The sequence below is a fragment of the Artibeus jamaicensis genome, unplaced genomic scaffold, assembly GCF_021234435.1.
Source record: "Artibeus jamaicensis isolate MK-2021 breed Jamaican fruit bat unplaced genomic scaffold, CSHL_Jam_final scaffold_461, whole genome shotgun sequence".
In the NCBI taxonomy this organism is placed as follows: Eukaryota; Metazoa; Chordata; class Mammalia; order Chiroptera; family Phyllostomidae; genus Artibeus; species Artibeus jamaicensis.
The window spans coordinates 6,670,769-6,742,857 of NW_026522045.1; the positions used below are offsets into that span (position 1 = coordinate 6,670,769).

At 40.3% G+C, this 72,089-nt stretch overlaps 2 protein-coding genes and 1 long non-coding RNA gene across 5 annotated transcripts; 2 read left to right on the plus strand and 1 right to left on the minus strand.

The window, feature by feature from the left end:
* Window positions 1-12,053: 12,053 nt before the first annotated feature.
* MORF4L2 (mortality factor 4 like 2) lies at window positions 12,054-23,561 on the minus strand. The gene is made up of 4 exons (XM_037141038.2): window positions 23,454-23,561; window positions 22,021-22,092; window positions 15,639-15,740; window positions 12,054-13,604 (listed from the first exon to the last, which is right to left on the minus strand). The coding sequence occupies exon 4, from the start codon at window positions 13,578-13,580 to the stop codon at window positions 12,714-12,716; it is 867 nt and encodes a 288-aa protein (XP_036996933.1). The 5' UTR covers window positions 13,581-13,604; window positions 15,639-15,740; window positions 22,021-22,092; window positions 23,454-23,561; the 3' UTR covers window positions 12,054-12,713.
* Window positions 23,562-23,986: 425 nt separating this feature from the next.
* Window positions 23,987-31,283, plus strand: LOC119046103 (uncharacterized). 3 transcript variants are annotated; one of them, XR_005081910.2, is made up of 4 exons: window positions 23,987-24,117; window positions 29,680-29,824; window positions 30,612-30,716; window positions 31,087-31,283. It is a non-coding gene; the product is annotated as an uncharacterized LOC119046103 (long non-coding RNA). The 3 variants fall into 3 exon arrangements; XR_005081908.2 differs by lacking the exon at window positions 30,612-30,716; XR_005081909.2 differs by lacking the exon at window positions 30,612-30,716 and having other exon boundaries at window positions 23,987-24,111.
* Window positions 31,284-50,268: 18,985 nt separating this feature from the next.
* TMEM31 (transmembrane protein 31) lies at window positions 50,269-51,441 on the plus strand. The gene is given in 2 exon segments (XM_053657472.1): window positions 50,269-50,353; window positions 51,068-51,441. Coding segments are annotated over 2 exon segments (459 nt in total).
* Window positions 51,442-72,089: the final 20,648 nt, after the last annotated feature.

Genomic DNA, 72,089 nt, shown 5'->3' on the forward strand with positions numbered 1-72,089 from the left:
AGTCCTCATGTTTAAATTAAAATTGGTTACATATTTTTATTTTAAATTGTATTTTATTGATTATGCTGTTATGGTTGTCTCAATTTTTCCCCTTATGCCCCCCTCCACCCAGCAACCCCTCATTCCTTCAGAAAATCCCCACCCCTTTGTTTATGTCTGTGAGCCATTCATATAAGTTCATTGGCTACTCCATTTCCTGTACTGTACTTTACATCTCTGTGGCTATTCTTTAACTACCAATTTGTACTTCTTAATGCCCTCACCTCTTAACCCATTCTCCTAAACCGCTTTCCCATCTGGCAATCATCAAAACGCTCTCCGTATCCATGATTCTCTCTCTGTTCCTCTTGTTTGCTTAGTTTGTTTTTTAAATTCAACTGTTGACATGTACGTTTTTATTGCCATTTCATTGTTCATAGTTTTGATGTTTTTTTCTTAAACAAATCCCTTTAACATTTCATATAATAATGGTTGAGCCCTGGCTGGTGTAGCTCAGTGGATTGAGCGCGGGCCTCTGAACCAGACAATCGCAGTTCGATTCCCAGTCAGGGCACATGCCTGGGTTGGAGGCCGGTTCCCTGCAGGCCAGTTCCCAGCAGGGGACGCATGAAAGGCAACCATACATTGATGTTTCTCTCCCTCTCTCCTTCCCTTCCCCTCTAAAGATAAATAAATAAAATCTTTAAAAAAATAATAATGGTTTGGTGATGATGAACTCTTTTAGTTTTATCTTTTCTGTGAAGTGCTTTACTTGCCCTTCAATTCTAAACGATAGCTTTCCTGGGTGGAACAATCTTGGCTGTAGGTCTCAGCTTTCCATGACTTTGAATATTTCTTGCCAATACCTTCTAGCCTGCAGAGTTTCTTTTTACTTTATATATATTTTTATTTTATTTTTAAGTGTATTTTATTGATTATTGTATTACAGTTGTCCCATTTTTTCTCCTGTTTATTCCCCTACACCCAGCAGCCCCCCTCCCACCAGCATTCCCTCCCCTAGTTCATGTCCATGGGTCATACATATAAGTTCTTTGGGTTCTCCATTTCCTATACTATTCTTACCCTCCCCCTGTCTATTTTGTACCTGACATTTATACTTATTCCCTGTACCTTTCCCCGCACCCTCCTACTCCCCTCTCCCTGCTAATAACCCTCCATGTGATCTCCATTTCTGTGATTCTGTTCCTGTTCTAATTGTTTACTTAGTTAGTGGTTTTTTTTGTTTACTTGTTTTTTAGGTTCAGTTGTTGGTAATTGTGAATTTGTTGTCATTTTAGTGCTCATAGATTTGGTCTTCTTCTTTTTCTTAGATAAGTCCCTGTAACATTTCACATAATAGGGGCTTGATGATGATGAACTCCTTTAACTTGACCTTATCTGGGAAGCACTTTATCTGCCCTGCCATTCTAAATAAAAGCTTTGCTGGATAGAGTATCTTGGATCTAGGTCCTTGCCTTTCATGACTTCAAATACTTCTTTCCAGTCCTTTCTTGCCTGCCATGTTTCTTTTGAGAAATCAGCTGATAGTTTTATAGGCACTCCTTTGTAGGTAACTCTTTCCTTTCCTCTTGCTGCTTTTAGGATTCTTTATTTTTTAATCTTGGGCAACTTGATGATGTGCCTTGCTGTGTTTCTTTTGGGGTCCAACTTCTTTGGGACTCTCTGCGCTTCCTGGACTTCCTGGAAGTCTATTTCCTTCACCAGATTGGGGAAGATTTCCTTCATTATTTGTTCAAATAAGTTTTCAATTTCTTGTGTTGTTCTTCTCCTTCTGGCACCCCTATAATTTGGATGTTGGAATATTTCAGGTTGTCCCAGAGAATCCTCAGCCTCTCTTCATTTTTTTGGACTCTTGGTTCTTCATTCTGTTATGGTTGGATGTTTATTTCTTCCTTTTGTTCCAAATCGTTGTTTTGAGTCCTGGTTTCCTTTCTGTCACTGTTGGTTCCCTGAATAGTTTGCTTTATTTCATTTTGGGTATCTTTCATTTATTTTTTATTTCATTTTTTGACCAGGCTTGATCAATTCTGTGGGCATTTTAATTACCAGGGCTTTAAATTCTCCATCAGATAAGTTGGCTGTCTCCTCATTGCTTAGCTCTCTCTCTCTGTAGCTTTGTTCTGTTCTTTTATTTGGGACATATTTCTTTGTCTTGGCACACCAGTCTGGTTGTTTTAATTGTTCTTTTAATTCCTTGGTTGCCGGAGCTCCTTGCAGTTTGAGCTTGGAGTCAGAGCTCCTGACACTTCTGGTTGTTTACTGATTTTATATTGGTCGTTATCCTCCTTTTGGTTGTGTGAGGAAGTGAAGGGTTTCTACCTACACCTCCATCTTGTCCGGACATTTTTTGCTTCCTTGTGTTCCATATCATTGCTTTGATTCATGGCTTCATCATTCTACCATTGATTCCCCGTAAATTGTTCTTAATTTTCATTAGTATATCCTTCATTTCTGCCTGGATCTTTTTTATGCTGTTGAGGTACTTACTAAGTTCCTTTTGCATCCTTATAACCAATGTTTTAAATCGTGCATTTGATCAGTTGCTCATCTCCATTTTGTTTAGTTCTTTTCTTAAACGTTTTATCTGTTTTTTAATTTGAACCATGTTTCTTTATCTCATTATTGCACCCTCCCTGTATTCGCTTCTATATTGAGTAGAGCTGCTTTGACTCTGTGTCTTGGTAGTGTTGCCTAGTGTAGTAGCTGTCCTGTAAGGTCCAGTGGCACAGCCTAAGTTGGATAGTAAAGGTGGACACTTTGTGTTGGCTGAGCACACCCTACTCTTGTAGTCAAGCCTCAATTGCTGTTGTCAGGTCATTTGGAGGGATTTCGCCAGGCCAGTCAGCTGCAAGGACTGACTATGACCACTGACCACCAACCTCCTTCCTCTATGGAGGACCAGCTGTGCAGAAGTAGGGTGGTGGTGTTCTGATGAGGTCTGTAGCTGTCCACGGGTACACAGGCTCTTGGGTTTCCTGGGTGACACAGCCCAAGGTCAGCTACCACCTGTGTTCTTGCTGGGGCCACCCAGCATGAACTACAAAGCAATGTGCAAATGGGTGCTTTTTGTGCTGCACTTGGAGGTTCCCAGGTGAAGCTAAACTGTGTTCCTAAGCCAGCTGCTTCTAGTGCTGGGCCTGGGGACACTTAGCCTGTGGTATGGGGGCTGGGGGCTCACTGAAGCTGTTTGAGAGGATTGAGGAAGATATGAAGCCTGAGCTGAGACCAGCCATTCATATGTAAAAGCCAGTGCTAACCCCTTGGGTGGGCTGTAAGTTGGGTGGGGCAGAGCCTCAGGGATTCCTCATGGTGGGGGCAAACAGTGTTAGCTGGGTTGATGGAGTGTTAGATATGGCCCCTGCCTGCCAGCTCTGTGGTTCTGTGTAGGGATGGCTCAGAAAAGGGACAATGGCCTCTGCCAGCCTTTTTGTCTGAAAGAAAGCTGTCCCCTAGCTCTCACCCTAATGCCAGACACTTCAGTTCTTCCCTGTATGCCCCTGATGCCCGCAAGCTACTTTTCTGGTGCTGGAGGTCAAAGGGAGTGAGTCTGAATAAGTCCTTGTGCTGGCCCTTTAAGAGGCATGGTTTGGGACTCCAGTAGTTCCTTTCACCAATTCAATCCCTCCTGGTTTTTACAGCCAGAAATTATGGGAGCTTATCTTCCTGGCACTGGAACCCTCGACTGGAGGGCCTGGGATCCCTTGTCCCCAAGATATGCCACCCAAATTTTTATCCACCATACACGGATGTGGGACCAGCTCATTTTGTGTCTCTGCATCTCTGCATCTCCTACCAGTCTGGATGGATGTCATCTTATTAGTTCCATAGTTGTTGGACTTCCACTCAACTCGATTTATGATATTTTTGAATGATGGTTGTTCTATAGTTTAGTTGTAATTTTGATGTGGTTGTGCAAGGATGGGAGCTCTGTTTTTTTTTTTTTAGTTTAAACAAGTTTTAAACCATTTTATAGAGAAACATAAATATCTTACATGAATTAATTATACTATTCTGACAAAAGGACTTTCCTTTTATTTTTTATTTTTTTTAATTTTTTTATTGATTATGCTGTTACAGTTGTTCTATTCCCCCTTTCATTCCCCTCCACCCTACCCCCCCGTCCCCACCATTACCCTCCCTTAGTTTATGACCATGTGTCTCAAGTCCTTTAGATTCTATAATTCCCATGCTATTCTTGCCCCCCCATCTATTTTCTATTTACTGTCTATGCTACTTACTTTCTGTACCTTCTCCCCCCTTCTCCTCCTCCCACTCCCCTGTTGCTAACCCTCCTTGAGATCTTCATTTCTATGTTTCCACTCCTGATCTAGCTGTCCTTTTAGTTTGCTTTTGTTTTAGGTGTGGTTGTTAATAACTGTGAGTTTGCTGTCCTTTCACTGTTCATGTTTCTTTAACTTCTTTTTTCTTAGATAAGTCCCTTTAACATTTCATATAATAAGGGCTTGGTGATGATGAACTCCTTGAATTTGATCTTATCTGAGAAGCACCTTATCTGTCCTTCCATTCTAAATGAAAGTTTTGCTGGATAGAGCAATGTTGGTTGTAGGTCTTTGGATTTCATGACTTGGAATACCTCTTTCCAGCCCCTTCTTGCCTGTAAGGTCTCTTTTGAGAAATCTGCTGACAGTCTGATGGGGACTCCTTTGTAGGTGACTGTCCCCTTAGCTCTTGCTGCTTCTAGGATTCTCTCCTTCATTTTAATCTTGGCTAATGTAATGATGATGTGCCTTGGTGTGTTCCTTCTTGGGTCCAACTTCTTTGGGACTCTCTGAGCTTCCTGGATTTCTTGGAAGTCTATTTCCTTTGCCAGATTGGGGAAATTCTCCTTTATTATTTGTTCAAATAAGTTTTCCACTGGTGGCTGTGCCTTTCCCCCTTCTGGTACCCCTATAATTCGGATGTTGGAGCCTTTAAAGATGCCCTGGAGGTTCCTAAGCCTCTCCTCATTTCTTTGAATTCTTGCTTCTTCACTCTTCTTTTTGGCCATTATTTGCTTTTTTCTGGTCCACTCCACTGATTTGAGTCCCAGTTTCCTTTTCATTGCTATTGGTGTCCTGTGCAATTCCATTCATTTCAATTAGTTTCGCCTTCATATATTTGTCTAATTTGTCGGTATAATCAACCAGTTCTGTGAGGATCCTGATGACCAGTGTTTTAAACTGTGCGTCTGAGAGTTTCGCTACTTCTTCATCACTTAGATCTATAGGCTCTGGGGCTTTGAGATCTTCTTGCGCCATTTTTGGTCTGTTCGTGCCCTTTAAGTGTGAGAAGCGGTGCCTTGGACTCCCAGGTCCCGGTTTGTGATGCTGTATGCGGGGGCGTGGTCAGAGCGGGGAAATGGCGGCACCCTCTGCTGTTTTTCACAGCTGGGTGAGGATTAGCGTCTTAGATGGTTCACCAGGCCTGGGCCACTCAGAGTCGCTGGGTTATGACGCTGTATGTGGAGGTGGGGTCAGAGCAGGGAAATGGCAGCGCCCTCCCCGCCACTTGCTGCGGGGACCCGCTGGGTCCCGGTCCAATTGCCCACTCCCTCGCTTGTCTATCCGCACACCCATGTGCGACCACAGTCAACCCGCAGCCCCACTCCCCCGCTGTCTCCCCCGAGGTCGCTCACCTGGTCGCTCACTCGGTCACTCACTAGGTCCAACCCTGCGCCTGGATTCCGCGCGTCTGGATTCCTCGCGTCTGGATTCCGCGCGCCTGAGTCCACCTCAGGCAGGACTCAGGCAGGACTCCTCATTCCGTCTGACCGAGACCTCCTGTGCAACCCCGCTTCACCAGCCGCTGGTTTCGCCCCTTACCGGTCAGGCTGAAGAGTTTGTTGTTAACGGACTTCCGAAAAGTTCAATTTTCTGTGTTCTAGCTGTGTTTTCTGTTGCTAATATTTAGTTGTCTCTAAACTTGGTTGTGTGAGAAGGCACGGCATATCCACCTATGCCTCCATCTTGGCGGAAGTCGGAGCTCTGTTTATCTACACCTCCACCTAGACCAGAAGACCCCAACATTGGTTATATATTTTATATATTAAGTTCCTCTTATTAAAAGTACAGGGACCTGCTCTGGCTGGTGTGGCTCAGTGGTTGAGTGGTGGCTTGTGAATCAAAGAGTCACTGGTTTCATTCCCAGTTTAGGGCACATGCCTGGGTTGAAGGCCAGGTTATGTGAGAGGCAACCACACATTGATATTTCTCTCCATCTCTTTCTCCCTCCCTTCCCCTCTCTCTAAAAATAAATAAGTAAAATATTTTTTGAAAAAAGTACAGAGACTTGGGCTCTAACCCATTCCCATTAAGTCTGCTTTTTTGTAAGTTAGTACATATGTCACAGAGCCAGTGCTGTATACAATATACTCCTGATTTTAGCAAGAATACACTATGGCATAAATAGAAGATGATTATATCAAATTAAAAGGGTGAAATTATTGTGCAAGCATATTTTTAAAGAATATGAAAACCTCGCCAATTTTACTACCTAAAATTTAGATTTCTTGCAGCAAAACAAGACCATACACAGAATAAAAAGTTAAGATGGCAAAATAGCAAGATGTATTTTCCATGACAGACATTATGTAATGCCTTGTATTGCTTCCTTCCAATATGAGTAAAATGCATTGAAAATAAATTCAAAGCTCTTTGCTAATCAGCCCACAAATTGGTAAGCCAGCCTTATGCCCTCGTGTTTTTTTCTTTTTTTTTCACTGTGTGATGTCATTTGAGGAGACTGTTTTCTCCAGAGCAGTTTTTAAGGTTATGGCCGGTAGGACTGGATTCTGGCAGGAGTGAGATGAAGGTCCATGGGCTCACTGTGGCAGTTTTATAGAATGAGTTCATCTAGCTGGCACTCAGGCAGGATGTGGAAAGGTTCAACAAGCCACACTCATCTCTACATTGTCTGACTTTGGTTTCTTTGCTCCTGCCTGCAGCAGGCACCAGACCCTCCTAGGCTGATGGTGAGCTGTCCTGAACATACTTACCTGGAAGATGACTGTTCCCATCTGAATTCAGAGCACTTTGCCTTCCCCTACTTCTCTCTTTCTTGTTTGGGGGAATTTGTAGGGGAGAACATAGAGCCCCAAGGATTTCTAACTGGGAACATTGACTGGGATCATCTTTGAGCAAGAAGATGTCTGACTTGGGCCTGACCAGGTAACATGGAGCTGAAGCAGAAGGGACTGGCCCTTCCCTCAGAGTCCAGTGAAGAAGCCCCCCACACCAAATAGGGATGAGCTTCAAAAAAGACCTTACCCATCACTTTCCTATCCATGCTGCTCAGACTCCCAGAATGGCCTTGGGTATGCTCTGGCCTGTTGGGGTGGTTGTGCAGTGACTTTAGCTTTGTGTGTCCCTGGTAGAGTGCTTATGATGTCTGCATCAGCCCAGGCCCAGAAGCACAGGAGACTATAGGTAAAGGGAGCTTACAAAAGCATGTGGCCCTTCAACTCAGGAGAAAAGGGTGTCACCACCTGTATGAATACCCCTATGCACTGCAAGTCCAGCCCATGACTTGGGGGTCAGGGCCATGAAGCTGTGAACTGGTGTGTAGATGCTTTTGAAGGTACTAATGGTGGAGGGTCAACAGCATCCAGAGCCTGGTTCTTGGACCCCTCACTACCTCCCTGTCCAGACAGAAGGCTGGTCTCTCCAACACATGTCCAAGAGGCAGCTTGCCTGGCCAACTTCAGAGCAGACAGCATTGAGAATCCTGGACCATGGAGAGACAGCCCTGTGCAAACCAGGATGCCATGGCACTAAGGAGACAGGACTTGAGAACGGGAGCCCTGGTGGTAAGGCAACAGAGAGGGATCAGGTTTAGGGTCCTTGCAAAATACCCAGAAATCCCTTTCTCCCCAGTTCAGAAACACTAATAAAACTCAATTACTTTTACAAATGAGGAATAAGATGATACAAATAAATAAGAGACCAGCCCTGTGCTCTAACACAGATTCGTCTGACTAAAATTCTACTTTTTCCCTATTCTACCACAATGCCTCCAATTTTTTATTGTAGCTCTCCAGGGCTTAGAGAATAATTAATTTAGACTTGTTAAATACTAGCTCAACTAATTGTTACCTTCATAATGCATTAGTGAATTAGGAAAAAAGGAAGAGGAGAAAAGAAATGAGAAAAGATCCCTTTAGTTTTTTTTTTTTTTTAATCCTCACCTGAGGACTTTTTTCATTTGCTTTTATTTTTTTAATCCCATTTTTATCTATTACCATTAATTTCCCCCCCACCATACTCTCTTCCACCTCTACATATCCTTGTCCCCCCTGCAATCACCACCCAGAGCTGTCAGCCTGGTCTCTATGCTCTTTCACTGTTTTTAGAAAGGGAGGGAGAGAAAAACATCAACGCAAGAGAGAAGCATCCATTGGTTGCCTCCCGTACAAAACTGTAGGTGCCCAGACTGGGATTGCATATTCTGCCTATGTGTGTGCCCTAACCAGGAATTGAACCTGCAACCTTTCAGTTATGGGACTATTCTCCAATTAACTGTACCACATGGGCCAGGGCAAAAGCTCTTCAGTTCTTAATGGTATCTTTGAAGACCTTAAGAGTGTGTGTACCCCAGGTTGAGAACCATAGATCTTAAGAATGTATTTTTCACCTTTTCCTTTTGGGAATGATCATGTTTGAACATTTATTCTGTGCCAGACACTTGTCTTAGGCAAGCCAGGCCTTATATTTAATGGCTACCTTCTTTGCTTTTTGGATGTTTTATGGGGTCATGAGAGTTATTTATAATATGCTTCTGTACCAATCCACATACATTCCCCTGAACAGAAAATGGGCATATGCTAACAATGATATTGATGAAAATAACAATTATAGCAGCTACTTATTATGGACCCACAATGTCAGCTGGGTGCTGAACCTCATGGGGAAAATATACAGTACTTCAAAACCACCTTTTAGTTTTATAAGGGAAGCCATTTAGGCATCTAGATGGTTAGATGAAAGTATATCACTTGTGTAGTTTGAAAATCAAGAACCTTGTTAAAACAACAGAGCTTGGGTAATAGTCTGGGTACACTTTGGGTACACTTATTATAATTGCTTTATTTTATCAATGGATAGCCTGATTTAGGTACCAATAAAGTACTTTAGGCCTCTCTTAAAAAATGTTCCTATTGTATGGTGTGTTTTTTTTAAAGGAAACCATGAACAAGAAAAAATCAGTTAAAATAAAAAGAAACCACCTATGAACTGGAAAATAATGAATCATCAGTCATTGAGATGCTAACATGTGTATTGTATTCTTACATTTTTCTCTCCCATTTCCTGCACAGATTCAGGAGAGGGAGGTTTGTATCAGGACTGGGAAGGAGAAGCTGACGGAAGTCAGTGTCTTTTATATTTTGAAAAGGATTATATTCCTTGATGAAATTAAGGCAGATATCCCTGGATGGGAATGGAGGGCATTTGAGGGCATTAAGAGAAGAGCAGTCAGGGTTTGTGAGTCCTTACAGCAGACAGATGAGTATTTCTCCATGTCAGGACCCAAGAGAGACTGTGGTGGGCTAAGGGAAGCTGGGCACCTAGTCTTGCCAAAGATCCCCCTAACCAGAGGATAGGATAGAGGCAGCAGGGACAAGGGAGCTGCAGATACTGTAAATGAGCATCTCATCCCTAGTCAGTGTGCACAAACATCTGATGACAATAGGGAGTTCCTCAGGATTTGGTGCTAGAAAACACCATAGGTTGTTTGTACAGCTAATGGAGATGGGGACCGCCCAAAGTAACTTAAACAAATATCCCACTAACATGCTATGGTTGGATCTCAGGGTCATATTAACGTTTAGTTAAAGACAAGTTTAAAACATGATATTTCTAACACCCATCTGTTTGCTAGGAGGCTTCTGAGTTTCAATAACAATGGAAACAAACATTCATAGAGTGTTTCATGAGTGTCACAACCTATTTTACAAGTGTCCTATGAGTTCTTAAGAACTCATCTAGTCGCAGGGCCTAGGTCCCACAGAGGACATAATTCTAAGAATACATGGCAAAGTATGAAGTATGGTTATTTCAGGAACGTGTGTACTAAAAAATCTCTTATTTTCCCCCCTGATCTACTTTTCCTCTGGGCTGTGTCTATATAGACTACATCAAAGACTTCCTTGCCCTCTGGCTTCCAGTTTGGCCAAAGGGCCAGCAGCAGATAAAAATGAGGGAAGAATGAGGTCAGGTATTTATCCTCTCCACTTCCATCCTGGGTTCTCTCTTTGATTCTTTTTAAGGTCTCTATGAGCTGACTACATCCTTAAGATCACAGCTGATCACAGCTGCTGTTAGTTGGCCCTTTCTGCACAGCTGTCTACCATTCCACTAAGCTCCCTCACTGCTCCCACTTCCTTTCCCCACCCTGCTCCTTCCTCTCATTCTCATTTGTACCCCTCCCCCACATTCCCTTTTCCTATACCTTCCCTTTATCTAGGGTAAACACCACATTACAGGCTGAATTGTGTCACCTCCAAATTCTTATGTACAAGTCCTAACCCCCAGTAGCTCAGAATGTGACTGTACTTGGAGACAGAAGCTTTACAGAGGTAAGGTCATTAGGGTGGGTCCTAGTCAAATGACTGTGTTCCTTATAAGAAAAGGAGATTAGGACAGATAGGTACAGAGAAAAAGACCATGTGTGTGAATCACAGGGAGAAGGTGGCCTTCTACAAGCCAAGAAAGGCCTCAAAAGAAACCATACCTGCTGACACTTTGATCTCAGACTTCTAGAGTCCAGAACTATGAGAACATAAATTTCTGTGTTTAAGCCACCCAGTCTATGGTACTTGAATAAGGCAGCTCTAGAAGACTAATGTACACCATGACCCTATTCTTCTGCTGACATCATGGGGAAAAATTCATTATTAAGCCCCTCATATCATCCATTTTGAGTCCCATTTATTTCCTGCTGGGACCCTGAACTGATCCAGTCATATTACATGTGATTCTTATTTCTATATTTGTTACTATTATGTTTTCCAATTTTTTTGCAGTAACCATGCTGCAGAAAATACTTGCATGAGGGAGGGGTGAAGAAATGGGCAAAAAAGATGATAGGGATTAAGTACAAACTGCTAATTACAAAATAAGTTACATGGATATAACATACAGTATAGGGAATATTCATTATTGTAATAAATGTACAATGACAGATGATTACTAAACTTATTACGGTGATGATCACTTTTATAAGGTATATAAATGGCTAACCACTAGTTGTACACTTGAAACTAATATTGCATGTCAACTATAATTGAAAAATGAAGAAATATAAAACATGGTTATGAAACAAAACTTGGTTTGACTGAGAAATTTCCATATGAGATAGATATATAAGTACAGGCATCCAACACCATCCCTCTCCTCCACAGATCCCCTACTGTAGGATTGCAAGTGCTATGTCCAAGAGATTATAAAAACAAGGAACAGGACATTAATGCTGAAACTAGGGAAAGCTACTCTCCTTGGCCCAAAATCTGCAAGTATTTTAAAAAGATTTTTGTATTGATTTCAGAGGAACAAACATTGATTTACTCTTCCACTTACATATTCATTGGTTGATTTTTGTTTGTGCCCTGACTGGGGATTGAACCTGCAACTCTGCTGTACTGGGACAATGCTCTAACCAACTGAGCTACCTGGCTAGGGCCTACAAGTATTTCTGATGGCTGTAATACTGAAGGGGGCTGCACATGCTTCCTCCAGTGGGAAAGAGCAAAGCAAAAGTGTAAGGTAATGTTATACACACTAAATATCCCATCATACCAGCCCAACTCATAAGGGACAGGCAGAAGAGAACAAAGATGGCTCTTCTAGGCAGCACTAGAAAGCAATCCCCCCTCCCCGAGACAAGCCACACTAAGAGGAGAGAGGGGGCAACTGCCTGACAGGGCACATTCCTGGCTGCCACACCCAACAGAAAAAGGAATTTACGAGTAGTCAGAACACCTCTTTGATACCATACCTAGGTCTTTCCTGAGCCTGCTGACTTGTCAGCCTCAGTAGCATTAAAGACACATTGCAAATTACTTGCTTTGAAATTTAGAAACAGATTTTATTAAGATCTGAAATACAGTTCCTAAAATATCGACTTCTCCAGAAAACCGTGGCTACACAATAATGCATTGCCTCTATCATGTTAGAACGTGCATTAGACTCAAATACAAAAACCATGAGACAAACCACCATCCTTCAACAATTAGAGCAAAGATAGAATGCCTAAGGAACAACATAGATGGACTTGCAGAGGATGGGCTGTTTTACTTCAAGCACCATTTAAAAAAAAAAGAGCACAAATGCATGGGTTTTCAGGTATATACATTAAGTTGAACCTTTGGCACTAGGAATCAGGGCATTTTATCACATAGCATTAACACATAATTAGAAAATTGTGTAGTGTCAAAGGGACAGAACCACCAGCATTCAAGCAATGTTGTCAACTATGCAAGAAAATGTTCTACTGAATGTTTCTTCTTTGCCTAATTACTGCATACACTGGTAGCAACTTTGAAATGAGGAAAGGAGCTTGTACTCCGTATATTTTCTGTTTCAAATGAAACAGAAAAACTCAAATATAAGCCCTGTTAAACATTAATAATTTTAAGGAACATCAATTATACAAGAAAAAGACTAAGAACAAAAAGAGTGTTTACAGATACCAGACATAATAGTTGAGTGGTCAGTAGACCCTCACAGGGCTTTGCGGTGGTACTCAGCAGAAGCCACTTTATAATCACTGGCAGTAAACAGAGATGCAGCATTCTTTGCCAGATACTTTAGGAAATCATGCAAATAACCCAACAATAATGCAAGGCTCTTCTCATCAAGGGGCGTATATGCTAACATTGCCCCAATTCTTACAAATAATCTCAGTAGGTGTGGTGCGCCATAAACCTGGGACATAGGTGCATCAGGGTGAGCCAAGAGGATTTCAGCATACTGGGGCCTCTCAAATTTGTAGAGCAGCTGAGTGCCCAACATCACATTGAAGTATTCTTTTATTCCTGCAACAACTTCATTCACTGCATATTCCTTATTGTCGACATTTCCTTGTGATTTCTTGCAGCTTGCATACTCTTCTAGAATGGCATCTACATTTTTCTTAGCCGGGAGTTGAAATAGCTGCTTCTGCCTTGTAACTAAGTCCCAGTCCTCAACAAGCCATGGTTTTAATTCTTCAGGGATCTTCACTTTGACTTCCATTCTATTCTTAAATGCCTCCTCGCTTTCGACAGTGGGGTCAGCCCGGGCCCTTTTCTTCCTAGGTGGCTGAGGGGCTTCGCTGGTACTGCCACCATCTCCATTTCCAGGAGTCTTCTGTTTATTCTTTCTGGTCTTCCTAACAGATCCTGAAGGAGGGTTATCTGCAGAGCGACCCCCCCATCTGCCTGGGAGGGCCGGTTCCAGATTTTTCTGCTGTGGACCAGCTGTCTTCTTTCCTGATGAGGCCCCTCTCATCTTACTTCTCTGCATATTGCTTCTACTCGGTTTTTTGAAGTTGTCTTCTTCTGTAGGTTGTTGTCCACGAGTCTGAGAACCCTGCTTTCTGGAACTCATTCAACCCTGTTTTTATTTCAACCACTGTAACATATAAAGTATTTTACTTGGTTGTTTTCTTTGGTGACCTTTAACACACTATGCTTTATAAAGCACATGCTAGTGTCTTGGAATTTGGATTTCAAATCCTATTTCAAGACCATTTCTAAGTGATTTACTACCTCTTCCCTCTCTCTTTTACTATCACCACCCACTATAACATCAGACTTGCCCAAAAATTCTTTTTTTGATACCATTCAAGAGACAGAAATATAATTTTGGAGAAAAAATTAAATGGGAAAGAAACTACAAAAGGCAGTGGAACTGAAATTCAAGATTTCCCAACAGAAAAACAACACCATAAAAGAAATAAGAAAGATTTAGTTAACTGGAGGCAAAATGAGCAACAGTAAAGGTTTCGTATAAGGTCTAACTAGGTAGGCCTAAACTAGGGTGATGAGAGTCAAGAAAGATTGAATATAAAATATGATAAATGAAGGAGAGGGAGGAGTCAAAAGTGGCTCTTCAATTTTAAGCCTGAGAAATTAATTGAATTAATAGAAGCACTGACTTTTAATGGTTAGTTTGGAACTGTAATAAAATAATAAACAGGTAATTCATCTACTCATTAATCTAAGTCATCATAAATTACTGTGTATCTACTGTAGAACAGGTACTATGCTCCACGCTAGGGACTCAAATATTTAAAGTGACAATCATAAAACAACAAGGACAGTGGTGAGATTGCATACTGGTATAGCCACTATGGAAAACAGTATGAATGTTCCCAAATAAATTAAAAATAGAACTACCATACGACCCAGCAATTTTAGTTCTGGGTATTTACCTTAAGAAATAAAACACTAATTCAAAAAGATATATGCATCCCTGTGTTTATGGCAGTGTTATTTACAATATCCAAAATATGGAAGCAAACCATGTGTCTATTGATAGGCAAATGGATAAAGATGTGGTATATCTCTACAATGGAATATTATTCAGCCATAAAAAGAAGTAAAATCTTACCATTTGCAATAGCATGGATAGACCTAGAGATTATTATACTAAGTAAAATAAGCTAGAGAAAGACAAATACCGTATGACTTAACTTACATGTGGAATCTAAAAAACAAAAGTCAATGAATAAAACAGAAAGAAACTCATAGATATAGAGAATAAACTGATGGCTGTCACAGGGAAGGGGGGGTAGGAGGATGGGTGTAAAGATGAAGTGGATTAAGAAGTACAAACTGCCTGTTATAAAATTAGTTATGGAAATGTTGAGTGTAGCACAAGGAATATAGTCAATAACTATGTATAGTGTCAAATGGGAGATAAACTTATCATGATTTCATTATAAGGTATATATGTTTTAACTTTTTTAATTATAGTGATTAGACATCCATATGCCTTATGATATGCTCAAAATAAAACAACAAGGTTAGTATAATAGTTATAGACAGAAATTTGGGGGAGCAAACAAGAAATGGTACATCATACCACTTTCAGTGATAGCTTGTTGGAGTGGGTAATAAATTGGTGAGGGAGAAGTCATTGAGGACTCCAGGTTGTTAGAATGAGTAATCATGTCATTAGTATTATCTCCAAATGGGACTGCTTCGAGGAGAAAAAAGATTAGAGAGGACAGAATTTCAGTACTGGAACTAAATATTAAATGTGAGATGTACAGTTAAATATACAACTTTAAAGCTCAGTTGAGAGGCCAGACCCAGAAATGGAGATCTGAGTGTAATCATTACATAGAAAATAGTGGAAATTATGAGGCACAAAATCATTCACGGAGAATAGAGGAAGAAAAACTGAACCAAGTATGGGATTCTCAAAGACACTAGGAAAGAATGACATTCAAGGCCTGAGCAGAGAGACCACAAATAAAATGAAAATGGTCAAAGTAGCCAGAGGGGAATTAGGCAAACTTTTTAGAAAAGAAGTTGAGTTTCAATAAGGAAAAGAAACAATCTACAGTGTAAAACACAGCAGAGAGATCTAGTAATATAAGATAAAAAAAAAGTGTTCTGTGATTCTTATGATGTGACAGATGCAATTCCCTAGACTTACGTAATCCTCTTCCCTCTTGCTCTCCCAAGAATTAGTGTTCTCTCAAATGGAATCTTACAAATCTTTCAGGATAGTCTGGAAGGATGAGGTGAGAGACACGACCTAGAAAGGAAAGCAGGTATGTACAATGAATACGGACTTTTGTGAAATACAAGGGAAAAATAACCTAATTATAAACACAGTTTACAATTGTGGCATCAGAAGAAAAAAAAAGAGTTCTGCTGTTACACTATTTCAATTAGGCTCCACCATATATGAGTTGTGAGGCCTCAGGCAAGCTATGTAAAGCTCTACCGGCATTTTTTTCTCATCTACAGAATGTGGCAAATTACCTACAGCCTTCACAGGTTTGTTCATGTTAAGAATTTCATAAATACAATGTGGCTAAACAGATAGCATATGACCTTGAAGGAATAACTGCACATGCAAACAAGGACACAAAACATGTTCATTGCAGTGGCGTTTTTAATACTGGAGAACTGGAAACATCTAAGTATTCTTCAACAGGGAAATGACAATATAAATTATGTATGCATGCTATGGAAAAACATTCAAATGAATTAAGCAGAGATGCATGTACTGACATGGAAAGATGTTCAATTATGTATTATTAGATAAATAGGCAGATTGCATATAATTTGTACAATAGGATCCCAAAGAGAAAACAGCAAGGAGAGAAATAAACATCAATCTTGGTTCTAAAGTACAGTGTGATTCAATTTCTGTAGTTTAAACTAACATGTCTAAGTACAAATAAAAGTATCTTGATGGAGAAATACCAGACTGTTATGGTCAGGGTAATCTCTAGGAAAGAATGGTGGACAGTGGACCAGGGTTAAACCAGGTTTCCCTGGTACTACAACATTCACCCACAGAAAAAGCCAACCCCTAGCCCTTAAGACAATGTGTGCAGGTTTGAGGAAAAGCCTTGAGGGGGGCAGTAAGAAATAAACAATGCTAGAAAACTACAGTCCTGTATCACAGAAGTTAGTTATTGGGAAGAGAGACCTGGGTACTGGCACTTTCATTAAGCAAACATATGGTCTGACTGAAAGGACAAAGCTCTGAGCAGAAATTAAAGGGCAATTGTGGTCCTCAGAGAGCATCAAAATTTGTGAATATAGACAATGACCCTCTGGAAACCTGAAGCCTTCTGGCTGAGGGATATACAGACACATCCTGTGAAGGATCACTGACCAGTGTACCATGACATTTTATTTTAAGTTATAATGGTGACAAAATAATGTTTCTAAAAAAAACTCTGATGGAGCCCTGGCTGGTGTGGTTCAGTGGACTGAGTGCCAGCCAGTGAACCAAAGAACCGCTGGTTCAATTCCCAGTCAGGGAACATGCCTGGTTTGCAGGCATGGTTCCCACTAGGGGGCACACAAGAGGCAACCACACACTGATGTTTCTCTCCCTTCCCCTCTAAAAATAAAATCTTTAAAAAAATTGTGATTGGGTCATAGTATCTGAGGACATCATAAAATTTAGTTAATATAGGTGAAATCTAGAAACCCCACCTGGGGCTAATAATATAGTACAGAGCTTCCACAAAACAAGGGGATAGTTAATCTACAAACTAAATAAAATTAAGATAGCCTAGTGCCAATCAGACTATATAATACAAAGAAGTAGAGCCGGCTACAGGAAATATTTTGGAAGCCACCCTGGTTATTGCAATTCCTTAAAAGGAACTTAAGAATGATAGTTAAACCTACTGTGTCCTTGATATAGATTGTGTGTGTATATGTGTACAAAGGGATTCTACCTGGCTCTCATTAAGTGGGTGTCTTGTCATTCTTTACAAACCCTTCTATCATTCATATAAAGTCCCAAGTTGATTTGACATTGTACAGAAAAATACCTGCATCACTAGTCAAAACTTTGTGGCCAGTGAATAAGGTCAGAAAAAGACTTTTTAAGGAATTGTCACTAGCTTCACTTTCACCAGAGTATCCTACAGATCAAGCAACTATTGCTGCCTGGGGGTCAGAAGCCAGTCATCAAAAGGAAAGGAATATCCATCCTTTTTGTCTGGTTCCTAGTTGTCCTACAAATTTATGAACTTTACTCAGGTCACTGCACTATGTACCTCCCTCCTTAGCTTACACTGCCTCCATAGATTGGTGATAGATGTGCTGGGCACATCCTTCATTTAAAAATCTGACACTTTATAGTGTTTTGAGCTGCCTTGAATTTTCAATCTGCCCATCCCCTTCGATTTCAGGATTTTGTCTACTAGCTTAGTACACCATAACCTCTTTTTACTCCAATCATGCTTCCTCCCTTCACCTCCCTTATCTATGTACCATTAAAGTCCCATTTCCTTTAACTGCTCTAGCAGTTGTTCCCCTAACTGCTCTAGCCCTCTCCCATCTTCAACACTATATTAACAGTACTCCAGAACTTGGTATTTAAATGTTCCATGTGCTAGTTTTGCTTATGAAACTACATATTAATTTCCATTTGACATAGATCTTGTTAAAAATATTTTGCACTTATATCCCAGGTGAAGTACACTACGGTGAGTCCAAGTGAGGTGTTTCAAAGGGGTAAATGCAAGCATTATTTAGGAACAAGTCAAGCCTTCTTCCATTTGTTCTCTATACAGGTCAAGCTCTAGGGTACACCAGACACTGTGAAAACACATCTGTGTATCTACCTTTCTTTTGTGTAAATGCTCATTTAGGTGAGCTCCTACTGAATATCAGATCTCAGATGTCCCCTTTAAAGAAATGCTACTTTGCCCTGGCTGGTGTGGCTCTGTGGATGAGTGCTGGCCTGCAAAACCGAGTTGCCTGTTGATTTCGTCTAAGGGCACAAGCCTAGGTTGTGGGCCAGGTCCCCCCAGTAGGAGGCGTGTGAAAGACCACACATTGATGTTTCTGTCTCCCTTCAAAAGGATTATTTCCACCCCCTCAATTCATCATTATTAAACCATTTTGCCCTTTCATATTATTCCTCTTAAGATTCCCAGATGGAGATTCAGTGGGTCGAGGTAATATGTTGCTGATTATGTCCCCCAAAAGCTTTACCAATTTCCCACCTCATACAATAGTCCATACTCTTCAGCTACTCATGTGAATTTGGTACAGAATGGGTTTGATTTTTCAGCTTTAATTTCTTTATTGATGTCCCAACACTGAAAAAATGCGCCTATTGGCCATTTAAATTTTAGATGTTCATTTATTTGAATTGGTTCTTAGTGATTTCAACATTTATACCTCTGATGATGAAATTTTATGCAGTGTCTTTTTAGCTTTTATTAAGTTTAAAAATTAAGATGGCATGCTTTTACAGATCATCTATTCTAACTCCTTAGTCAGCCTAGAATTTAAATTATGGACTGAATCTATATACTTTTCCCCAGATTATGTTGTGGCACCATTTATTGAGTGCTCCTTCCTTTACATACCTATGAATACCAAATATATAATAAAAATTTGAGTATTCTTACCATCTCCCCTTCCTTATCTCAGAATGTGTATGCTGTCAAATCTTTTTATGTACACATTTACTCAAATATTTTTAAAAAATGTATTATACAAATATGTACCATGCATTTACTTGGCCTTGACAAAGGTAATACACATTGCTGTGTACCTTTCCTCACTTTATCATGGACCTCCATCCATCTCCACATACCTAGGCTCATGCCTTTTCATATCTACATCATTCTATAGATATAATTTAACCCCTCCCATATTAATGAACACTCAGGTTAGTTTCAATATTTCATTTCAAAAATGCTGTAATAGACATCAGTGTACAGATACGAGAGCATTAGGAAGTGGGAACTGTGCAAAGGATTTGCTGATTTATCTTTGGTACTATAAGAGGCAATTTGTAGAGAACCACTTTAATTTCCACCCCAGCAAAAAATGTGGAAGCTCCTTCACCCACACCTTCAGCAATACTAACTTTTTTAAAATAAAAATCTGTTTTTGGTGGGGGCTAATCCAGCAATATTTCAATTTATGTGATATTGAGCTTTTCATATATATTGTTATGTGAATATTTTTGTCCCCCTTTCTATTAGGTTGTTTTTTTATTCTTAATTACTGGTTTTTTTTGTATGTTGGAAATATTTTATCCAACTGTCAATGTGTCAACCTTTTCCTTTGTGAACTTTGGCATTTTTGTGATGCCTAGGAAAAATGCTCCCCCAAAAGTGGTCTAAAATAACTTATATCATTTCTTGGCATTTTTATGGTTTTTTCCAAATATATAACTAATCTTCCTAATATTATTAGAGTCCACCCTTTCCCCACTGATTTGATATGTTATTTTATTATTCTAAATTCCTAGAGTTATATGGGTCTACTTTAAGGTCCTCTCTTCCCATGATTTTTGATTATTCAATTTTTAAAGGTCTCAGTGTTTCCAGGTAATCTGTTCTCACACCAATATCACATTGGTTTACTTATCATAGTTCAAAGCTATAAATGATGCCCTGAAGTAATATTTGTAAATGGGTTCCAAAGATCTTCCATGCAGCATTATTTGAAGTAGCAAAACACTGGAGTCAACCCAGAGGACTATCAATGGTTTGGTAAAATAAAATGTGGTTTATCCATAATATGGAATATCATGCTAATTAAAGGAATGCCATTGTGAAAGGAATAAAACAGAATTCTATGTATGAATGGACATGAAGACATCCCATACAATTTGATTAAACACACCAAGTTGCAAAATAGTACCTATAGTGTGATAGCATATTTATGTAAAAAAACACAAAACACTATTTTATGTATTTCCATACACATTTTTTAAACAGGTACATAACTTAGAGATCTAGAATAAAATAAAGCTGATAATAATGGTTAACTGGGGAAGAGTAAGACAATTGGGGTGGTAAGAAAAGGAAACCCGAGCCTACTCTGTAGTATCTAAATTTTTTATATTACAAGGAGATCAATCAATTATATAATGAATTTATACTGAAATATACATACTTAAAATTCACAATGATTTTCTGACCTATTCTTATCCAGGAATTTCATTACAGCTGGACTTCGCAGCTAATTATCATGGTGTACAGTACACTTGGTGGGTATACCATTCAAACTGGTTTCCCTCCCTCCTTCTAAAGTCCTGTACATTCTCAAAGGCCCAGGTCAAGGTCCTTTTTCTCCTTGAGGCTTTCTCCATTTCAGGTTACCCTCCTGCTCTTGCCTTCTCTGAGCTCCTCCTATTGGCCTAACAGTCCATCTCTCTTCCTTTAGCCCTTCATCACTCTCAAGTGGCCTCCTTTAAAGGTTCTGTGCCTACCCATCTACTGCACGTTTTCCACCAGGTAGCGCCCTCCTCTGTAACCTAGCTTTCGGAAAAGAAAAAAAAAGGAAAAATATAGTGATTCCATGGGGAAAATGAAGCTGTCAAGACTGAAAAAACTTCCTTCATCTCCTCATTACAAGTGACGGGCCATCCAGGAATGCAGACTTCAAATGCTAACACTTTTATGTATGGGTGTGTCACAAATGAATGTGAACATCTCCTGAAGTCTGTTGGAATACTTAATGCACCTGTATATCAGTTACATTTATATCAATTTTTTCTTTTGGACCTTGGGACTACTTTATGTGTAACATATGTTTTTGAGTCTGAGATGAAGGAGAAATAATATAAAAGCTGCTAGCAGGCTGAATATGGTTATGATTTGCTGTTTAAATTTATATTTATCAAAATATCTTTCTAGATTGTTAGGATAAGTTATAATTTCAGAATTCAGTTCTAGTGGTAACTGCTGCTTCTGGAAAATCAGGAAAGAAACCAAGAGTATTAATTTTTTCACAATTCAAAAAAAGGTATCCACTACTTTTATTAGTGTACTAGAAGGACTGAATGAACCATAATTATTAAAGCCAACACTTATATGTCAAGCACTGCCCTGATACTCTATCTGTAATCCCCTTAACAATCCTATGAAGTAGGAACTATTACTATCTTTATATTACTTTTGAGGTAATTTAGAAATAAAGTGAGTAAGTATCTCACCTAGGATCACACAGTTAAGTGGTGGAGCTGGGATTTAAATTTAGGAAGTCTAGTATTTGCATTTAACCACTTAATTGTGCTGCATATTGGGATGCCACAAAGTAAGAAAAAATAATACATGGATGTATGGGACTAACCATCAGAGATTAACTGTAGAATCTTTTATTAAGGAATATGAGATTATACAGTCCTCTGCTTTTTGGACACTTTCTGTACTGGAAGCACTAATGGACTCAGGTCCATCCTTTGCTCTTAGAATTTAGAGTGCTTTCCCAGATATACTTATTAATCTTCAAAATACCCCTGGACAGTAAAGAATGGACAGTAACATGGAATTATCTTGTTTGAGAACTGAGGCCAGGACAAGGGAAGTACTTACCCAATATTCTGTAATCAGGATCAGATCTTCTGATCCTTATTATACAGCAAACTTAGCTTTTCTGATAGTGGCCTAAAAGGTCAAACAAGGGGACAGGAAAGAACATAAAATAAAGATATGAGATGATGGTTTACTCCTCCATCAAGGTTTGCATTTTATCGCACACAAAGGACAACAAAACTGACCAACTACATGTGTTTCTTTTTCCTCTCTTGTGGTTACATTTTCAAATTTACTTTATTGTACATTTATCCTGATTTCTGATGAAGTAATTTGTTTTGCTTTTTTAGAACTTTTTATTAATGAAAATTTCAAATAAATAAAAATGTAAAGGGAATATTACAAACCCCTAAGAATATCATCCAGCTTCCACAATTACCAACTGAAGGCCATCTTGTTTCATCCATAACCCCACCCACTGCTCCCCCCAACTCCGATTTCTTTAAATAGCTGATTTTTTTCTGTATTTTATTATGGAAAACTTCAATCATATACCAAGGAAGACATAATAATATAAGGAACTCTATATGCCCATCACTCAGCTTATACAATTATTAACTTAGGGTCAATTTTGTTTCATCTGTACCCTTTCCCTACTTTCCCCTATTGCTGAGATTATTTTGAAAAAAATATTAGTCATCAACATATTTTGAAGCCAATCCCAGACATTTTACTATTTAATCTGTATTTTCCTATATATTTCTGTAAGAAAAAGACAATTCGAAAACATAACCACAATACCATTATAACGTCTAAAAAAATCGTCATCAATTCCTTAAAAACACATCAAATAGCAAATCCATTTTCGAATTTTCTTGATGTATTTTAGGCGGGTTTTTTTTTCTGTTGTTGTATTCGAATCAGGATCCAAACAAGGCCTACTCCGCATGTGGTTCATCTCCATCCAGCTCGCTCTCCTTCTCCATCTCTTTTTACCCCTCCCCCATTTTTTAAACTTTTCAATATGGAAAATTCCAAACCCCGCTTTTTGAGGTAATTTCCTAAATAGCATACTATTCCATCAGTAAAGACTGATTTGTCTCTTATCTCTAATTTCTTCTAGGAAAGAAGCTGATGTACAGGAAAAGCACTATAATGAACGAATTTACATAATTTATGTTTTTTCTCATTCTGTTACGCGGGTTTTTCTCGCTACAATAAAACTAGTATCTTTCAGAGCTAGGCTTCCTATTAAATGCCTTATATGTAGTACACGCCTCTGAAGTAGGCGTCTCTGAGGTAGATACTTATTATTAACACCATCTTACAAACATGGAAACCGAGACACAGTAAGAACAGGAGCCAGCCCAAGCTGGGCGTTGGCGTAGGAACCCGAATTCAGCTCTGATCGTGAAGCCATTAGTTAATCTTTTCTACACACAGGCCGAAAAGAAGAAATCGTCAACCCTTACTCCCCACCCCCACCCCGAAACCTGAAACGAGAATCCAGTTCATTCCAGCAGCCGACGTGTGATCACTGCCGTCCCTCCAACAGCCATAGTAAAGCCAGGTTTCTCTGGCAACTGATATCCATAGGCAGACACGTCACCTAGGAGGCGGGATTATATTCTTCATCCAATCACAATCATCTTGTCTAAGTTTTAGAATGTTCCATAACTGAATGATTGGATGAGGCCTATCACGTCACAATGACACTTCGCCGCAGTAAAGGGGAGGTGCTAGCAACCTGCTTCTTCATGGTTAAGGCTTGAAGCAAACCAATCGTCTTTCTTCTTCAGTGTGGGCTCTGGCCAATGACACTTGTTCTCTTAGGATCTTATCCCGCCCCCCAAAAGCGCGACAGTCGTTGGGTCATAAGTCTATAGGGCAGGGTGTTCACGTGGCCTATTTTTACGACCCAGAGTTCCCCTGACCAGAGGTTCTTTTTTTTTTTCCTGCAGGGAGGCATTATGGGTTCCCCCCAACCCCGCACTGGGAAAGGAAGTGTCTACGTGGCCTACAGAAACAGGGTGGGCGGAAATGAGCTAAGTTCCCCGAGAGTTGGGAAGCAGGAGGTCAAATCTGAGGCCAGACCCTTGAACTACTTGCGCAACTCTTGAAGAAAAATAAAGTCGGAGTAGGAGTTTTGATGTGTGTGTGAGTGGGAGTGCCGGGTGCTTTGGGCACGTGGAGGTGGGGCCGAGGGTGTGCGCGTGCGAGCTTGCGTGGCCTTGGGGTTGGGAGGTGTGCACCCGGGCGCGCGCACTCGCCCTCTAGGCACTGGAGGCTGTGGGTGTGCGCGCGCGCGCACTATGGGGAGTATTCTGTGCTTTTATGTTTGGTATTCTAATGGAAAGAAAAATAAGCAAAGGTGATCATTCCAGAAATAATGGGCCTTTAGTAGAAATATTTCCATCTCCCCTACTAATTTAATCTTAGACTCCGAGAATACAGTTTCTTCCCACGTTCTTCCCCATGCCACAATGCTGTACTAAAGCCATTGCCTTCCGATGGTTAAGAGCCAAACCCTCGCATTCACATATTAGCAATTCAAGGAGCAACTTCTTTCCTGTTCCCTACTATCTTTCTTCCCCTTCCTTTCTACCCTGCCCCCCCCCCTCGCTTGGCCTTCCTGCAAAGTTGTGAGCAATTCTGGCACAAACAGAATTTTGTGCTCAGAATATCTCTATATGACAGCCTTTCACTCAACTGTAGTCTCCGAATTCCTGTGGGGCTAAAGCTATCCTACTTTTTTGTCCTCATCTTTAAGCACAGTGCCTTTCAGACAACTACGCACTCAGTCAATTTTCCAGAAAGTTCTGAGTGAGGTTTATACCTCTTAAGTCAGCCACCAGATGCCGCCATATCCCAGCAAAGGATTGGCTGTTGGGCTCCCTGGAATGATGGGATTTTTCTCCCCTCTTCTATTTGCCAAATTCTCCAATGTATATATCTATATATATATATATCTATATGTATATCTATAATCTTTCATTGCTATTGAAAATGAAATTAACTCTATAAATAGCTGTACCAAGCATCAGGGGACTATGCCCTAGATCCAAATGTTTGTCCTGGTTTCTTAAGAAAAAAAGAACCCTGCCTCCACCCCTCTTCCTTCTGCCTTGCCTTTTTTTGGGGTGGGGGGAGTGGTGGTGGTGGTGTGATCAGAACTGATGAATGACCCCAGGCACTGATGCTAATGAGAATCTTAACCCTTTCTGTGCAGCTTTCCAAATGCTCACCACCCCCCCTCCAACAAAAAAATGAAAAATACAGATGACTGATCCCTAAAAGCAGATAAGAATTTGGACCCTGGTATTGAAAACTGATTTTTTTCCTCTTAAAATTTTATTAGATATGTGTTTACACCCTATTTCCTGTAGTGATATTGCTAAACTTTATTATGTCTTTGGAATCAGGTACTGGGTTTTAAATGCCATTGCACCACTTATAAGCTCTGACATCCTGGGCAAGTGATTTATGTTCTGTGATTCTTAGTTTTTTTGCATGCTTTATACATTTTAGGTGCTGTGTCATTTTGTTGTTACAAAATCCTTATTAGATAGGTACTAATAAAATTAAATGACAAAAGTTATATCTCAGTTATCAATTATATATGCCCGTGTGCGTGTGTACAAACACACTGGGGAGGGGCGTGGGAATTAGAGCAGTGGTACTTAAAGTGTGTTTTTCAGACACCTCAGTAGCATCATCGTCAATTTTCAGGAAGTTGTCAGATTCAGATTCTTAGGCCCTACCTCGAAAGAAATTCTAGGGGTAAGGTTTGGCCATGCTTAAACAAATTGTTCTGGTGATTCTAATGCACACTGGGGTTAGAACCACTGCTTTGAAGGGCAGACATACAAGGCTTATCTTTTTTACTCCACTAGAGGGTGCAACAGAATTTAAAGCAAAGTAAAAGATGTATGAGATTTGTCCAGAATGTGTCCAGCCATGTTCTATGAAAAATACAGACATTTATTGAAGAAGATACAAGAAATACTGTACATAGGAAAATAATGCCTCATTCTTCTTCAAAGTAGGCACCTTGAGATCTCACACACTTCTCCCAATCACTGTCAGCTGCCCCATCATATTTTCCTGAATCCCATCGATGGTCTCAAATCTCTTCCCTTTCAAAGGTGATTTTAGTTTTGGGAAAATCTAGAAGTCATGGGGTGCAAAACCTGGGCTGTGGGGGTACTGAGTCACCTGGGTGATTTGATGTTTTGTCAAAAAACTTCATGGCATGTTAACACATGAGCCATCACATTTTCATGATGAAGCTGTCAATCACCAGTTGCCCATAGCTGTGGCCTTCTGAATCATCCAAGTAGTTCCTGCGGATGGATGTTCAAGCACAATGTAGAATTTGATGCAGATTCATTGCTCTAACTCACTCGGTCATTTTGAATGTGATGGTCACACAGTACATATGCTCACTCAACAGCATCTCCCGCCCCTAGTGATTAGTACAGTGAAGTCATCACTGTTCATGTAGGTACATTCCAGTCCACTCTCCTTGGCTGCCAGGTTACATCAATGTTGTACAAACCATTCTCTTTATATGGCTAGACTTTTTCTGGACAGACTTCGTGTATGGTTTATTGAGACATCCTACATATTGTCAGTCCTCTTTATACAGATTAAAAAGTAATGTGTAGAGGTGTCTATTTTCTCAGTGCATACATACAGGTATGGACACCAGGATATGAATTGTACCTGCATCTAGAGTGCAAGTCCTTGACAGTACTGTTGTTCAGCAACAGTAGCTTATCATTCTGGGCATCAAAATACATTGCAGATAGCTTGTTCCCTGATTTGGCTAATGTTGACTAGAGTGTGAAGAAGAGGGCAGGAAAGCAAACTAAATAAATGGAAATATTTTGATGGTTTCATTCCCTCCCTCATCTCCATTCTATATTGCTCTTTCTATCCTGCAGTTATTTTTTTAGTTTATGTCTGAACCTCTTGTATGTTTGTGGGGATATTTAGAGTGGTGAGGAAATAGTTTTTGGAAACCTGTTTGTTATGGGCCACATTCTATATGGCTCTACACCCATTAATCCCAACAGTGGGCTTGTAAATTAGGTGACAATTATAATTTTGTACATGATGAAAATGGATTCCAGAGGCTATAATTATTTCTCTTTGGTCATATAACTTGTAAGTAGTGGAGCCTGGATAATTCCTGATATACCAGACAATACTACCCTGCTAAACTTTCTACTGCTTGGTTTTGAATCTGGTTTAGTAGCTTACTATTTATGTGACTTTCAGCAAGTTATTTTTATGTTTCCCAAGCCTTAGTCACTGTATATTAAGTGAGAATAATTATTCTTCCTTTATAGTCTCAGAGCTGCAGTATTCAATATGGTAGCCACTAGACATGTGCTTAATTAAAATGAAAAATTCAGTTCTTCAGTCACACAAACCACATTTCAAGGGCTCAGCAGCTACTTGTGGCTAGTTTTAGTATTGTTGGGGGCCAAGGCAGGCCTCCCAAGATATCCCACAATGACATTGATTATGAAGAATTAAAATCACTTGAGAAGCAGCAGAAGCGGGAGGAGGTCTCTGTCTCTCCTCTGTCTCTCTAAAAGCAGGAAATAAATCTCCATTTGATAGGTGCCCTGCACCTGAGGAGTAAGAGACAATGTTATCACAGAGGTGTAAAATCCAGAGTCAAAAAAGCCTATATAAACAAACCTTGTAAAGGTTTTATTAATTTACTACCTAAGCCCAAACCTTGCTTACATTCCTTTCTAATGAGCACTAACTTTGTCCTGTTAATTGTTCACAGTTGCTTCTTTATCTAAAAAAGTATAAAGGTGCCTACTTTGATTGTTTTTTTGAGGGTCATTTTATGATCTGAGCATCATAATGTGATTCTCCCAAGTGCGTGTATTAAATTGTTTTTTCTTTGTTAATCTAGTCTCATGTCAATTTTATTATTTTATTTTATTACTGGTCCAGCTCTGAGCACTAAAGAAGGGTAAAAGTGGGTAATTCTTCCCTTCCCCAACAATACTGTATTAGATACCAATAGATACAGAACACTCCTATGATTACAGAAAATTCTAAGGGACAGTGCTGATTTAAATATGTAAGCTATAGAAAAGGTCCAAAGCATTGTGCATATTAACGGCAAGTGCCCAAGAAAAGTGATTTCCTGTTTTTTTCCTTTCATCATCAGAGCTAAGCATGTTCTCTTGTTTTATTATTGAGGGGGTCAGGAGATGGAACTTACTCAATATACTGTAACAGGGGATGTGTCTGGCATTAGGACCCACTCTGAGACCCACATCTGACTTTTGATCCTATATTCAATTTAGTAGACTCATCCTTATGCTTTACTGAGTGACGTGTCAAAGCCAAGGGTGTTAATAATGTGAATTAACTTTGGAGTCAGGGTAGTAGCAGAAAAAGACATAAAAACTGAACGCATTCTGTATGCCAGGCAACACTGTGCTCAGCTCTTTATGTCTATTGTCTTAGTGAATCCTCTGAAACCCAGAGGAGTTCAATACTCCAAGTTGCTAGCTGGTAAATATCAGAACAAAGATTCTGACTTTACTCAGCCTCCAAAGCCCATGTTTTTCCCATTATGCCATGCTACCCTCACACATGTGAATACCCTTGTGTCCCTTCCACTTACTAATGGGCTAAAGTTTCAGCACATTCCTGACTCTAAGTGGGTCCTCAGAAAATGGGAGTTACTGTTCTTTTGGAAATTACAGCTGATCCACTGCCTTTACAATGTTTCAAGTGGAAGGGAAAGATTGCTTAGGTCAATGTTACTTTGGCTTCAAGGCCCAAAGCTAGTCAAAGACTCAATGGTTCCAGCCTTCACAGAATACCCAATGGCTCCAAGGTCTTTCTGTTAATTTTCAAGGCCACCATTTACTTGTACAATGCCTTTGTGGTGACAAGAAACATGTGCCACTTGGGGGAAGAGAATTTGTAAATAAGTGTCCACTCAAATGGAACAATGAGAAAAATCCTTTTCTTTCTCAGGGATCTTAGAGCTTCATCAGGACAGGTGAAGACTGGATTTCAGTCTTCAGTTGTTCCCTCTCAGTTGGGTAAACTTGTACAGGGTGCAACATGCCCTGCCTAACAGTATCTTCTGGCCTTGCTTATCTTGTGGCTAAGAGAGTCTTCCTAGGTCTGGTAAGCAGTAGTCAGCCTGTTCTAGAGGATGGAGAGGGACATTAGTGTCCTTACATGGCTTCTGGGTATTAGATAAAACTGATCCATTATAAGGTCAATTTGATATTTTTCATTTGGTTCTGATTAATTTATTGGATGATTTTTAAAAGAATATTTGGTTATTTTAAAAGTTAAAAATCCTAAACTTTCAAGGCTAAGCAAAATGCTATTTCTTTAGTAACTGTTTTTATCTCCATTTATACCTGCCTCATTCCATAAGGATATCATAGGGGAAAAGATGGAAATACTCATGTGAAAGTTTTATATCCTTTTAGGGGTATCTGTTCTCTTCTAGCTCTTTCTCCACGTGTAATCAACCCCCCTCTCACCCTTCTCCAACTGACCCACCTTCAAATAGTTTACTTCAAATCACTGGGAACCTTAATCTAATGAATGTAGTCCTTGAGTGACCTTTGGATGCCAGACTTGCACATAATCCCTTGGTTTCCCCTTCCTGAGGCAGTAGTTTAGTATTAAATTTACCAAATTTTGTGATTTTGTCAGTCACAGACTTCACTTGGAATGATCATGTCAAATTACCCGGGCTAATCATCAACCAACAGAGATGAGGACTGATTTCTACCAGTCTATGCTGACTCCTGCAATCCGAACATTGCCTAAGAGGATGCCTTAAGCCAGTTCTCCACAGGTAACTTTTTTTTATGCTTGTATACCCTGCATCCAAAGTTCCTATTTTACTGGAAATGATAAAAGCTGTATCTTTTGAAGATTTTAACTGTAATTATTCAAGAGGACACATCGGGAGCTTAATGATAAATATGTGGAGAGTTCTTCCTATTTTGTGTATTTTTTTAAGGTTTCCATAATAAAATATTTAGAAAAGACAAAATATTTAAAAGTGCTTCATCATTCCTGGGGAGAAGAATGCACATGTGTTTCTCTTTAGAAGAGCACTTATTAACAAAGAGGTTAGGTGGAATGCACACCTCTTTATTAGGAATATACCATGGAAAATCTGAGAAGGGAGGTGTTTTAGAATGAAAAATTCTCTGTGCCCAAAATTCTGATAAGGTCTCTTAGAAGGGGAATTGCCTCCAGCTTGTAGTCCCCCTTCACCATACTCCCTGTGGAAGCCTTGCTGTTTTCAACATAAGAAACATTCAAACCTGTAGAGAATGTTTTGTGTTTATTTGAGCCAAACTAATGACAAGTGCCGGGAAGCAAAACCTCAACAAGTTGAGAAACTGCTCCAGAAAATGGTAGTTTTGCACTTTATTTTATATATTACAATCAAAGGAGCAAGGTGTAAGGGAATTACATGAAATTCATTGATGATAGATTAGGAAGGCAGGAGAAAGCCAAGGGAGGAAGCCATCTATGGGGCTGGATAAAAGTAAAATGGTAGACACATTTTGCTTTACATAGGTCCACAATTAACATGATAACAATAACTATGGGGTTATTTCTGCTCTCAGGTGCCTGTGCTTGTGAGGGATCTGGAAAAAGGGAAATCACTTTGTTATTGCTTTTGCAAGTATGTTATCCTAGATGCAAAAAGACTACAAACAGGCTCAATTAAGGTAAAGACCTTTGTTAGGGAAAAATACTGCCCTAGTACATGACTACCCATCATGAACTGCTTTTAGTTAGAAAATCTTTAATTTCAGAGTGTACTAAATGGTTACTTTCTGTCTCTGAGTTTGTAAGGCTCCACACTGGCCTCCCCTGAGCTTGTGAGGTTAATATGTGGCCCCTTTTCTTCCACACTGTAGTGAACCACTGATAGTGAAAGGTATATCATATTCCTTGGGAGTTGGAGGAGGTTGAAAACCATGGAAACAGGCCTCAGTGAACTGGGGAAAACTGTGTTAGCCAGCAGGCAGAGAAAAAGGCAAAGGAAACCTGGGGACAAGAAGTTAGTAGCATAACAGGACTTCTTTCTCACTACAGGTGAGTGCTAGAGGGAGCAGAGCTTCTGAGGAAGAAGGAGACCAGGAAACAGAATGTGGCAAAGAAGTCCTCACTTGGGATCTCAAAAGATATTCTTTGGAGGCCTCACAACCCATCTGATTTGCAGGCTTTAAAATTTTAAGGCAAAGATTACACACACACACACACACACACACACACACATGCCACAGTCCTCCACAAAGTACACATTGAAAACTCATTTGATCCTTTTCTGTGATGTTTTTACTGTTTGACTGGGCAAATCGGGGTGTTGATACTCTGCTGAAAGTGAGAAGATATGGTTGGAGAGGTGGGGAATTGCTGAGGGTGTGGGGAACTAGGAGGGCATGTTCTTGCAGGGCCCTGAGGTTGAGGTAACATGGTTAGAAACTGAGGATAGAGAAGTGAGCCAGGACGGTTCCTAAAAGGTACAAAGCTGAGATTCACCCAGCAGCTCCCAGGCCAGAGTTGTGGGTAGGATGTCAGTGAAACCCAGGGGGGTATAGCCAGCTTTCAATAGAGCTGGTCTGTGAAACTTGGCTGAGAGGACAGAGGAAGATTGATGTTTGCTCCAGAGTGAGGCTGTCAGCTGTGCTCACCACCTCACCATGGTCCCAGCTGTAAACAAAAGTCCTGGCCCTTCATGGCACTGTGGAGCAGTCCAGGCTGGTGTAAGTCTCTGAGGACAGATAGACCATTTTTTCATCTGAGCTGACAACCAGAAGATAGAAGAAACAATAGAAGGTGGTGGTGGTGGTGGCGTTGGGAGGGATGCAGGATTGTAAGGGAGTGAGAAGCAGTGACCGGTGAGAAGGAGCTATTGACTTCCAGTCTTAGAACTTTAGATGCAAGAAGTAGAATCTTTTAGGGAAAGCGCCCCCTTTCCTTGTCATCTTCACAGGTTATCGTGAAATACTAAAGGAGGCCTTCCGGGACTCTAGTGCCTCATTCATTTGTTTATTCAATGTGTACCTTACTTACTGATCAATGCCTGTCACTGTGCTGGGTACCGTAGTGATGCCAAAGTAATTGAAGACAGTTTATAAATTCAAGGAGCTTGTAAGGTGTTTGGGTATATGTGTCCAGTTAAGTAACAACACTTTAAATGCTAAATGACAAATATGAATTAGGAATCTAGAAACAAGAGAAACCATATCTGGGTCTCATCAGAAAAGGCAGGATTTCAGAGGGCCTTAGAAAGGTAGACATGATTTGGTTAGGAGTTAAAGGCATTCAGCATTCCAGGTTGTCACTAAAGTATTAGTAAAAGTGAGAACTGCTTTGGCTAAAGCAGGGCATAGTGCCAGAGACTCTCTTCAACTTCTCACACCCTCAAACTTCTCACTGTGGCTAACCCAGCCATCACCTGACTCAGTACCCTTGCTTACTACTATGTTCCCCTAACACCTATTACTTTCCCTCTTTTAAACCTTCATCCTTTCACCCAATGACCTGCTCTTGTCTCCCTACAATTTGTTTTCCACACTACTAAGAATGTTCTTGGCAAAATGCAAATCTGTTACACCACTTCCCTCTTTAAAACTCTCTTATCCCTAACCCCTTCATTTTTTTTTTTTTGCTTCCCTTTATATCCTTCCTGCTTACCTTCCTCTTGCTTTTTGTTCAGGTCATATCTTAAATATTTCTGTTTCAGGGAACCCTTGCATAACATCTCCTCCCCCAACTTGTACCACAACTAAGTCAAGTACCCTTCATATATTTTCACAATACTTCCACATTTTCTCCATTTTACTATTTTCCAATAACTTAGTCCAAATTTGTCTTCATCATAAGAATATAAGCCCTATGAGGCAGCAGCTGTGTTTGCTCTTCATCGTGTTGCCCTTGTATTTAGTATAGTACCTGGCATATTTTAGTATGTGAGATAAGGCAATATTGGTAGGTGAAAACCAGCCTGAAGAGATTGTTTTTACATCTATGGGCAAAGAGAAACCTTTAAAAGTTTTTGATTATGGGATGAAGAGATCTTTAGACAACACTGACTTTTGAAAAAACAAAAACTACTCAGTCATAACACAGAGAACTCCAACCTCAGCTTATCTCAAATCCTAGCTTTCCAGTTATCATATAGACTCACGTTCTCTCCTTATCTATTCCTCTCGCCACTACCCCCCAAAAAAAACACTCATTGATTTTTGTAATCAGACAGATTTGACAGTATGGCCAAATGCACTTATTTCTACATGTGCAGTTGTTCATTCAGCAGGCATTTATTGCCTACCTCCCTCGTTTCAAATGTGCTCCTATCCACAGATGAAGATCTTTTTTCCCTGCCTTAATAGAGTTCACAATTGAAGGAACCTCTCTTATTAATCGTTCACTTGATGGCTTCACACTTTTGGTGAAAGGCTTTGCCTTATCTGGACTTAATTGGGGGAGACTTTGCAAGGCACTAAGAGCCTGAAAATTATCTAAATCTCAGGAGTAGATTCTCTGTAAAACTGAGAACTCAGTGAGACTCAGAGCATGGATGCTTGTGCCAATCCACTAGACTTTTACTCTTCTACGAGGAGGCTAACTGGCAGGGTGGAGATTGGAAGGGTGTTCAGGCAGTAGCCATTCCTTAACCTTATGAGCCTGGGCCTAATAAGGTAAATTGACCTCCAAGGTTCACACCTGAGCAAAGCAGAATGGAGGCGCTCCAGGAATGACAGGAGTGTAATCTAAATCTAAAAGGAATTAGATTTTCCGGTAAATTTGAGGAGCTATCCTGCCCCCTGAGGGGAGGTTGAAATAAAAATGTGGCTCCAAGAACCCTTTCAAAGATAATCAGAGAGCACCCGCCTTCATCCATGGGTAGACATTAATGCCAGGGGATGGTTTCTTTTCATCTTAGATTCAGATCCCAGATGGTTAGGAAGATAGCAATTGAGGATATCAGAGAGGCAGCACTCCCCTCCCCCTCCCCCTCCCCCTCCCCAAGGAAGGGTAAAGGGAAGAAATGGGTACTGCAGTCCTAGCTGGTTATCTCTTGGATGAGGGATAACATCAAACATGGTATCAGTAACACTTTAAAGGTATATTCATTAGTTTTGACCCCCTCTCTCCCCTGAATCCTTTACCTTGAACATGAATCCATCACCCGGATATTAGGGAGAAAGATTACCTAATAGTAGATAAACAAGAATGAGATTAATTTTTATGATTAATTGCTCTACTCTGTTAGGCAGCTTTGGGTTAAGAGGGTTCATTTACCTGGGGTTTGAAATCCTGAGAGATGGGACAGGAAGGGTTAACTCCCAAATCAGTGAAGTATATTGATAATAATGTGTTAATGAGAAGCCACATCGTGTCCTTCCTTAAAGGAACAACCTGAAGCTTAAGCCAATCAAACTGTGATAACAGCTTATGTTTCTATTAGGGAAGGGCTAAAAGAAGTATAAGTCTAAGGGATTCACAAATAAATTTACAAAGGAACTCTGGAGAATTTGAATTTAGAGCTTGACATGAGCATTTCACACCTGTAATATAACTGTTGCCAAGATTTCAGCTATTGTCTTTTATGGGGACTGTGCACATCTAATATGGGTATCAGCCAACAGATTAACATGGCAAAGTTTGGGGGCTAAATGATCATCACAGGAATAGTTTTCTCAGCTACAGCCTTGAATCTGCCACAATCTGATGTCAGAGCAGTCTCAGAAGTGAGCCTTTGTAGCTAATATTATGAGATATTATGGATGGTTTTTCACTTTATATGTTATTCTTTCCCTTCACTGCTTCAACTAAGTTGCAAAAATAAGGGAGTTACACCTAGGGCCTGGGTTTGACCCAACTTTGTCCCCAGTTTCCACATATTATCTGATGAGCAGAACAGACTAAAGTATCTGGGAAGGCCCTTCCAGCTCTGTTGAGCCAGGTTTCAGAACTGTAATTGTGATCGCGATTGTGATTGTGATCCATTGACCCAGTTGTCTTATGGGAATCCCATAAGAGATTAGTTTTCTAAAAGAGCCAATTGTTTGTTTCTCTGTACAGTCAAGATAGTAAATGTTCTGCCCTGACCAAAGCTCCCAAGCAGTCTTGGCCTTGGATGTCAGGGATTTATAACAATGATTCTCACTGCCTGAAGTAGTTAAGGATTAGTGTTAAATTGTGGACTGAAAAGTCAGCAAGGCATTGTTAATAATAATAAGGGGAGGAATGCTGATAGGGTTGAAGACTTATGTAAGTTGATAATTTGAAGAGGAACTTCAGATTCCTTAATCATGATAGCACTTCATTTTGGCCTATTTTCAAAAAACAAGGTCTTTCTCTAGTATTACCCAAATAATATAGTTGTAATACTCGTTGACCTGATATATGGAGTACCTCTGAAAGTTGTAGGTAATGCAGTATTTCTTCAAAATTTTAAAGCTCTCCCTTTGTTCCACCCCACCTCAAGCAAAATATTATGGTGAAGTAAACAAATCAGCTTAAAGTAGAGTTATTCTACCTGAAAGGTGCATAGTGTATGTGTGTGTGTGTATGTTGGAGGTGGCTGCCTGTTCTAGGATTCATTGAAGCTGATTTTGAAAATCCCTTGCCCAGTAGATTAGGCATTGAACTGAGAAACAGGAAACTTGGGTTTTGGTTTTGCCACTGTCACTAACTCATTGTGAGACTTGGATATGTTACTTGGCTCCTCTGAGCCTCATTGACTCATCTCCTGCATGGATACATGGTTCTTTTACTTCTAAGATTTGCTTTGAACATGACATATCACTTAAGTGCTTTGAAAAGGAAAAGATTACAAGGGTGCTTGTTACCTTCATATTATAGTGTCTCATAACACAACCCTTGCAAAGTAAATATAGTTAGCGAGAACTAATGCTGTAATTGGGTGGTTAAATTTTTTGAAGAACTACAGTACTCATCAATTAAAAAATCATCTGGCAAACACTAATTCACTTCATGCTATGAACTTGATATGGGGAATTCAAAGGTAAATGTATTATAATCCTTGACCTTGACTCATGTTTATATGTTAGGGAAAGAGACAAAAGAACACTAGATAATCTTACAAGTACACATACAGAGCTACATATAGGACATGACTGGAGAACCCAAATTTATCTGGCTATTGGGGTGACAAGGATTTGAGAAAAACTCACAGAAAGTGTAATATTTGGTTAGAGTCTTGACAGATGAATGGAGTGGAAACAGCCAGAGGAGGGTATTTAAAAGCTAGGGAACAGCATGTTGAAAGTCACAGAGCATTAGACAGGATGAGTTATTGGGTTCAGGGATGTGTAGGTAGATCATTATCACCAAATGCAGTATTCATTGAGGGGAGTAATGAAAAAAGAAATTGTAGCCACTAGCAGGGGCCAGAGCAGAAAATGTCTTGGAAGTCAATTAAAGAAATGTAGACTTTTTTCTGAAGACAATGTGGAGCTATTAAAAGATTTAAAGCAAGGAAGTATCAAAAATAAAAGCAAGGAAGTGTCATAAATACAATTATGCTTTAGAAAGGCCAAATTGACAATAGTAGGGAGGATAGGAAATGAAGCTGGAATCAAAAGCTGAACCAAGATGAGACCAGGGAAGATAGAGAAGGAGGGGCAGATTTCAAAAATATTTTAATGTAGACTCAATAGAACTTGGTGATTGATTTGATCTGAGGGCCATGGAAGGAGTTGACAAGGCTGGCTCCCAGTTTTCTGGCTTCAGTGACTGGGTAGGTGGAAGTGCTACTTATCAAGATTGGCAAGATTAGAGGGTGTGGGTAAAGAAGGAGGAGGTTTCGAGAAGGTGATTGGTACTTGTTTGTCTCTAGACATGCTGAGTTTGAGGTACCGTTACCAGAGAAACTCCAAGAAACTCAGTTTTTCTCACCAATGCAGAAAAGAATTACAGATTAGTAAGTCCAATAGCATGCAAGTGCAAGCAGGGTTTATTGGTGATCCATTCTCAGAGAACAAATAGAACAGGCCTAGTTAAGGTGGGGTGGGGAGATGAAAAGCATATAGGTTTAGGGCAAAGCAGGGTAAGGGCAGCAAAAGTAAGGGCAGCCAAGGGCCAGGGTGGCAAGTGTGCATGTGGCCTGAGGCTGGATGGCCAGAGAGCCAGGAGTGCCAAGCCTGAGAGTCCTTTGTTCTGAGGACTTATATAGTTGGCGGGGTGAGGTGAAGAAATTACATACTGATTAACAGGTAAAGGTGTTGCCAACTTTGGGAATGTGGTGTGGATACTGAAAGGTATTCACACTAACCAACTATATGGTTAATGGGCTTCTTCCTTTGGGCACTGTTGGCCCTTTTCCACCTTGTAGGCCTTGGGGCAAAAGCACAGTTTCAAAGGCTTTCTTTCCGTGATAGTGGAGACTGATACATAGAATTTCAAGGACTGCCCTCCTCCCATGTTACCATGGTGTTTCCTGTGATGATGTGACACCTGGCAAGATTGTGGACCAAGTTCAGGACTGCTGAGTCAGTGGATGAGACATGTCTCCCTCCTCCTCCCTGCCTCGGTTTGCTATCTATCCTACCTAACAGTACTTACAGGATATCCAGGTGGAAATGTTTAACAGAGAATTATAAAAATAGAACTAGAGCTATGGAGGATCTGAAGGTAAAAATTTGAGATTCATCATATCACAGCCATGGAAAGAGTTGAGAACACGCCACACAGTAAGTGTACAAGGAAAGGCAAAAGCCAAAGATGAAATCCTGGAGAATAAGAGTACCAAGAAGCAATGGCCAGAGGGTCCAGATGGGCAAGAGAAGAAACTGGAGAATAAAAAACAAGAGAGAACAGAATTTTAAAGGTATGACAGACCTGATAAATGTCAAAGGAGATCATGAAAGATTAGGACAGAAAAGTGTTGACTTGATAAATCAATTAAGAAGGCATTGTGAGGAACAGGGGAAAAGCATTTTCAGGAGAGAGTTAGGGAGAAGGCAGAGAATAGATTACATTGTGTTAAGTTAAATGGTAGTCATGAAGATGCAGAAATGTGTAATAAGATTATCTCTTTTAAGAAACTTGGTGATAAATGGAAGGAGAGCAATAAATCAATAGCTAGAGAGAAATTTATGGTCCAAGTTTGTAGACTTGTAAATGTTATACTATGTGTGAAGTATAATGGAGCAAGGACTGTGAGGATGGGAAGAATGGCCTAATTGCCATCCTTTTAGTGATGACTGGCTCTCCAGCAGAAACAGCATGTGGAACAGAGAGAAGTAGGTGATTGTATTGCCAAAAACCCCTCAACTTTATTCTTTTGTCACTGCCAGAGTTTTCATTTGGTGATTGGTTTTTGAAATATAACTTGATACTAGTCTTCATATTTGGAATATGATTAATGCTTAATCAGATCATTATCATATTTATTCAGCAATGTAATTTACTGGGTTTTGATGTCTTTTTAACTTTGATTCTGTTATACCAAAGGACCAGCCTGTGCATGTGTGTGCATGCCCATGTGTATGTGCATGCTGTCTGATGTTATAAGTTCCCTCCCAGGTCCATTTTTCTGTGATCAATGGGTGAATGGAAAGAGAATGAATAGAAATATGGTATATAATAAACTATGTGAGAAGTCATGCTTTTATTCTACATATACATGTGCTATGTATCAGGAATTGTGTGAACTAAAAAGTTGTATAAGATGTAACCTCTGCTCTTAAACGGCTGAGTCTGCATTTCTTTCACTCAGCAATTATACTACCTGGGTTCCTAATCCCTTGTTGGTTCTCATGCTTAGCTGTTTTGTCTTTCATCAGCAGAGCAGCCTGGGAAGAACTTTAATACCAGTGAAGTGAATTTGAATTTAAGATTCTGACAAACGGAAATGATAAAATAATAACAATTATTACAACACTTATAATAATAAATCGAAAATGGAGAGAGGCAAGTGGAGACACATATAAAGATTCCCAGGAAGTGATATGTTCTGGATAAAGTTGAGATATTTGCATGGCTCAGTGGAAAGGAAAAAGAACTTCAGGAGTCAGCTTAACATTTCAACTACAAGAGTGACAGTTCTTTGGTGATAGCTGAGAAAAGAGGTTTATGGTAGAAAGTAAAAGAAATAAATTGTATTTCCTATCTTTATTCCAGACAGAAAACTCTTTATTTTTCCTTTTTAAAAAAATATATTTTTTAAACTGTACTTGAAAAATAACTAAATAAAATTAAATACATATATATATTTTATTGATTATGCCATTACAGTTGTCCTATTCCCCCTTTCATCCCCCTCCACCCTGCACAACCCTCCCCCACCATTCCCTCCCTTTCGTTTATGTCCATGTGTCACAAGTTCTTTAGATTCTATATTTCCCATACTATTCCAGCCCTCCCCCCTGTCTATTTTCTGCCTACCATCTATGCTACTTAGTCTCTGTACCTTCTTCCCCTTTCTCCTCCTCCCACTCCCCTGTTGCTAACCCTCCATGTGATCTCCATTTCTATGGTTCTGCTCCTGATCTAGCTGTCCTCTTAGTTTGCTTTTGTTTTAGGTGTGGTGTTAATAACTATAAGTTTGCTGTCCTTTCACTGTTCATCTTTTTTATTTTCTTTTTCTTAGATAGGTCCCTTTAACATTTCATATAATAAGGGCTTGGTGATGATGAACTCCTTGAATTTGATCTTATCTGAGAAGCACTTTATCTGCCCTTCCACTCTAAATGACAGCTTTGCTGTATAGAGCAATCTTGGATGTAGGTCTTTGGATTTCATGACTTGGAATACTTCTTTCCAGCTCCTTCATGCCTGTAAGGTCTCTTTTAGAAATCAGCTGGCAGTCTGATGGGAAGTCCTTTGTAGGTGACTGTCCCCTTATCTCTTGCTGCTTCTAGGTTTCTCTCCTTCATTTTAATCTTGGCTAATGTAATTATGATGTGCCTTGGTGTGTTCCTTCTTGGGTCCGACTTCTTTGGGACTCTCTGAGCTTCCTGAACTTCCCAGAAGTCTATTTCCTTTGCCAGATTGGGGAAGTTCTCCTTTATTATTTGTTCAAATAAGTTTTCCACTGGTGGCTGTTCCTCTTCCCCTGCTGGTACCCCTATAATTCGGATGATGGAGTGTTTAAAGATGTCCTGGAGGTTCCTAAGCCTCTCCTCATTTTTTTGAATTCTTGTTTCTTCATATTTTTCTGTTTGGTCATTTTTTTTTCTTTTTTTCGATCCACTCCCTTGATTTGAGTCCCAGTTTCCTTTCCATTACTATTGGTTTCCTCTGCATTTCCCTTCATTTCAATTAGTTTAGCCTTCATATGTTCCTCTAATTTGTGACTAAAATCAACCAGTTCTGTGAGCATCCTGATCACCAGTGTTTTGAACTGTGCATCTGAAAGTTTGGCTATTTCTTCGTCTCTTAGAGTTATGGGCTCTGGGGCTTTGAGTAAAACTCTGTTTAATTTGACTATGAATTCTGGGAGAGCCAGAAACCCTGCTAGTGGATTGAGAGATGAGAAGAAGACAAATCACTGGTTTTTCAAAGAACAGAGCAAACTGAAGAAATGATGGAGGCACTGATAATCTCAACAGCTGAATAAATAAAGCCCTTTCTCTGGAAAAATATATGTATAATGTATTTAATTGGCATTAAATATTAATAATGAATCAACAAAAACACTCAAAACACTTTATTTTTGTAGGAAGTCTTTTCCTATTAGAAAATATATGGTTTTAAAACTCAAAATCACTTCATTTGTTACCCAGACAGAAAGAAGTGTGGGTCTCTGGAGGGATGAGTACTGTAAGAATCAGGTTAATGAGAGTGACTTCCAAGTGAGTCTCTTATATCACCTCATGCCAACTCACTGTGGTGAGAAGGCCCAAGTTCAAGAAGTTCATGAGTAAATGGATTTACAGGTGACAGACATTTCCAGTGGGACCCAGTGTTCCTCCCCTCTCCAGTACATGTATAGGAAAGGTGAAGAAAATGAGTACCTGACTCTGACACCATATGTCTCCCTTCTAAACTCGGGTGCTCTGATAGGAAGGGAGAGTACCTTCCACATGGTATTGCCTCTGAGTAGCTTTGTGAACTCCTTTGGACTATTATGTTGGTTGGTACTTAGGCTTCTTTGGTTCCCAGCACCAGCTGATGCCCAAAGATGAGTCCCAGTTGGGAAGGCCCTATTGCTCAGTGCTGTAGCTGTCTCCAGGCCATTGTTCTTGAGACTTGCAACAGGGCAGATTTGTGCAGTTGGCCCATCTGGACAAGATCTATAACAAGTAGAGCTCTGTGAAATAAGCTCATCTCCATAGTCCATCCCCCACTACCCCCACTTTCGTGCTGCAGCAGCCTGACACTCCAGCCCTGACACAGAGGGTATCAAAGAGATACTCTCTGCTTCTTTCAAAAGGGTATTGCTTGTGCCTTCTCATTGATTGGCACTACCTGGGCAGAAATTGGAAAACAGGGACTCTCTGCCCCTTAATTAAATCTCTTCCCTTAAGCCAGTCCTTTAATTTTGAATCTCCTTGGCGCCAGAATCACAATTAATGTCATCAATAAGATTAACTTCTGGTCCAGCTACCCTGATCAGTCCAGAACATCCTTTTCAAAGTCAAGACATGAACAAGACAGGTATCTCAGTGAATAGGAAAGAGCAGACAAGATCAATAGGAAAAAGGGAGGAAAAAGCTGAGTTCTTGGTTTGAATATAGGATTTTCCCTGGTCACTAGATTTACTGACTTTCAATTTGGAACAGTTTTGAGGAAGAGAGGAAGGGAGAAAGGAATGGTAGGAATCAAGATATGGGGGAAGGGAGGGAGGGAGATGGGAGGGTGGAGAGAGAGAGAGAGAAATTGGACTTACACAGTTATTTATTCTAAGTCCAGGAAAAAGGTCAAGATGTTTAATGATTATTTAATCACTTCTGCCTTCCAGCTGTTAGCCCTGCACTTGAATCTTCCCTTTTTCAGTTCCTCACAGTTGGGTCATTTCAAAGGACTCAGTGTATCAGGCCCCTGCTTCCCCATGTCCATGTGCTATGTCAGGCCTGAAATGGACTCTTCTACAGCCTCTATTCTGAAATTTCTGGTGTCTTCAAATGACTGCTACCCCTCCTCACTGAAGAAAGACAAAGAAAACACAAGAAAGGTTAAATAATTCCAACTCATGGCTCTCTAACTTCTATAACTACTACCCTGAGGTGAATGTCCAAGTAGAGGTCCCCTGTTCTTTCCAGATGCCTAAAAGCCCACTTTATCCTGCACAAGGTTGCATGATACAAGGAGGTGAAGGACAAAGTTGTAAATGAGGGATCTTGAGAAATAAAGAGATTTGGAAAAAAGGAAACCAAAGCCAACTAAAGACTCTCTGATGATAGTTTCTGTGTTCTTCTCCTTCTGGGTCCTACTACCTTGGATTTCACTTTTCTTGAATATTTTCTAGCATCGTCAAGTTCCTTGAAGAGTAAGCATTTTTTTTTCTTTTTACATTCTCCAACAGGTAAACATACCCTGTCACCATGCTAGTTAGGGAATAAAACCCATTCTGAGACTAGGAAGTTCAGGTTGGTCTGAGAGGGTGGTCTTTCTGAGAGTTCAAAATTCCTGACCTCATTCTGACAGTGTTGAGCATCTTAGAAGACCTAAAAGACCTCTTTGTTGGGTTGTATAGCAATGTCCTACTCTAGTGCGGCCCATGACTATTTCAGCCTTGCTGAGAGATGGGGAACCTGTCACTTTGCCTTCCTATTACAGTCAAGGAAACTGACTGGGTCACACAGGGCAGCACCTGTGGATGGGAAAGACTCCTTATTTAATCCTTTGGTAGGAGGGACAGAGGGCACTGTAAAGGCCAGGCTCTAGGTAGGAGGTGGCAGGGTGAAGAGTGGTGCAGATTAAGATGACAAATGCCAGAATCTAGTAGCAGTAGTCTGAATAGTCTCCATTGGAGAAATGAAAAACAGAAAGTCTCCAGCAAGGGAAGAAGGTCATCCTGGCCCCAGGAACATAGTCAAACCTTACTCTCATTAGAAATGGGATAGATAGCATGGAGAAAATCTGGATTAGGGTAGACAAACCATCTTGTGCGGCCACTATTAGCATTATGTAGTGTAGACCCACATAGTTTTGGGATCAGCTGATGAAGTTCTGAGTGAGAGATCAGGAAGGAACTATTTAATCTCCCAATGGAATCTAATGAAGGAGGGAAGCCCACCCAGAAGGAAGTAAGAAGCCAATAGCTAAACTTTCTAGCTCCAACCTTATTCAGAGTACCTGATGGGTATTTTCCAACCATAGCACTTTATAGGCAATCCAGTAGAAGATGTTGAAAGTGAGAGGGAAGAAAGACCAAGAGATGGTGTTAATCCTCTTGGCTTGGTCCACATAGAGCTCCCATATGGCTTCTCTTTGCCTTTAGAAGAGGGGATGGTGGCTGGGGGCTATAAATGCCAGAACTTTCCATTAGACCTTCATCCCTTGCCTGCAGGCAGTGGCCTGGGCCATATCCACAAAAATAGAAGTGACACTCTTGGATGATATCTTCCTCCTGGAATTACATGGAAGAAAAGGAAGAATTTGAAGTCATAGTTCTAAAGTAGAAGGACAGAGACGAGGACACACAAATATCTCATAGGTGAGGCTATGTAGATGACATGTCTGGGTACAAGTGCCTTTTGTATGCATTTTCATGGCTACAAAACTACTCATAAGATACATGTATGCTAAGAAGCTATATATGATATGTATAGTGTATTACAATTCCATTTCCATTTGCAGATAAGCCCCAAGCTGCTTTTTTAAAAATGCTAAACATCACTTAGAGCTATCTAAAACCCAATGAAGTGCCAAACCATTCTGGGAGAAACATTTCAATGTCAAGTTATCTGACTGATAATAAACATAATAAACAGAACAAAGAAACCTTTAGAAAGGCACAGCTGAGGTTTTTAGACTTGATGAGCTTGAATTCAATGACTTTCAAGAGCTTCAGAATTAATTCTCTATGTACATGGTATCTTTTTAAAAAATGTTTTTCTTGACTCAAAGCTGAAAATTGCAAAAGTTTTATGTATGTATTTATGTATGTATGTATGTTTGTATTTATTTATTTAAATATATTTTATTGATTATGCCATTACAGTTGTCCCATTTACCCCCTTCATTCTCCTCTACCCTGCACACCCCTCCCTCACCATTCCCCCCTTTAGTTTATGTCCATGTGTCACCAGTTCTTTAGATTCTATATTTCCCATACTATTCTTGCCCTCCCCCATCTATTTTCTACCTACCATCTGTGCTACTTAGTCTCTGTACCTTCTTCCCCCTTCTCCTCCCACTCCCCTGTTGCTAACCCTCCATGTGATCTACATTTCTATGGTTCTGCTCCTGATCTAGCTGTCCTCTTAGTTTGCTTTTGTTTTAGGTGTGGTGTTAATAACTGTGAGTTTGCTGTCCTTTCACTGTTCATCATTTTTATCTTTCTTAGATAAGTCCCTTTAACATTTCATATAATAAGGGCTTGGTGATGATGAACTCCTTGAATTTGATCTTATCTGAGAAGCACTTTATCTGTCCTTCCACTCTAAATGAAAGCTTTGCTGGATAGAGCAATGTTGGATGGAGGTCCTTGTCTTTCATGACTTGGAATACTTCTTTCCAGCCCCTTCTTGCCTGTAAGGTCTCTTTTAGACATCAGCTGACAGTCTGATGGGAACTCCTTTGTAGTTGACCATCCCCTTATCTCTTGCTGCTTCTAGAATTCTCTCCTTCATTTTAATCTTGGCTAATGTAATGATGATGTGCTTTCATGTGTTTCTTCTTGTGTCCAACTTCTTTGGGACTTTCTGAGCTTCTGGACTTCCTGGAAGTCTATTTCCTTTGCCAGATTGGGGAAGTTCCCCTTTATTATTTGTTGAAATAAGTTTTCCACTGGTGGCTGTGCCTTTCCCCCTTCTGGTACCCCTATAATTCGGATGTTGGAGCGTTTAAAGATGTCCTGCAGGTTCCTAAGACTCTCCTCATTTTTTTGAATTCTTGCTTCTTCATTCTTTTCTGTTTGGCCATTATTTGCTTTCTTCTGGTCCACTCCATTGATTTGAGTCCCAGTTTCCTTTTCATTGCTATTGGTTTCCTGTGCAATCCCATTCATTTCAATTAGTTTCGCCTTCATATATTTGTCTAATTTGTGGCTATAATCAACCAGTTCTGTGAGGATCCTGATCACCAGTGTTTTAAACTGTGCGTCTGAGAGTTTTGCTATTTCTTCATCGCTTAGATTTATAGGCTCTGGGACTTTGAGATCTTCTTGAGCCATTTTTGGTCTGTTCGTGTCCTTTAAGTGTGAGGAGAGGAGCCTTGGACTCCCAGGTTGCTGGTTTGTGATGCTGTATGTGGGGGCGTGGTCAGAGCAGGGAATTGGCGACCCCCTCTGCTGTTTGTTGCTGCTGGGTGAGGAGCAGAGGCTTAGGTGGTTCACATGGGCTGGGCCACTCAGAGTGGCTGGGTTATGACGCTGTATGTGGAGGTGGGGTCAGAGCAGGGAAATGGCAGCGCTGTCCCTGCCGCTTGCCGCGGGGACCGCTGGGTCCCAGTCCAATTGCCCACTCCCTCGCTTGTCTATCCGCGCACCAATGCTCGACCACAATCAACCTGCAGCCCTGCTCCCTCGCTGTTTCCCCGCGGTTGCTCGCTTGGTTGCTGGCTGGGTGGCTCACTAGGTCCAAACCTGCGCCTGGATTCCGTGTGCCTGAGTCCGTCTGACCGAGTTTTCCTGTGCAACCCCGCTCCACCAGCTGCTGGTTTCGCCCCTTACCAGTCAGGCTGAAGAATTTGTTGTTATCAGACTTCCGAAAAGTTCAATTTTCTGTGTTCTGGCTGTGTTTTCTGTTGCTAATATTTAGTTGTCTCTAAACTTGGTTGTGTGAGAAGGCATGGCTTATCCACCTATGCCTCCATCTTGGCGGAAGTCAGTTTGCCACTCTTGATCTAGGGTAACATTTGTTACCCAATACACATTCCTTTTATCTATGCTGCATACATTGTGGAAGCAAATTTTATATAAGCACTAAGGAATGTAGCAGAATTATGAAAAGTTTATTTATCTAATTGTCAGCTGACAACTTTAAGTAGCTATAACACAGCTGAGAACCAGGAAGTAAGGACAGAAATATAAAGTTAGAGAGAGAAGAGAGAGCAGGGCGGGGGGAGAGAGAGAGAGACTTCTGAGTGATTAATAGAGAAAGCTTTACTCATATAAGAGCCCTTCAGGTTGCCACTCATATCCTATTAACTCAGTTTATATACAACTCAAACATGCCTGAATCTGTCTACTTCTAAAGGACACACTACCTCACAGCTTGGAAATTAGCAGAAGACAAGTAAATATATGCCAGAACCTAGAAATACTTCATTCAAAGATGGTTACACATTTTAAGAGTATTGATGTTTATAAGCATAAAACCTTCAGCTATCTAAGAAATCACCTAAAGTGAAATGCCCCCTTAAGAGATGATGCCAACTATCTTCTTGGTTTTCCCAGGAATGAAGAAGGTGTCCTGAGACTAGGGACCTTCATTGCTGAAACAGAACAAAACATATGCACATTGAATGAATGTGACATAGATAAACATAAAATGTGAATAAAGTAGATTTTTATACTTGCTGTGCAGTTAGAAAAACATTATAGGATCCTTATAATGGAACCTCTGCAGCTTTGGTAACACATTGTAAAGTGACTTCACAGATAAGATGATCTGGTGGGTCCCAGTGCCCTATGATTAGTAATCACTAGAAGGTCTAGCCTAACACCAGGCATCGAGGGAAGGCAAGCTCAGACCAGAGATTCAATAACAAATCCTATCTCTTTCCCTGTTTCTACTGGGCTCATGGTAAAAATGTGGGAAAGAACATTGGTCTTATTTACTGCTCTGTGCCCAGTGCCTAGCATAGTATCTGGCATCTAATAAACAACCAGTGGATATCAGCTGATACATGGTCTCTTGCCCTGGCTGGTGTGGGTCAGTGTATCGAGCACTGGTCTACAAACCAAAAGGTTGCCAGTTTGATTCCCAGTCAGGGTACATGCCTAGGTTGTGGGCCAGGTCCCCAGTTAGGGGCGTGTGAGAGGCAAGCAATCAATGTATCCCTAGTACACTGATGTTTCCCTCCCTCTGTTTCTCCTTCCGTTCCACTCTCTCTCAAAAACAAATAAATAAAATATTTTTAAAAAATGGTCTGGTGAGCCACATGCTTCAGAATATAGGACAGGGAATGGCTTTTTTTTACATGAAGCTAGTATTCTCTCAAGGGCTCAAACTGAAGAATCTTACTTTGTATCTGAAGAATCAGTTACAAAGTCCTTGGCAGAAAAAACAATTACTTCTTGCCCTACTCTGGCACAATGTCCTGATGCCCTCAGCCTTTAGAAAGAGTGGCATCGTTGGCATAGGGAAGATTCTCTCTTAAGTCTTCCCAGCAGAGAGCTTTGCTCCCCAAGGAGCTTTGCTCTTTGATTTTGCTAAATTTTGTGGAGATGTATTTGTGTAGGACAGAGGCAATTCACAACTGTAGTTGTTCTTTGACCCTCAGTTGTTGTAGTGGGGCAGCCTTAGCTCTCTGCTCAAAGTTATTTACATAACCTGTTACCAAAGTCCCTGGCTCATCTCACCTGTTTTTTCACATTTATTTCCACATTATTCCTACATGAGAGATTGTGCTGGACGCATTTTAGAAATGAAGAACCAGAGGCAAACTAAATATCTCCCAAGTAATTGAAAAATAAGGGGGTAAATAAAATGATTTTCCATTTTGCTTTCCAGTTCAGGTCCCTCAGATCTCCCATTCACCACTGCTCATTTTGATCCCCTCACCCCCCGAGCTAGAGGATACAAGCACAAAATATATTTGTTTGCAAAAAGCTCTGAAAAAGGAAGTTAAATACAACTGCTGTTTCTGCTTCTATAGGTCTAATTATTTTCCCTTTTACCCAATCACAGTAAATCTAGAGGGAATTATTTGGAAATATTACCCAGGCTGAAAAATGCTATTTACACAGGAGAAAAAAATGGCTAATAGAATGAGGAGCTCATGACCTAATTTTTTAAAATGTATTGTACTATTTGTAGTTGGGAGAGCAAAAATGAGTGGCCTAAAATCGAAGGGGTCCTGGATTTGGGTATTAGCTATTTAGGCCAAATTTTTAGGTGTGTGTGTGTGTGTGTGTGTGTGTGTGTGTGTGTGTATTTTGGGAAGGACAATGGAGATTTAAACACCATATTATGACTTCCATGGCTGTTGAGATAGAACATTTTTGTTGTAGCTATATATAAGGGAGGAAGTGTGGGGAACTAGAGAGGGAAGATATTCCAAAACCAAGCTGGGGAGGGAATGCACAGTATGGGAGGTGAGGTGTGGAGATGGAAAAGAATGATAGGTATTGAAATAAAAAGAAGAAATTGGAGAATGGAGAAGGGTGCTAGGCAAACAGCATTCTGGGCCCAAACCCCCGAGAGGCAGTATTTTGAAATTTCTTCCATTTCTCAAACTATTCCAATGATAGTGTCAAGGCTTTCTCTCTGTCCATTTTGAAAGACAGCCCTCGCCAGTCAGCCTGCCAAGGTTGGTGAACTGAGTTTCATGGTGCCGTGTCCAGAGCCTGGTGCTAGGCCCAGTGAGGTTATAAAAAAAGAGGGATAGACCCTTCCCTGTGATACTTAGATGAGCTGTGAAGACTAATCAGAAATATATGAGGAAAAAGGTAAACTACTTCAGAAAGTGCCATGGAAGAAGACCACTATGCAGTGAAGACATGTGGTTGAGGAGAAATTAAAGAAAAACCGTATTAAGCCTGGATCCAGGTGAGGCTCCTAGAACACTCCTAACTTACACTTGGCTAAGGGTCCCTGAAAAGCATATGGATTACCTTCTTTCCCTTAAAAGGGCTCCTCTCAAACTAAAGACTGCCGCTTCTCCAGCAGGGCCCAGAGACAGGTTTTTGAAATGGATTAACTCTGCATTAATTTTTCCAGCCTGCTCAGTGGCTTCCAGGAACCCTGCTACAACTCCACTGGGATAGCAATGGCTTTAGGAAACTCTAAGTGGGACATGGGCTAATGATACCAGTTTGGATTTTCAGGTTTTATTTACATTAATAATAAGCCCAGCTCATTTTCAGGTAGGATTCAGGAGCCTAAGCAGGGCCCAGGCTGCTGTTGTAACTGTGTCATAATTGAGCATTTATTATGACGGTCTCTATTATGAGATCAGGATCAAACTATATACAACAAGGGGGAACAGGTAGGCTGTGGGCAGTTGGGAGAGGGAGAGGTGTAGGGGAGGTGGTGGCACTAGTGGCAATTTGGAGTACCTCTACATTAGCTGCTGTAGTGTTCTGTTGCTGGGACACCCACACAGGCAATTTAACTGGCAAAAGCACTATGGAACGGTTCATCAGCCTGCTCTTTTTTTCCAAGGTAGGCATTCAGAAGGCATCAAAATATAAACTATAAAGGCAAGATTTGGGTACCTGCAGGCAGGTTTAACATAGATAAAGATGGGGTAGGGACAGTTAGTTTAGAAAAGAATGCATCCTCTTGCCTTTGTGCCAAGTCTGTATATTTTTCTTCACCTCAGCATGGGATAATAAGGGCTGATATTAGTAGGTCTATTGAAGAATGGGTCCTATTTAAGGAGATGCAGTTATGAATCATTCCACAAGAAGAACTTTCCAGGGCCCAACTAAAGGATTAAAGCCAGGCAAGAATTTGTCCTTAAAACCACTAATGAGACAGGATTCTTGCCCTCAGCAGAAAGTGATTTTAGCAAGAGACAGTAGTTTGCGAGATATTTTTAGTGAAGACATATGGTAGAGGTAATTCAGCAGCAGCTGAGGTGGGAGGAGGGGTGTTAGGAGAGAAGAGCATTTGTGTTACACTGTCCCCAAGTAGGGGTTTCAGATCATCATTTTTCTCCCCCCACCTTCTTTCACCTACCCCAGATATCACATGTGTTTGTCCCTTTGGCTTTAAAGCCTCCACATTAGGCATAAAGCAAGGAGTAAGAGCTCAAGACACAGCAGAACTCTGGTGATTAAGAGACCAGTGTATAGCTCAGCAAAGTCTTTGCTCATAATTAGACACTCATTTTTGTGAAAGTGGCCCAGGCACATCTGTTGTCATGACAATGTACCCAGCACTATTGTCTGGGCAATAGGGGTAAACTGCCTTCATTGTCATGGAGGCAATTTATCCAGGTGATCACTCTTTTGTAGAGGAAATGGGGTTAACGAATAAGAGTGAGGGAGAACAAGTCACACCCAACACCTCTGATGTACCCAATGAATATCCAACAGTTGGAAGAGGCAAGGGATGGTTTTTCAGTTCCAGCTTAGCTATGGGGACCCTTTTATAATGCTCTCCTAGAAAGAGACCAATGCAGACTCTTGAATTCTTTTTTTTAAATTTTTAAAAATTTTATCTACTTATTTTTCAAGTACAGTTTTCTATTTCTCCCATCCCAGCCCACCCCGCCCCGTGCTCCCCACTTCCCTCCCATTTCCACCCCCCTTAGTTATTGTCCCTGTGTCCTTTATACTTGTTCCTCTAAATCCCTCCCATTTTTCCCTGAATTCTTAATCAGTATGTGACAACCTGGGGTACATTTCTCCTGGGTAAGTGGAGAACCAGGAGCAACCACCACTAATTCTGAAAACATCTCATGTTGATTAACAAGATAAGGTTCTAATACTAGCTAACATTTTTTTTTCAGTGCTTGTGTTCCAGGCTCTGTTCCTAAGCTCTAAATCACCCTAGTAGACTTCCCTGTATGGGTTAGTGTTCTAATGACAGATTAAGAAAATGGAATCAAAGGGGTTAAAGTACATATCTGTGACCATCCTGGGACTAGAATCCAGGGTTACTGATTGCCTGTCAAGTGCTTGCAACTCTACGTTTGCTCTTGATTTGTGGCAAGAGTGGTAGGGAGAAAGGAGTCCTGAGGAAGAAGGAAGTGGGCCCTTCTTTAGTTATACACACCACGTGCTGGCGCCTCTGCTTTGAATTCCTTATGCTCACAGGAAACAATTCACAGCAGCATACTCCAGCACGGTAGCAAACATGAAAAACAGGCACACAGCCATCCAGATGTCAACTGCCTTCACGTAGGATACCTGCAATATCTATCAACAGAGCAGTCGACCTTCCTGGAGTCCTCCCATGGCCTATCTAGTGAGTTGTCAGCCCTTGTGAACTGACTGTTGTTCTTCAATTTTATCCTGAATTTCTTCTGGTTTTTAAAGAAGCTTTCCATGATAGTTCCAGTTGTTTAACGTACCATGTCAAAGAGATCATCTTTCATCTCTTCACACTATCCACCCTCCACTTCCATCTGCCTTTCCTCCCTGCACTTCTTTTTCTTTCTTTCTTTTTTCTTTTGTACATTTGCTTCTGACTCTGCTTCTTTTATTATTCTTCTCATTCTTACCTTCTTCTGATTCTTTTCTCCAATTAATATCAATGAATGTGAGCTCTGCATTTGTTGGCCCTGTTAATCTCCTAGGGTTCTCACAGCCACAGTGGTAATTGGATAGGATTTGTTATGCCCACATGAGACACGTGAGGACACCTGAAGCAAGAGAGCAAGTCTTAGGCAAGATTACCCAGTGAGAAGAAGTAATCTTGGGGTTGGGAGTTCTCAGTTGCAGTCCCAACATCAGACTAGGAGTTTCTTCCTTTCCCTCCTCTACCCCTATTCTTCCCTTTACCCTATGGTTTTTCCTGTGGCTCTTTGTGAGAGGCCTTGCTGAAGAACTGAGCTTAGTGGTGAGCTGGACCTCCTCTCTCACACTGGAGAGCAGAACAGAGAAGAGGTCCCAAGAAAGTGCTACCCAACCCTGGCTATGGAAACTTCTCTAATTTCTAGGTACCCTTGGCATCGCCTATCCAGTCCCCATTGCTATCCTCTCACTATCTGCCTTGGAAGCCCTTACTTTTCTCTCATTTTCCTCATGAATATTGGACACTCACTTCTCTTGGAACACAGTCGTGGCTGGGTGGAGCCAAGAGAGGGTTAAGAACTAAGGTTTATAAAGTCCTTTAACCTCCTTAACTAGATTGACTCCCTACATAGTTTTAAGCTGCTAAACTCACCCTAGAAGGATCCCTAGCAGGAGCAGAATTGATGACAGACAACTTGTTTCACAAGCTTTTGCCATGTTGGACAGTGAAGATACTGCAGACTCCAGGTAAGGAGCAGGTCTCACTGTATAAACCTTTCACCTCCATGGTTCTTACCCTGGGAAAACTCCTCCCACCAAGGGCATTTGGCAATATTTGGGGACAATTTTGTTTGCACAATTTTGGGCGGGGGGTGGTGGCTACTAGCATCTAGTGGGTAGAAACCAGGGACACTGCTAAACATCCTACAATGCACAGGACCCAACCCTAACCCCCACCTCTTCTCACACACACAACAGGAATTATCACGCCCAAAATGGCAACAGTGCTAAGGTGGATGAAACCCTGCCCTCTCATTTAAGGGAATTCCACTGAGGTGGGTGGTGCTGATGGGTTGCTATGCAACCCTGATTAAATATCTTTTGGTGTTTCCATTTTGCCACCTACTACTAAGAGGGCATCCTATTTCATTCACCATCTCCCAGTCCCACTGTGCCCCCAGGGATGTCTAGTAACTTCTACAAAGTTTAACAATGAGGTAATGACAAAGGGATATCGTAAAGGGCTTTGGTCCATCAAAAAAAAAAAAAACTACACCATAAGCAGCAGGAAGAAAGTCTTGTTAATGACGAGTGTGTTAATAATAAATCTTAAATTTCTCTGGAATCCATCCACTCAACTATTCTAGCCCATCTGAAGGACTGCAACGGTTTCCTAAATGGTCTCCCTGCATCTATACTTGCCACCTCCAATCTGTTCTCAAAATGGTAGTAAGAATTTTGTTTTCAAAATCTAAATGTGATCATATCACTCCCCTGCTACCAAGCCTTTATTGGCTCTCCAGTAGTACCCTTGTAGTACAGTCTATACCTGTCTTAGCATGCCTACTCCTTCAGCCTCATCCCACCCTTTGCAATCTATGACCCTGCCGTGATGAACTATTATTTCAGTAGTCTCCTAAGGAGACAATCTCTCTGCGTCTCTCTCCTTTACCTGTATAATTTTTACTGTTCACTTTGGATATCACATCCTCTAGGAAGCCTTCCATAATCATTCTAACCTGTGTCTGTTGCCTCTGTTTTATGTGCCCAGGTTACCTACAACTTCTTAGTATTCATCAAATACCACTGGCTATTTTCTTCACTAGACTGTGAATGCTTGGATGGCAGGGAGTTTCTATTGTGTCCACTGCTAAATCCCCAGTACCTAGCTAAGTACCTGGCATATAGTAAATATTTTTTGAATGGATGGATGGTTGGATGAATTAATGGGTGAATGAATGGATGGATGGTTTAGCAATGTATCTGTCTCTACTGGTTTCTGTTTCCCCTTTTGGCTCTCCTCACTACTACTAAGAACTATGGACCATTTAGATTGTAGTATCTCAAGAGAATTGAGTCATTCCTCTAACTAATGCGACTTTAGGTTTAATCTGTCAATCTCTGGTAGAAAGTTCCATTTAGTTCTTCCATTTTGCATGGAGCCACCTGCAGTGGTATAGATCAAGAATGGCAGAGAGACAGACATCAGTGCTTTTGGACGACCCCGTAATAACAAAGAGGAAGATGTAATTTACTGAACCTCTGCCTTAGTAGTGTACACTTAACAACAATTACAAGTTTTTGCTAGTATAAACAGTGACACAGGAGCCTTCTTGGGGTCTAAAGTCAATATGATACTTTAGATTATTTTCTTTTAATAAATTCCAAGGAGTGGGGATCCCTGTATCAGCAGGGATATGATATTTTATTGAGTTGTATACTTGAAACCTATATGGTTTTGTGAACCAATGTCACCTCAATACATTTAATTTAAAAAACTCTCAAAATGTGCCCCCCTGCACCACCTTCATCAGAATCCTCAGTATAGTTGTTCAAATGCAGATCAGATTCTCTGAGGGGGAGAGCCCAGGAATCAACATTTTAATAGGCTCCTAGGAGACTACAAATTGCCAGTTTTTTTCCCCCCAATGAAGGTTATACCAATTTCCACTCCCACCAGTGTTTTAAAAATTCTTTTATTTTTATTTTTAATTTTATTTTAATTGTTGTTCAAGTACAGTTTTCTGTATTTTACTCCCATCCCATCCCAACCACCCATTCCTCCCCATCTCCCTCCCATTTCCACCCTCCCCACCGTAGTTTTTGTTCATGTGTCCTTTACATTTGTTCCTGTAAACCCTTCCCCTTTTCCCTGACATTGCCTCCCCTCTCCCCTCTGGTCACTGTCAGTCTGTTCTGTATTTCAGTGTATTTGGTTATATTTTGCTTGCTCGTTTGTTTTGTTGTTTAGCTTCCTGTTAAAGGTGAGATCATATGATATTTGTCTTTCACTGCCTGGCTTATTTTGCTTAGCGTAATGCTTTTCAGTTCCGTCCATGCTGTTACAAAGGACAGGAGCTCCTTCTTTCTTTCTGCTGCATAGAATTCCATTGTGTATATGTACCATAATTTTTTGATCCATTTATTTACTGACAGGCACCTAGGTTTTTTCCAGCTCTTGGCTATTGTAAATTGTGCTGCTATGAACATTGGGGTGCACAGGTTCTTTTGGATTGATGTTTTAGGGTTCTTAGGATATAATCCCAGCAGTGGAATTGTTGGATCATATCATTAGCTATCAGAGAGATGCATATTAAAACCACAATGAGATACCACTTTACACCAGTCAGAATGGCCATCATAAACAAAGCAACAAACAACAAGTGTTGGAGAGGTTGTGGAGAAGAGGGGACCCTAGTTCATTGTTGGTGGGATTGCAGACTGGTACAACCACTATGGAAAACAGTATGGAATTTTCTAAGAAAAACTAAAAATGAATATGCCTTTTGACCCAGCAATTCCACTACTAGGATTATATCCTAAGAACTCTGAAACACCAATCCAAAACAACTTATGTACCCCAATGTTCACAGCAGCGAAATTTACAATAGCCAAGTGCTGGAAGATGGTTACTTTTGTTGGAGGGAGGAAGATAAACAGAGAAAACAAATGCTTCCCAACCACCCCTCACCCACCTTTTCTTGCCTTCCTAGCCTGGAGCCCTGCTCAGGGACATTCTGTAAGGCTTGATTCCTGCCTTTGGAGTGAGGATCATCATGCTAACATAAAGCAAGGAGGGAGGGAGAGCAGGTGAAAAGGATGCTAAAGATAGTTTGGGGGAAATTATTTCATAGTACTTTGTACTTATTGGCCATATAAGTGTTATTTGAGGCATGTAATCCTCCCAGTCCCAATTTCAGAAGCCCAGCTCCCCCATCAACATTTCAGTATGTATTTTTTATTTTTTTATTTTTATTTATTTTCTTTTTTTAAATTTTTTTAATTGATTATGCTGTTACAGTCGTTCTATTCCCCCCTTCATTCCCCTCCACCCTGCCCCCCCATCCCCACCATTACCCCCCTTTAGTTTATGACCATGTGTCTCAAGTCCTTTAGATTCTATATTTCCCATGCTATTCTTGCCCCCCCATCTATTTTCTATCTACTGTCTATGCTACTTATTTTCTGTACCTTCTCCCCCCCATCTCCTCCTCCCACTCCCCTGTTGCTAACCCTCCTTGAGATCTTCATTTCTATGTTTCCACTCCTGATCTAGCTGTCCTTTTAGTTTGCTTTTGTTTTAGGTGTGGTTGTTAATAACTGTGAGTTTGTTGTCCTTTCACTGTTCATGTTTCTTTAACTTCTTTTTCTTAGATAAGTCCTTTTAACATTTCATATAATAAGGGCTTGGTGATGATGAACTCCTTGAATTTGATCTTATCTGAGAAGCACCTTATCTGTCCTTCCATTCTAAATGAAAGTTTTGCTGGATAGAGCAATCTTGGTTGTAGGTCTTTGGATTTCATGACTTGGAATACCTCTTTCCAGCCCCTTCTTGCCTGTAAGGTCTCTTTTGAGAAATCTGCTGACAGTCTGATGGGGACTCCTTTGTAGGTGACTGTCCCCTTAGCTCTTGCTGCTTCTAGGACTCTCTCCTTCATTTTAATCTTGGCTAATGTAATGATGATGTGCCTTGGTGTGTTCCTTCTTGGGTCCAACTTCTTTGGGACTCTCTGAGCTTCCTGGATTTCCTGGAAGTCTATTTCCTTTGCCAGATTGGGGAAATTCTCCTTTATTATTTGTTCAAATAAGTTTTCCACTGGTGGCTGTGCCTTTCCCCCTTCTGGTACCCCTATAATTCGGATATTGGAGCATTTAAAGATGTCCTTGAGGTTCCTGAGACTCTCCTCATTTCTTTGAATTCTTGCTTCCTGACTCTTTTCTGTTTGGCCATTATTTGCTTTCTTCTGGTCCACTCCATTGATTTGAGTCCCAGTTTCCTTTTCATTGCTATTGGTGTCCTGTGCAATTCCATTCATTTCAATTAGTTTTGCCTTCATATATTTGTCTAATTTGTGGCTATAATCAACCAGTTCTGTGAGGATCCTGATGACCAGTGTTTTAAACTGTGCATCTGAGAGTTTTGCTATTTCTTCATCGCTTAGGTCTATGGGCTCAGGGACTTTGAGAATTTGCGACATTTTTGGTCTGTTCTGGCCCTTTAAGTGTGAGAAGCGGCGCCTTGGACTCCCAGGTTGCTGGGTTGTGATGCTGTATGTGGGGGCGTGGTCAGAGCGGGGAAATGGCGGCGCCCTCTACTGCTGCTTGCCGCGGGGACTCGGGGCCCCGGTCCAACCGCCCACTCCCTCGCCTGTCCGCTCGTGCACAAATAGGCGACCACAGTCAACACGCAGCACCGCTTCCCCGCTGTCTCCTCCGCAGTTGCTCGCCTGGTCACTCGCTCGGTCGCTCACTAGGTCCAACCCTGCGCCTGGATTCTGCGCCTGAGCCCATCTGACCGAGTCCTCCTGTGCAACCCCGCTCCACCAGCCACTGGTTTCGCCCCTTACTGGTCAGGCTGAAGAATTTGTTGTTAATGGACTTTCGAAAAGTTCAATTTTCCGTGTTCTGGCTGTGATTTCTGTTGCTAATATTTAGTTGTCCCTAAACTTGGTTGTGTGAGAAGGCACAGCACATCCACCTATACCTCCATCTTGGCGGAAGTGTATTTTTTATTTTTAAAAATATATTTTATTGATTATGCTATTACAGATGGTCCCATTTTTCTCCCCTTTATTCCCCATTGCCCTACAGCCCCCTCCCACCAGCATCCCTCCCTCGTTCAGTTCATGCCCAAGGGTCATACATATAAGTTCTTTGGCTTTTACATTTCCCATACTATTCTTAACCTCTCCCTGCCTATTTTGCACCTACCACTTATGCTTCTTTTTTCCTTTTCCTTTTACCCCATTTCCCTCTCTCCTCTCCCCTCTGATAACTCTCTGTGTGATCTCCATTTCTGTGATTCTGATCCTGTTCTACTTGTTTTCTTAGTTTGTTTTTGTTTTTTTTTTCAGGTTCAGTTTTTGATAGTTGTGAGTTTGCTGTCATTTTACTGTTCAGAGTTTTGGTCTTTTTCTTAGGTAAATCCCCTTAACATTTCATATAATATGAGCTGGGTGATGATGAACTCCTTTAACTTGACTTTATCTGGAAAGCACTTTATCTGCCCTTCCATTCTAAAGGATAGCTTTCCTGGATAGAGTCATTGTGGATGTAGGTCCTTGCCTTTCATGACTTCAAATACTTCTTTCCAGCCCTTTCTTTCCTGCAAGGTTTCTTTTGAGAAATCAGCTGCTAGTCTTATGGGAACTCTTTGTAGGTAACTGTCTCCTTTTCTTTTCTTTCTTTTTTAAATGTGTTTTATTGATTATGCCATTACAGTTGTCCCATTTCCCCCACTTCATTCCCCTCCACCCTGCACATTCCCTCTCTCCCTTTAGTTTATGTCCATGTGTCACAAGTTCTTTAGATTCTATATTTCTCATACTATTCTTGTCCTCCCCCTGTCTATTTTCTACCTACCGTCTATGCTACTTAGTTTCTATACCTTCTACCCTCTTCTCTTCCTCCCACCCCCCTGTTGCTAACCCTCCATGTGATCTTCATTTCTATGGTTCTGCTCCCAATCTAGCTGTCAGCTTAGTTTGCTTTTGTTTTAGGTGTGGTTGTTAATAACTGTGAGTTTGCTATCATTTTACTATACATGTTTTTTATCTTCTTTTTCTTAGATAAATCCCTTTAACATTTCATATAATAAGGGCTTGGTGATGATGAACTCCTTGAATTTGATCTTATCTGAGAAGCTCTTTATCTGTCCTTCCATTCTAAATGAAAGCTTTGCTGGATAGAGCAATCTTGGATGGAGGTCCTTGTCTTTCATGACTTGGAATACTTCTTTCCAGCCCTTTCTTGCCTGTAAGGTCTCTTTTGAGAAATCCGCTGACAGTCTTATGGGAACTCCTTTGTAGGTGACTGTCCCCTTATCTCTTGCTGCTTCTAGGATTCTCTCCTTCAGTTTAATCTTGGCTAATGTAATGATGATGTGCCTTGGTGTGTTCCTCCTTGGGTCCAACTTCTTTGGGACTCTTCCAGCTTCCAGGAATCCAGCTTCCTGGATTTCATGGAAGTCTATTTTCTTTGCAGGAATGGGGAAGTTCTCCTTTATTATTTGTTCAAATAAGTTTTCCATTTGTTCCTGTTCCTCTTCCCCTTCTGGTACCCCTATAATTTGGATTTTGGCACGTTTAAAGATGTCCTGGAGGTTCCTAAGCCTCTCCTTCATTTTTTGAATTCTTGTTTCTTTCTTCTTTTCTGTTTGGTTGTTTCTTTCTTCCTTTTGGTCCACTCCATTGATTTTAGTCCCATTTTCCTTCCCATTACTATTGGTTCCCTGTGCATTTTGCTTCATTTCACTTAGTTTAGCCTTCATTTTTTTCATCTAATTTGTGACCAAATTCAACCAATTCTGTGAGCATCCTTATCACTGGTGCTTTGAACTGTACCTCTGATAGGTTAGCTATGTCTTGGTCGGTTAGTTGTATTTGCTATGGAGCTTTGATCTGTTCTTCAATTTGGGCCATTTTTTTTGCCTTGTTGGGCCTGTTATGTAGTGAGGGGTGGAACCTTAGGTGTTCACCAGGATGAGGCCAACCAGTTGCTGGGTTGTGACACTATTTGTGGGTGTGGGGTGCGAGAGGGAACAATGGCGCTTGCTTCACTCTCTGTCAGATTTCAGTCCCTTCCACCACTTCCTCCAAGCAAACTGGGCCTTTCTGTTGCTGATTCCTGTGTGGGTGGGCTTGTATACATTCTAGAACCCTGTGGGCCCCTCCAAGAAACTCTCCTGTGAGGCTGGGAGTCTCTCCCTGTGCCTCAACTCCCACAAGCATTTTCAACTGGTGTTTTGAGGATTTATTTTCTGAGGCTGAGACCCTGGGTTGTGATGTCTGTGTCACTCCCAAATTTCACCTGGTGTATCTTCGTGTGAATGTGGGACTGTCTGGTCAGCCATCTGCCTTGAGTGTAGTGCCTCACTTCACAATTGCCACCTTCCTGGGTCTGCTTGTTGCCACCCCATGCCCAGGGTGCCTTGTGTGCCTGGCGTCACCACTTTTTGTGCCTCGATTCCTCTCTGCCTTGGTACCTGACTCTTCCCTGCCTACCGGTCTGGATGAATGTGTTTATTTTATCTCTTTGGTTGTCCAACTTCCATACAGTTCAATTTTCTGTCAGTTCTGGCTGTTATGTTGTTTTTAAATTGTTGTTGTCCTTATTTGTTTGTGCCCGGAGGCACAGTGTGTCTACTTATGTCTCCATCTTGGCTGGAAGTCCTGATCTGTAACTCTTTACTGTGTCATGGAGATTAACCAGGGTTTCTCTGGTACCATCCTCACATGTTATTTCCTCTACCAGAACACTCTTTCCTTTCCTCTTACATATTCTTCTAGACTAAGTTTTGCTGTCACTGTCTTTAGGAGCACTTCTTGAACTGCTCCCTGAACCTATGATTTGGGTTAGGAGACCTTACAAGGTATTCCCACAGGATCCTTGCTTTATCCCTTTCCAGCATCCCTCACACTCCATTATAGTCCTCAGCTTTCTTGCACCTCTCCATAGCCATACCACAAACTCCCTGAGGGCAAAGACACGTTATCCACCAAATCCCTTGGGGCCCAGCCCAGAGCATGGCACATTATTGGAAGTTAGTGAATGTTGAAATATGCATCCTGGGCACCCAGAGGTGCTTCCCCAAGCAAGGTTCCTCTGCATCTTTCCCTGTCAAACAAGAATGGAAAGTGTGACATGCAGAGAGAAGTCTAGTATGGAGCAATGGTAAGGAGAAAGAAGGAAGCAGTTTCTTCCCCTTTTCCCTTAGGTCTATGGCATCACACTCAGTCATCTGGAATTCTTGGCTAAATGTGTCAAGCATGTGTCAATGAACACGGGTTCATTGTTTTGGTGTCACCTCCTATGTGTCTGTGGGATCCTTGAGTGCTGAAAGCAGAGCATGGTCAGCTTGCTGGGAGGAAAGATCCCTTCTTATGAGAGTCTGTACCAATGACCAAATGTCTGGCTGGCATAAAAAAGGGAAACACCTTTGCTAGGATGCTGGAAACAGACTCTTTGGGAGAAGTGGGAGGGGGTGGGAAATAGGCAAAGAACTGGGTAGGCTGCTCCTAGGAGTTGACAAACAGCAGGGAAGGTGCCCATCTAGAGTCCTCTTTACCAATTGCAAGCCATACTCTCAAGATGACCTGAGCATTCTGGTCTGGGAAGGATGCAAAGTTTTATCCAGCCTTGCTCCATACCATTTTATCTTTTTATCATCAAATTATGGTATATATGTTGCAAAATATATTGTACACTTCTGGTTTTATAATTGGCTGTCACATTGGCCCAAGAGCTGGCTGTGTTGCAGTGTTGATGTTGTGCAGAAGCTCCAATAAGCAAAATGGTTTTCAATATGAAAGATACAATTTCATCATGAAAAAACTATTGAGCTGCTAAAAATGGATTAAACATATTTTCATAAATGTTTCATTTTAGGAAAGAGTCTGTCACATTTCATCCCTATGTAAGGCAAATTTCAATTGTGCCCTCTTGACAAGCAAGCTTCCTGAAAGCTCAGTCTAAGGAGTAGTATGTCTGCATTTGGATGGGTATTTTCTGGTGAATTCAATGACTTGTAGGGCTTAATTTTGGGGTCAAGTTGAAGAATCATTTGGCATACCTTCCTGAACTCAACTCCCCATATTGCATCCCACTTACTGAAGTAAAGAGATGGTCTGAAGGGTACCATGAAGAGGCAGGCTATGTCCCAAATTTAAGGAAATTCCCAGAGCATTAGCTACTTTTCAGAAACATTTGAGTAATACATTGTGTGTGTGTTAAGTAAAAGGCAGAAAGTTTTTAAAAATATCTGCTGATGAGGACCCAGGAGTTTTCAGTTGGATTTCCAAGGAGCAAGGCTGCATCATTTTACTATGTTTGTGTGTGTGTGTGTGTGTGTGTGTGTGTGTGTGTGTGTGTGTGTGTGTTTTCAGGTTCATTTTCAAGTTCCAAGGATGTGACAGTTTACTCAAAAGTGGAGGCTCAACTTCTGATGCTGAGTGAGTGCTGCTGGCTGAGGCAGCAAGCACTTTGTCCCTTCAGGCTTAAGGAGACATGCAGAGTATGTGTGGATAGTAGTGGTAGTGGGAGTTTCACAGTCCTCCACTTAGCTGGACAAATAAAAAAGAACAAAATGGCAGATGAGTTAGACATGTTCAGCATTCCCCTAAGACTTTTGGATAGTGATTGGTTTAGTTATGTATGATGTTTGAAAGATTAGCCTTTCTTTTTATAGAATATTTCAGGCATGGGTTTTACAGGCAAAGCCTGAGGTATCTAAACTTGGGGAGAGCCTGTGAAGAAGTTAATTGAACTCCTCCCAGTCCTCAAAGACAAACTGGGTATCAGGACCAGAATAACACCAGTGAGTACTGGTCCTGCCTCTGTTGCTAGACTCTCTGTTTAGTGTCCAGGGAACAGAAGAGACGTGGGGCTCCAGTCATGGAAGGTGTATTGACTAGTGCCCAGGTATGCACCATTCCTCCTCCACTAGACCATCAGAATCATTATTCATCCAATCAGCCACTTGAGAGTAATTCACTAGGTATATAGGAGAGTTTCATTAAGGTTTCCACAGAGTTTGTTTTGACTCTCCTTTTCTCTTGGCTCTCAAAACTCTGAAACATGCTTTTTTGGAAATGATAGGGCCATATCATACCTCTCCTCAAAAGTAAATTGCTTTTTGCTTGTGGTCATGCTCATGAATATCTTTTTTGCACTCATTTGTGGATTGTAATCATTCATGCCATGTAGAGGTACGAAGCCTTTATATAACATAAAAGCAATGGAACTTGGAAAGATGAATAAATATTTACTGTGTGGAATGGATAACTTTCCAGTAATTCATGCAAACACTCAAATATTTATTGAGTGCAAATCACATGACAGATGTTCTAGGTGCTGGATATACAACAGTGAGTGAAGCAGATGGAGTCCCTGCCCTCATGTATCTTACATTCTGATAGGGTAGTAATGTACAGTTGACACTCAAACAACATGAGGTGAGAGGTACCACCCCACCCCACCCCTCAGTAAAAAATTGGTATATAAATTTTAAGTTATTTACAACCATCCTAAAAGATATAAATGCTTGTGTATTTATTTAGCTAAAAATTAAAAAAACATCCCTTGAAAATGAAAATACATGTACTTTAGATTGATAGAAATATTATAACTGAGTGTATAAATATATCAGCATAGATTTGTTTTTTGGATTGACTTTGTTCCCACAATAACCACCATACTTCCCCCATCCCAACATCCTGTAAGATACTCTGACTGGGTGATTGCATTGTACAGCTGTCATGTAAATTAAATTGTGGTATGATGTTACACATTGGATTAATCTAAAATTCTTTCATTTTAGGAGCTATACAAGTCTGGACTCATCTTGACTGATAAGTCCATCTTGGTCCAGCTTCTTACTGACTGGAAAACTTAGGGAATGTTTTAAAATTTCTGATCTATTTTTTCCATTATCTGAAGGACTGTTATGAACAACAACAGCTATGGTACTTGGAGTTATAAATAAAGTGGGCAGTCAGTAGATGTTAGTTCCCTTTTCATTACTATCATTTTTATCCCCCCAATATAAAGTTATATTCATGATAGAAATAGATAAAATATTTTTCTTTCTTAAGCCTAAACACAGTAAATCCAAATCAGGCACACAGATGCTTGAGAAATCATGTAAATGTTACTGTGAAGGGCTGAAAGTAACTATGAGAATGAGAAGAACTGAAAAAGTGCCAAAGTCAGTTCTAGAAAGTGTTCCCTGAGACTAAACAGCTTCTGTATGCTAGATGATCTGAGCTAACATCAACTGAAATCATATTTGAAAGATAACCTGTTTGTAGGACAGAGTATTAGTCAAAGAAAACACCAATGTTTGGAATACAGAAAAGATCAGGAAAACAAGAAAATAGAACGTAGAAGCAAAATGAGAAAAAAATGCTAGAGTGGCTATTTTAATAAACTCTGAGAGAGGATATATAGGAAGACTCCACATCAAAATGAAGCTGCACACTCCCCATGTGTACTTTATATCAGCACTGGAAGATGAACTAGCCCATGCTCTCTTCAACTGGGATAACTCTGAGAAGTTACTCTAGGATGTCAGAATGACTGAGCTGGAGAATGCATATATTTACAGTTATTTATTTATTATTTTTATTGAATTTATTGGAGTGACATTGGTTAATAAAATTATACGTTTAAGGTATACAATTCTATAATACATCATCTGTATATTGTATTGTGTTTTCATCACCCCAAGTCAAGTCTTCCATTATTATTTACCCCCCTACACCTTCTTTTACCTCCCCACTACTCCCTTTTCCCTCTGGTAATCACCATACTGTTTTCTGTGTCTATGAGTGTTTCTTTTAATCCCTTCACCTTTATTATCCAGCCTCCCAACCCCATTCCCCCTGACAGCTATCAGTCTGTCCTCTGTATGACTGTTTCCATTTTTTTAAAAAAGATTTTATTTATTTATTTATTTTTAGAAAGAGGGAGAAGGAGGGACAGAGGGAGAGGAACATGAGCACACAAGAGGCAATATGTGGTTGCCTCTTGTGTGCCCCCTACTGGGGACCTGGACCAGAACCCAGGCACATGGCTTGACTGGGAATCAAACCAATGACACTTTGGTTCTCAGATCATTGCTCAATCCACTGATCCACACCAGCCAGGGCTGTTCCTATTTTCTCTGTTAGTTTATTTTGTTCATTAGATTTCACATACAAATGAAATCATATGGTTCTTGTCTTTTTCTGACTGCCTTATTTCACTTAGCATAATGCTCTCTAGGTCCATCCATACTGTCTGAAAGAGTAAGATTTCTTTCTTTTTTTCTAAAGTCAAGTAGTATTCCATTGTGTACATGTACCACAGCTTTTTAATCCACTTATACACTGATGGACACTTGGGCTGCTTCCAAATCTTGGCTATTGTATATAATGCAGCAATCAACATAAGGATGCATACATTCTTTTGAATTAGTGTTTTGGGTTTTTTCAGATAAAATCCCACAATTAGTACTATAGGGTCATAAAGCAGATTCATTTTTAATTTTCTGAGGTAGCTCCAAACTGTTTTCCACAGTGGCTTCACCAATCTCCATGCCCACCAAGAGTGCACAAGGGTTTTCTTTTTTCCACATCCTCACCAGCACACATTGTCTGTTGATTATTGATGATAGCCATTCTGACCAGTGTAAGGTGATATCTCATTGTGGTTTTAATTTGCTTTTCTCTGATGATTAGTGATGTTGAGCATGTTTTCATATGTCTATTGACCATCTGTATGTCCTCTTAGGAGAAGTGTCTATTATTTGCCCATTTAATTTTTTTAAATTTTATTTTTATTGTTTATGCTGTTAAAGTTCTTCCTGTTTTTTCTCCGTTTCCCCACATCCTCCCAGCCCCACTTTTTGCCCATCCTTAAGCCAGTCCCTGTATTGTTGTTCATGTCCATGTGTTGTGTATAAATGTTCTTTGGTTAATCCCCTCACCATCTTTCATCCTGTCCCCCTACCTCCTTTCTGGCAGCTTTCAGTCTATTTAATGTATTTTAGCTTCTGTCGCTATTTTGTTTGTTAATTATTGTTTCCATCAGATTATATATATAACTGTGATCATGTATTTTTCTTTCTCTGATAGACTTAATTCACTGAGCGTAATTTTCTACAGTTGGACTGTTTTTTTTCTCATGTTGAGTTGTGTAAGTTCTTTATAAATTTTAAATATTAACCCCTTATCTGATATATCATTGGTAAATATGTTCTCCATTCAGTGGGTTGTCTTTCCATTTTGTTAAGTTTCCTTTGCTGTGCAAAAACATTGTAGTTTGATGTAGTCCCATTTATTATTTTTTCTTTTGTTTTTCTTGCCCGAGGCAATATGTCAGGAAAAATATTGCTATGAGAAATGTCTGAGATTTTACTGCCTATGTTTTCTTCTAGGATGTTTATGGTTTCAAGCCTAACATTTAAGTCTTTAATGCATTTTGAGTTCATTCTTTGTATGATGTAAGAAGGTGGTCTAATTTCATTTTTGCATGTATCTAATTTTTCCCAATGTCATTTATTGAATAGACTACTTTTACCCATTGTATGTTTTCACCTCATTTATCAAATATTTATTTATTTATTTAAAGTATTTTATTGATTATGCTATTAGTTTTTCCAATTTTTCACCTTTATACCCCTCCACAGTGCCCCCCTTAGTTCCTGTCCATGGGTTGTACATATAAGTTCTTTGAGTCCTCTGTTTCCTATACCATTTTTTATCTTTCCCTGTGTATTTTATGCCTACTAATATTGCTTCTTCTTCCCTGTACATTTTCTCCCCTATTCCTCCCTTCCCCCTCCCCACTGAACTCCTTCTGTGTGATGTCCATTTTTCTGATTCTGTTCCTGTTCTGGTTGTTTGCTTATTTTTTGTTTTCATTGTTTTTCTTTTCTTTTTTTTTAGGTATATTTGTTGATAGTTGTCAGTTTGTTGTCATTTTATTGTTCACATTTTTATCTTTTCTTAGATAAGTCCCTTTAACATTTTATATAATAAGGACTTGATGATGATGAACTCGTTTAACTTGGCTTTATCTGAGAAGCACTTTATCTGCCCTTCCATTCTAAATGAAAGTTTTGCTGGATAGAGCAATCTTGGATGGAGGTCCTTGCCTTTCATGACTTGGAATACTTCTTTCCAGCCCCTTCTTTCTTGTAAGGTCTCTTTTGAGAAATCAGCTGATAGCCTTATGGGAACTCCTCTGTAGGTAACCGTCTCCTTTTTCCTTGCTGCTTCAAGGATTCTCCCCTTCATTTTAATCTTGGCTAAAGTAATTATGATGTACCTTGGTGTGTTTCTCCTTGGGTCCAACTTTCTTTGTGACTCTCTGAGCTTCCTGGACTTCCTGGAAGTCTATTCCCTTCACCAGATTGGGGAAGTTTTTCTTCATTATTTGTTCAAATAAGTTTTCAATTTCTCACTGTTGTTGTTCTTCTTCTGGCACCACTATAATTCAGATTTTGGGATGTTTCAGCTTGTCCCAGAGTATCCTCAGCCTCTCTTCATTTTTTTGGATTCTTGTTTCTTTGTTCTGATCCAGTTGGATCTTTATTTTATTTTATTTTTGTTCCAAATCATTTATTTGAATCCTGGATTTTTTCTTGTCACTGATGGTTCCCTGAATATTTTGCTTTATTTCACTTTGGGTATCTTTCATTTGTTCTTTCATTGTTTGACCAAGCTCAATCAGTTCTGTGAGCGTTTTGATCACCAGGGCTTTAAACTCTCCATCAGATAAGTTGGCAATCTCCTCCTCACTTAGTTCTGGGATTTTGCTGTGTTCTTTCATTTGGGCCATATTTCTTTGTCTTGGCACACCTGATAAGTTGTAAGGGGCAGAGCCTTAGGTATTCACCCAGGCAGGGCAACTCTCTTTGCTGCACTGCCTGTGGGGGAGGGTCCAGAGAGGGAACAATGCAGCTTGTCTGCTTGTCTCTAGTGCACTTTCCAACAGACTCTCATGTCGGATTGGAAGTATCTCCTACTTTGGCAACCCCAGCCTTATCCCAGAGTCAGCTCTGAGTCTCAGTTTTCCCCTTAAGTCAGTCCCTCTTGTGCAGCTCTGCTGAGCTTGGCAGTCAGCTCCACCCCTCAGCTGCCTCCACACATTTTTCTGAGTTGGCCCAGAGGGTCTGCCTTACAAGTCTGGTTGATTTTCTTTAATTCCTTGGTTTTCAGAGTTTTATGCAGTTTAATTTTCTGGCATTTTTGGTTGTTTATTGGGTTTAGATTGGTTGTTGTCCTCCTTTTGGTTGTGTGAGGAAGCAAAGGGTTTCTACCTATGCCTCCATCTTGGCTGGAACTCTCATTTGTTAGATATTAATTAACCATTAAGGTGTAGGTTTATTTCTAGGCTCTCTGTTTTGTTCCATTGATCTGTATGTCTGCTTTCATACCAGCACCTTGCTCTTCTCATTACTATGATTTTGTAGTATAGTTTGGTATAAGGTAGTACGACTCATCCAACTTTCTTCTTTCTCAAGATTGCTGTAGTTACTCAGAGTCTTTTGTGGCTCCACATCCATTCTTGAATTATTTGTCCTAGTTCTGTGAAATATGTCATTGGCGTCTTGATAGAAATTGCATTGAATCTATAGACAGCTTTGGGTAGTATGGACATTTTAAGTATGTTCATTCTTCTCATCCATTAACATGATATATGCTTCCACTTATTTATATGTTCTTCAGTTTCTTCATTGTCTTAAAAATTTCTGAGTACAGGACTTTTACATCTGTAGTTAAATTTATACGTAGGCATTTTATTTTTTGGTGCAGTTGTGAATGGGATTGTTTTCTTAGTTTCCCTTTCTTATAATTCACTATTGGCACATAAAAATGCAACCGATTTCTGGATATTTATTTTGTATCCCCCTATTGTACTGTACTGAGTTTATCAGTTCTAGTAGTTTTTTGGTGAAATCTTTAGGATTTTATATATATGGTAATCATATCATCTGCAAATAATGACAGTTTTACTTTTTCCTTTCCAATTTGGATGCCTTTTATTTCTTCTTATGTTGAATAAGAGTGGTGAAAACAGACATCTCTGTCTTGTTCCCAATCTTAAGGGAAACACTTATAGTTTTTGCCCATTAAGTATGATATTGGCTGTGAGTTTGTCATATATGGCATTTATTACATAGAGGTATTTTCCCTTTATTTCAATGTAATGGGAGTTTTTATAATAAATGGGTGCTGGATTTTATCAAATGCTTTTTCTGCACTTATTGATATGATCATGTGGTTTTTAATTCTTCATTTTGTTTAAGTGGTGTATCCCATTTATTGATTTGCAGGTATTGTTACCAACCTTGCAACTCTGGAATAAATAACTTAATCATGGTGTGTGGTATTTTTTTAAATATTTTATTTATTTTTTAAGGAGTGAGAGGAAGGGAGGGAGAAAGAGAGGGAGCGAAATATTAATGTGTGTGAGGAACATTGATTGCTTGCCTCTTGTATGTGCCCTATCTGGGGATGGAACCCACAACCCTGGCATGTGTCCTGACCAGGAACTGAACCAGCAACCTTTTGCTTTGCAGGACAACACCCAGCCAAATGAACCACATTGGTCAGGGCTAATCATTTTGATGTATTGCTAGATTCAGTTTGCTAATATTTTGTTGAGGATTTTAGCATCTATATTCATCAGGTATATGGACCTATGATTTGTTTCTTTGTACTGTCTTTATTTGGAATGATAAGGACACTACTTCGTAGTGTCTTTTGGAATGAGAATGAAGCTGGCCTCATAAAATGAGCTTAGGAGTCTTCCTGCCTCTTCTATTTTTTAGAATGGTTTGAGAACGATAGGTGTTAGGTCTTTGAATGTTTGGTAAAATTCACATGTGAATCCATCAGATCTAGAATTTTTATTTTTTGGGAGTTTTTTTTTATCACTGCTTCAATTTCACTAGTTGTAATTGGCATATGATTTTCGACTCCCCCAAAACTTAACTACTAATAACCTACTGTTGATTTGAAACCTCACCGATAATGTGAAGTGTAGCTTAACACATATTTTGTATGTTATACAGTCAAACCTCAGTTCTTAAATATCTCCCACCTCTAACAATTCAGTTCTTGACCAATGTTTCCATGGTAAAAATGCCTCTGTTGTTGATCAAAACTTCAGTTCTTGACCCACCAACTCTTTCATGCTGATACTTGTTTCATCAGTTATGAGTCTCTCAGGTGACAAATGAGTTTTGATTTTTGAACAAATGGCTTCTCTTAAAATTTTTTTAAATATATTTTATTGATTATGCTATTACAGTTGTCCCATTTCCCCACCTTAATTCCCCTCCACCCTGTGCCTCCCTCCCACCAGCATTCCCTCCCCTTAGTTCATGTCCATGGGTCATACATATAAGTTCTTTGCCTTCTCCATTTCCCATACTATTCTTAATCTCCTCCTGTCTGTTTTGTACCTACCATTTATACTACTTATTCTCTGTGCCTTTTCCCCCATTCTCCCCCTTCTCTTCCCCATTGATAACGCTGCACATGATCTCCATTTCTATGATTCTGTGCCCGTTCTAGTTGTTTGCTTAGTTGTTTTTTTTAAGTTCAGTTGTTGGTAGTTGTAAGTTTGCTGTCATTTTACTGTTCATATTTTTAGATCTTTTTCTTACGTAAGTCCCCTTAACATTTCACATAAGGGCTTGGTGATGTTGAACTCCTTTAACTTGACCTTATCTGGGAAGCACTTTATCTGCCCTTCCATTCTAAATGATAGCTTTGTTGGGGAGAGTAATCTAGGTTGTGGGTCATTGCCTTTCATGACTTCGAATATTCGAATATTCCTTTCCAGCCCCTTCTTTCCTGTAAGAAGTTGATATTCTCATAAGAACTCCTTTTGGTTTTTTAAAATTTTTTTATTTAATTATTTATCAAGTACAGTATTCTGTCTTTTACTCCGATCCCAGGCCCCCCTGTGCTCCCCACCTCCTTCCCATTTCCACCCCCCTTAGTTTTTGTCCATGTGTCCTTTATTCAAGTTCCTGTAAATCCTTCCCCTGTTCCCCCTGAAATTCCCTCCCCTCTCCCCTCTGGTGGATGTCTCCCTGTTTTCTATTTCAGTGTCATTGTTTTTATTTTACTTGCTTGTTTGTTTCGTTGTTTAGCTTCCTGTTAAAGGTGCGATCATATGGTATTTGTCTTTCAATGCCTGGCTTATTGCACTCAGCATAATGCTTTCCAGTTCCATCCATGTTGTTGCAAAGGGTAGTAGCTCCTTCTTTCTCTCTGCTGCATAGAATTCCACTGTGTATATGTACCACAATTTTTGGATCCATTCCTTTACTGATGGGCACCTAGGTTGCTTCCAGCTCTTGGCTATTGTAAATTGTGCTGCTATGAACATTGTGGTGCATAGGTTGTTTGATATTGATGTTTTAGGATTCTTAGGATGTAATCCTAGCAGTGGAATTGCTAGGCCAAAAGGCAGGTCGATTTTTATTTTTCTGAGAAAATTCCATACTGTTTTTCATAATGGTTGTACCAGTCTGCAGTCCCACCAACAGTGAAATAAGAACCCCTGTTCCCAAAAACCTCTCCAACATTTGTTGTTTGTTGCTTTGTTTATGATGGCCATTCTGACTGGTGTAAAGTGGTATCTCATTGTGGTTTTAATTTGCATCTCTCTGAAAACTAGCGATACTGAGCATGTTTTCATGTGTCTCTGGATCCTCTGTATGTCCACCTTGGACAAGTGTCTGTTCAAGTCCTTTTCCCATTTTTTAATTGGGTTGATTGTCTTCTTAGAGTGAAGTTGTACAAGTTCTTTGTATATTTTGGAGATTAAACCCTTGTCTGAGGTATCATTGGCAAATATGTTTTCCCATACAGTTGGTTGTCTTTTTATTTTAATACTGTTTTCTTTAGCAGTGCAAAAGCTTTTAATTTGGATGAGAACCCTTGTCTTTATTCTTTCCTTTATTCCCTTGCTCTAAGTGACATATCAATAAAGGTGTTGCTGCATAAAATATCTGAGATTTTCTTGCCTGTGTTCTCCTCTAGGACTTTAATGGTGTCACAGCTTATATTTAAGTCTTTTATCCATCTTGAATTTATTTTGATGTATGGTATAAGCTGGTGCTCAAGTTTCATTTTTTTGCACGTAGCTGTCCAGTTCTCCCAACACCATTTGTCAAAGAGGCTATCCTTACTCCATTTTATGTTACTGCCCCCTTTGTCAAATATATAATTGACTGTAGAGAGTTGGGTTGATTTCTGGGCTCTCTGTTCTGTTCCATTGGTCTATGTGCCTGTTTTTATGCCAGTACCAGGTGTTTTGATTACCATGGCCTTGTAATACAATTTGATATCAGGTATTGTGATTCCTCCTACTTTGTTCTTCTTTCTCAAAATAGCAGCTGCTATTCTGGCTCGTTTATGGTTCCATATAAATTTTCGAAGTGTCTGTTCTATGTCTGTGAAATGTGCCATTGGTACTTTAATAGGTATTGCATTGAATGTGTATATTGCTTTGGGTAGTATGGACATTTTGATTATGTTAATTCTTCCAATCCATGAACAAGGTATATGTTTCCATTTGTTTGTGTCTTCCTTGATTTCTTTCTTCAGTGTTGTGTAGTTTTCTGCATATAGGTCTTTTATCTCCTTGGTTAGGTTTATTCCCAGGTATTTTATTTTTGTTTTTCCTGTATGGAATGGGATTTTTGCTTGATTTCTGCTTCTGCTGATTTATTGTTAGTATACAAAAATGCCTTTGATTTCTGGATATTGACTTTGTAACCCGCTGTTTTACCAAATTCATTTATTAGTTCAAGCAGTTTTTTGGTAGAGTATATAGGATTTTCCATGTACACTATCATGTCATCTGCAAACAGTGA

Excerpts from the sequence above, each read along its gene's own strand:
- MORF4L2 (XM_037141038.2), bottom strand. The coding sequence starts at position 13,580 with ATGAGTTCCAGAAAGCAGGGTTCTCAGACTCGTGGACAACAACCTACA.